Source organism: Erithacus rubecula (assembly GCF_903797595.1).
Source record: "Erithacus rubecula genome assembly, chromosome: 14".
Lineage (NCBI taxonomy): Eukaryota > Metazoa > Chordata > Aves > Passeriformes > Muscicapidae > Erithacus > Erithacus rubecula.
In genome coordinates, this window is record NC_136666.1 from 13,187,155 (window position 1) to 13,258,548 (window position 71,394).

The 71,394-nt window shown below is 39.6% G+C and overlaps 3 protein-coding genes across 6 annotated transcripts; 1 reads left to right on the forward strand and 2 right to left on the reverse strand.

Moving 5' to 3' along the window:
- Positions 1–389: 389 nt before the first annotated feature.
- On the reverse strand, positions 390–21,165 carry AP4E1 (adaptor related protein complex 4 subunit epsilon 1). 2 transcript variants are annotated; one of them, XM_079318001.1, is made up of 21 exons: positions 20,958–21,165; positions 20,561–20,632; positions 19,579–19,702; positions 17,609–17,682; positions 16,133–16,254; positions 15,255–15,414; positions 14,602–14,768; positions 13,948–14,021; positions 11,756–11,878; positions 11,558–11,667; positions 11,172–11,311; positions 10,086–10,198; positions 9,820–9,938; positions 8,810–9,112; positions 8,142–8,256; positions 7,611–7,746; positions 6,743–6,998; positions 5,455–6,033; positions 3,864–4,048; positions 3,010–3,167; positions 390–2,593 (listed from the first exon to the last, which is right to left on the reverse strand). In XM_079318001.1, the coding sequence occupies exons 1-21, from the start codon at positions 21,117–21,119 to the stop codon at positions 2,433–2,435; spliced, it is 3,453 nt and encodes a 1,150-aa protein (XP_079174127.1). In that variant the 5' UTR covers positions 21,120–21,165; the 3' UTR covers positions 390–2,432. The 2 variants fall into 2 exon arrangements, with proteins under 2 accessions (XP_079174127.1, XP_079174128.1); XM_079318002.1 differs by having other exon boundaries at positions 20,561–20,628; positions 20,958–21,083.
- A 4,467-nt stretch (positions 21,166–25,632) lies between these two features.
- On the forward strand, positions 25,633–51,456 carry SCG3 (secretogranin III). Of its 2 annotated transcripts, none has more exons than XM_079317994.1 (12): positions 25,633–25,865; positions 26,565–26,617; positions 27,173–27,218; positions 27,319–27,534; positions 28,535–28,677; positions 29,800–29,961; positions 30,275–30,452; positions 32,197–32,313; positions 43,879–43,962; positions 44,554–44,682; positions 46,700–46,768; positions 50,867–51,456. In XM_079317994.1, exons 1-12 carry the CDS (start codon positions 25,781–25,783, stop codon positions 50,983–50,985), a joined length of 1,401 nt encoding a protein of 466 aa, XP_079174120.1. In that variant the 5' UTR covers positions 25,633–25,780; the 3' UTR covers positions 50,986–51,456. The 2 variants fall into 2 exon arrangements, with proteins under 2 accessions (XP_079174120.1, XP_079174119.1); XM_079317993.1 differs by having other exon boundaries at positions 25,640–25,865; positions 46,700–46,780.
- Positions 51,457–55,487: 4,031 nt separating this feature from the next.
- Positions 55,488–64,219, reverse strand: LYSMD2 (LysM domain containing 2). Of its 2 annotated transcripts, none has more exons than XM_079318023.1 (3): positions 63,857–64,219; positions 61,600–61,930; positions 55,488–56,264 (listed from the first exon to the last, which is right to left on the reverse strand). In XM_079318023.1, exons 1-3 carry the CDS (start codon positions 64,052–64,054, stop codon positions 56,200–56,202), a joined length of 594 nt encoding a protein of 197 aa, XP_079174149.1. In that variant the 5' UTR covers positions 64,055–64,219; the 3' UTR covers positions 55,488–56,199. The 2 variants fall into 2 exon arrangements, with proteins under 2 accessions (XP_079174149.1, XP_079174148.1); XM_079318022.1 differs by having other exon boundaries at positions 61,593–61,930; positions 63,857–64,214.
- Positions 64,220–71,394: the final 7,175 nt, after the last annotated feature.

Below are 71,394 nucleotides of genomic sequence, written 5' to 3' on the forward strand. Positions count from 1 at the left end.
TCTCTTCCTTCCAGCCTGCTTCTTTGAGCCTTATTGCCCTTCCTGGAAAAGAGGTTCATGCTTCAAGGCTGACCAAGCCACAAAGAAAAGCAATTATAACACTATGGAAGATGAGGATAGTCACAACAGAATTTTCAATACAGAATTAGATGGAATGATATTCCTTTGCAGAGTTACCTCTGCAGCTCTGTTTCTGAGACAGCTGGATGCTGGGTCAGGGTCAAGATTGCCAGCACTGAAACAATGATGTTCTCCAGGGATTGAGCTCCCCACCTCAGCCAAGACTTGGTTCTGATGCAAACAGATACTATTAAAATAGAAACTAGTTCTTAATATGTAGAAACACTGCTACATGTGATGGAAAAAGAACATTTAACAAGTATTAAACTATTTTTTTAAATAAAACTGAATTTTATTAAACTGCAAGAAATGTAAATATGGTGATAAATTCAGAACAGTATTTGTTGGGCAATCCAAAAATAAAGACTGACACAGGTACACTTCCCTGCAAACTCCATTAAGTGATATTACCATAAAGCAATTAGAATCAGAATACTGACACCTTAACATACACTATCCATACAGTGAAAAAGGTTACAGACAGCATTACATTAACAACAGAAGGCATTGTTGTCTTTGCAGTTCTTTAAAGACCAGGACATTGAACATCTCCTTGCTGAAATGGTTTAAATGCATAGGCCACAAACAGATATTGGTATTAGAGTTCCTATGATTACAGAAGTCCAATTGCATAACACGAGTCTGATTTACCAGCAGGGAAATCATCTGCTGGAAATTATTCCACTATAAATCAGTTTTCATTTATATAAACTGTCTTGAAGTGCCAAGTAAACATTAAAGTATGCAGAACATTAAATATATTTACAGGTTCAGTGCACTTTAAATTCCTCAGTAAGAGGGTACTGAAACAACAATAAAAAAGGAACTTTGCTTGGATGATCTTACTTGTGATAACACAAGTTGCTCAACTTAAACAAAAAATTGCTACCAGCACATTAACATTCTTACAACAATGTCATGAACGTTTACCAAAACATCAGCAAAGTAAAAGAATACTTTATTTTCCTTTACAACCAGTGCTTATCAGGTGAGAACCAGTACTGCTGAAATATAAGAGTTTCCTTGTTACTATTAAACACACAAAGGAGAGAATTCCACCACAGAATCCCTTTACACCACATCTGAACTGAGTGTACAATCTTGGATGCTTAAACAGAAAACATGACCAGCTATAAATAATACTAACCAGTGCTACTTTTCATTTAGCATCTAAATAAATTAAGATTGCTGGATTTTCAAGATTCTGAGGTTACTTCAGGAAGAGGAGACAATCTGCTCAGACACATTTTCCACGTTTGCTGCTCTGATTTAATCCCTCATGCCTTGCTGCAGTTCCCAGCCATGCACACACAACACAGCCACATCTCTGCAAGTCAGACATTTGATGAGTCATACCAAGGCTATAAATAATTAAAAGTAAAAAAAAAAAAAAGGGAAGCTTTCCCCTTGTGAATTTTCATGCACAGGGATTTTGGCCAGATTAAGTTCACACAGTGGACTGGAAAGCAATGAACATGTTCACTACCCAACAATCAAGGCATCAACATGTCCACAGCCAAGTGCCCCAGCTCAGTCATCTGATTTGGTCCACATGGAACTTCATCTTAGGCACAAATACTCAGAGACAGTCACAGACCCCTATGGAAAGGGAGTGAGACTGAAATTAGAGGCAGGAAGAACTGCAGACAGGAACTAACCTGAAGGGTTTTAGATAATCCCCCAGAAGGTGCTTCCAAACAATTTAACATGCCTGGCTCCTATCAAAAACCTATTCAGATGTTATCTCTTCCATGGTAAATACCAAAGATCATGGGAAGTGTTTTGATCCCTAGAATCTTTTAACTGTTTTAAAACCATGCACTTCTTGCTACATAAATTATTCTATATAACCACCAATATGGGTCTTGTTGCCAGCAGTGCTTAGAAACAGCTTTAGAAAAATTATCAAAATAAAATTAAGATAACTGATCAAGTCTGACCTCATAATGGAAATATGTTTTCTTCAAAATCATATTTAAGTATTCTTGCCATGAAGAATAAGTGTTGGCATCTATAAAAGCTGTGTAATAAAAATAAATACTTTCAGTCATTTACAACAAAATTAATATACATTTCACTTACACAGGTAACAATACTTTTATGTACTGTACAGTCCTGAGCATGTTTTTGCAGGTGTAATTTAGGTCACCATTTTTCCCCCACAAGTCCACTTGGACATTGCCACCTGGAAGAAAACTTTCAATACTTGAAGAAGCAGTGTCTTAGTTTAGCTTTGGTAATTATCTGTGCAAGTGCATAAGTGTTTGATTTGCTTTCACACACCAAACAGATGAAGGCAGGCACTATTGTTCTCAGGATTCCTCCATCACCCTCTGACACTGATAGAGCAAACCATCTGGAAGAGCAGCACAAGGGGACCTGAACCACAGGGCCAGCATCCCTGAGTGAGTCCGGCAGTGCAGCAGGCAGGGCACAGAGGGAAGGAGCTGGCAGGCCAGGATTCCCTCATTTCCTGCCAACCACAGGAAAAACAAAGTAACAATTAGCAAGTAACAACTGCTATAGCAGACTTCACAGAAAATGCATCTTTCACACTCCATGTCTGCTGTTTTCCTCTGCTCTTACCTCTAACTCATGGAACACACATTCAGAAATCTTGCCAAAATCCCAGCTTCATACAGCTTCATTCTTTTTTTGTCCTACCCAAAACTCTTCCCAGTGCAACTTTTCTCCCTTGTAAAATCCACTGTTTGCTGAACATTTGTACCCTTACATCACCTTCCCAAGATCCCTGAGTGAGGCAAACAAAGTCCATGGGACACCAGTCCCCTGTTTACCATGCTCCCAAACATTCCCTGCCCTAACCTGTTAGATACTGTCTTCCATGCACTTGTTTTCCTGTGAGCAGTCCCACAGTATTCCACTTACCTATAATGTCAACTCTGTGGAGTTTCAGCTTCTGTTGCAGTGTATCCAGGGCTGCTGAAAAGGAATCTTGGCAAGATGACATTTTTATATTCTGTTTCACATCATTGGAAAGGGACAACCACAGCTTCCCAAAGTCTTCTGTAGTCATTTCCATTGGCCTAAAAGGAAGTGCACCACATTTCTCAGCCAAATAATATATATAAATCAGAACATCTTTGGTCTCAAAAAAACTCTATATACAGAAGCAACTGACAACAGAGCACACAGTAAGTAAATACATACTAGTCTAATCAAACTTTTCTTCTTTCCAGATTAACATTTTAAAAATGTTTCTATTCCTTGCTTTAGATTTCTAAATTTAAAAAAAAATTATTTTCAAATTACATTTCAAAAGAAAAGTCTGTTGGACAAAGGACAATTGCTTCTTTCCTACTCCTAAAATAAATGCAGGGTTCAAAAATGGAAAGAGTGAGCTTTCTTCTTCCTCTGCAAAAGTTGTGAACCTTTTCATACAATGTTCTGGGTCTCTGTACTCAAACCACTTGTTTCCCCTTGACATGTTTACATTATGTCATATTTTAAAGCATCATGTCCTTCTGTTCTCTGTTCTGTCAGCCTCCTCAAAAACAGCTACTGTCAAGATTCTCCCTGCATTTGTACTTCTTGCTGGAACTTTACCCCTGTTTTGCAAATGTAAAATAACCTTTTATTATCTTTACCAGCCATCTCAGATTTGAATTAGCTGCTCAAGGTGAAACCTTAGATTTTCACAGTCAATACCCAAATTATCCTGCCCTTGTCTAATACTAAGCTGAATACAAGTGCTTTTAAAAACTGTAGCTTATTTTATTTACCTGATGAAGTCCATCAGCGATAAAGTTACTGAAAATTCAAGGCGAGTTTCCATCTCTGACTGGTAACCAACAGAGCCAGAAAGAATTGCCTGTGTACAGACTTTGTTCATCCTCATGCCCTTCTGGCAATGTTCCACACTTTGAGCTTCAATTACAGGAAACTGGGAGGTGGCACTCTCCAAAATCTATATAGTGTCATAAAAGGAATAAAGAATGTAAGTCATGCTGTCAAGTTGTGCAAGTGATTCAGATACAGCTATAAAACTGTGTAAGTACCTTTTATTTCTGTTGATTTTTCTTGGAGTATTTGACAAGTGAACAGAGCTACCATTTCTCAGCCCTCATGAAGGATAAATCAATCATTAACACCTACAAACATTCTATGAGATGCATAGTACCAGTGAAATTAAATCTCTGACAAGTGGCTTCTCCCAGCCCCAAAGAGCTGCTCCAAGCACCTGAATTCTGTAGCTCAGTCCCAACATAAACTAATAAACAAGCAAGCAGCATCACAACATACCTCAAGCTATATGCTAAAATCAAGAAGCTGAGAAAACATCCCTAATAAAAAGGAGGATTTCTAGATTACTCAGCAGTTCCTGGCTCTCCAAACAAATTAGTAATAGAAATTCTATCCATGGTGGTGGGCTGAGTGGGAATTTAAGTGAAATACAAGAGAAATCTAGACAGGAGATGCTCACTCTATCCATGACAAGACAAAGTTTGATTCAAGTCAGAAATTGAAAGGAAATGGACTCCATAACCAATAAGCAGCTCCTTAATTAAGTCAATTCTAAAAGAAACAATCTGCTTAACTCTTTTCATCTGGTTATCACTTGCTGAGTTGTTTAATAATTCTGTGCTTCTTTTAGCAAAATCTGTACATAGTCATAATTTGCAATTCTTAACTGTCTTTCCAAATATTTAAATTAAGTTTTGATTATGACTATAACATGTTTTTACCAATCATATTTAAATCCCTAATGTAGCCAATGTAAAAAAAATAAACTGACCAAATCCTTTGCACCCTCAACTAAATGCATGAGAGTGAACCATGACTGATGTTTTTGGAAAAAAAAAAAAAACAAACAAAAACAAACAAAAAAAAAAAAAAAAAAAAAAAAAAAAAAACCTGAAAGAAGCTTACACAAATTTGGTGTCAGGAAAGCATCATGTTTGCCTATCAGGTAAATACAAATGAATGCACAAGCACAATAGTCACACCCAGACAAAAGAAAGCTACAGTGAGGTGAACCACACCACTCCAGGCAGGACCAGTGAGGTTAGCATTTGGTTAGTCTTTGCATTCAGAATGGAAAAATCACACATATTTGTTATATAGAGGCAAACAAAATCAAGGTGAATTGAAAAAGTGAGAGGGTAACTTTTATAGACAATGACAGTAAACTCATAGTGAGATTTCTTTCACCTCCTTTTAAAAATATATGTAACAGCTGTACCACAGTTTTAAGAAAATACTTTGGAAAAAGTCATGGTTGTCACATTAAACCAAACGCTGCACAGTTAAATGCAAGCAAAAAGCAGGAAGTTCCAAGTGAACTGAAAATACAATGGAAACAAAGTTCCTTACCTGAAAGTGTTCTGTTTCTTCAAATACTAAGTTCACAGCACAAAGTGCTGAAGTGGTTTTATTTGAAACAAAAACAATGAGCAACAGAGAGTCATCTGTCCACACCTTACATAAATGCAGAGCTAAGGCATCACTCTGACAAAGTCCCACTACTTCAGAGTGAGGAAGCTCTTCAAGTTCTTCTGGTAAGGAAGGGACTAATGGTGTTTCACTGGCACTTTCACATTGAGCACTTGGAGAAGGCTGAAAAATTTCAATATTACTATCAGCAAACAAAGATGATTGTGACAGCCTGTTAGCTGAAAGTCTGTCATCCAGCATAGATTTTCTGAGGGACTGAGGTGTTTCAAATGCTAAATTGTCTTCTACATTATCTGAAGAACAAGGGGAAGCTTTTCTTAACCTTGTGTGCATACTTCCCTCTGAGTCTTCCATATTAATAGGTACTGTGTCAAGTAAGGGGCCAAAATCTGAAGCAGCACTGTTTTGCAAGTCTGATGCCTCCTCACTCAACTGTTGAGTTTCATTTATCTTTGATTTCCTTTTGAACTTTTGAGTAGCTGTGTCTGGTTTGCCCATCTGAAAAGGAAAGAGAAAAAAAAAAGGTGGAAAAGTCCCTAGCAACCAGCTGTGTTACTGTTAATACCATGCAGCAGTGAGAAAGGACCAAGGAATCAAAACAGACAACAAATACAAATAGATTCCAAACATCCAGGGATCCACAGGTTTGCTGTATCTTTTACAGAGTATTAAATTAGCCTAAAATGCAAGAATGACTCTAGCTTGTCTTAAACTAAAAACTTATTAAAGAGAAGCAAAAGTAGTTTCTGGTTAACCAGTGCTAAGATTTGAGCTGGCTAATATGATGCCAGTCTTAAAAATATTACCCAATAGTGAATTATTTTATGTTCCACATACTTCCAAACATAAATTAAAAATGGTCTTGACATAGGGTCAAATTCTAGCCTTACACCCAAATGAATGTGACAGCTCTGCAAGGCTGAGTCAAGGAACAGTTGTTCAGGAAAACTGACACTAAAACTTGGAGCACAACATGTACACAGAGGAAAGTTCTGGTTACCAAACTAGATCTGCCTCAGAGGTTGCTTCATCGAGCTGCTTCAGGTTTCAATAAAATATCACACTGCAAAAGCAATTCTCAATAGTTTTTCAATGACTTGGTGTGGTCTTATCACTAATTTCATCTCCATTTGCATACAAGTATCTATAATTTTAAATAAGACCACAAGTAAACTTTAAACTGTTAAGTCTCAAAAGAATCACTTACCAGGCTGACACCAGCACTTGATCCCAGCCCAACAAACAAAGTGGATGCTAACTGCTGCTTCTCTTTGTCTTCCTCAGACAGGCTGGCAGCTGGATCAGGCTGCAGTGCAGGAGGCTCCCCCACCTGCCCTGCTAACAAGCTGCCACAAGGCACTGCTTGTGGCTCCTTTCCTTTCCCTGTTTTGGTTTCTTTCTTTGGGAGGTAACCTTCTTTTCCCCACAGCTTGCGTACTCCCTCAAGTTTCAGAGTATTTGTCCTAAAAAGGCAAACAAAACAAAGCAGGACCAGCCATGTGAATATGTTCATAAAAACATACCAACACTCAAACACCATTCACTACTTTGGTCCTTTGAGAGACAAGAGTGAGCAGGAAAATATAAAGATTCTGGAAAGCTTTCCTGTATAGCAGTTTTCCTGCATAGCAGTTTAGCAGAGTATAAATGAAGTTATTAATTTCTATGAAACCGTGGATCTGGAATTTCACTAAAATAAAAGGATATGGATATGCATTAAAAATAAAAAGAACATCTTACACTGCAAACCTTAGCCTCACTTTTATCTTTAGAAAAAGAAAGACAGCAGAAAAAATAGTTAACAATGAAATCATCAGGCAATCCTGCCCCAGTTTTACTGCATTAACCATCACCTAAACTGCAGTTTGTGAAGAAAGTGGAAGAAGAGTTTGAACACATCAGCTGTTTTCCTAGTTATTACACACATGCCCCCACCTGATCTTCTTCCTATGTGACAGAGGTTTCCAAGTTCAACTGCATTCTTTCTAGTTCCAGGCAAGGGAGCAACACAGACCCAGGATACTGACAAGAAGAGAAGCTTAAATGTACTTCACTTCAAACACAAATTAACTCACTCTTTGTGCCCTGTCTCAGCACTATTCCCAGATGTGTCAGAGCCAAAAGATAAACCAGTGGGGGACTGTCTGCCAGTGACACCAGAGGAGGACACACTTGAAGCAAAGGACAATCCATAAGGTTCAAAATTCAGAGCTGCAAGACAGACAGTTTTAAAATTACAAAGAGGCATTAAAAAAAGCAAGAATGAAATCTATGTGTTGAATATATATACATATATATATATATATATATCTCCTTGTACTGTTGGACTTTTCAGGCTTTCACTTTAATAATCCTCATAAATTTCAAATTCTATAGTCCAGAAAGGATTACACTAAGACCTTCTCACCTGCAGATCAACAGCCTATATACATCAGCTAGACAGAGGTAGAACTAAAATTTAATTTGAATTTAGCTCTTGTCTACAGACAAGAGCTGCAATAAGATACTATTATTTTAAGAAGATAAATTAACTGTACACTTTAATTGTTAATACTTATTAGATATTAAATATTAACCAGTATTGAATAATTGCAGTAAACTGTCACCTTTTTCCTGAGAAAGTTTCTCCTCTTGTCTCTGGTGATGAGGCTTATATGGTGCTGCACCATGAGCAAGTCCCTCAGCCACAAACCCATCCAGAAAAGATAAGGAAGCATCTACCTACACAGAATTACAAAGAATGAAAAGGCAATGAAAACATTTGCTCTATGTGAGCCTGATGTTACCACAAGAATATTGTGTCTTATCAGCAAATCAAGATCTTCATGTCACATCTCCCATATCCAGCTAAGATGCTATATGGACAGAATCTTTTCCATCATTTATTGTGGAAATTTCCTGGTCAAAATCAGTAGTTTTAAATAGGAGGCAAACCCTTTGTATCCAAAAGCAGTACTGTATCACTAAAGGAGGCCTACCTCATCTTTGAAAAAACAAAAGACAACTAAAAATAAACCAGTGTATGAAATGATAATTTTGCTACAAGTTACTCCAGCTTACTTAACTAAAACACCATGGCTCTTTATCTTTCAGTACAGAACACTATGATTCATCCCATATGCCTGAAAAATGTTTCTGAAAACTCACTTTAAGCAGACTTGCACCCAGTGAGAACTGCAAATACCATTCATTTTGAAAACACCTTTTCACCAAAATATTCATCCCCCTGAACTACAAAGAAGTTCATGAAAAACACACATGGCCTGTGTCTTACCACCAGGTCAGTGCAACTAGCATCAAATGGAAGCAAGCTTTTCATCAGTGCTTTGTCTTCACACAGATGCTTCAATTCAAAGGCATATTGCCTCAGGCATGTATCCAGAGAGCTGCTGAGTTCTTGGACCAGTTCATCCACTGTTTTTGAGCAGGAGGTGTGTGATGCTATCTTGGTGACTGCAGCCATTATCCATGTTTTAGTTTCAGAAGTAACAAAAGTCTTCTTCAGCAGACTGTGCAGCTTTGTCAAAATAACTTCTGGATCAACATCTGTAACAAGACTGAAATATTCTCCCAACACCTATTCACAAAGAACAGACAAAATATGCATTTAGAGCAGTACTTTCAGTTTTGAAAATACAGTAGTAAAGAACAAAAAATCAAACTCACATTCAAGAAACTATTATTTAAACATGCTCCAAGTTACTTCTTTACCTCTTTTGTGTTTTTACTTTACTTCTTTTGTGTTTTCTGTCAAAGGATTGAGGTTGACCTTTGCACTTACCTCAACAGACTCCAACTTTTGGCTTTTTAAAAATCAAATAATTGTTTTGAAAAGAAAGCTAAACATAACCAGGCCCTGATAAAACACCACTGCCTCAAACTGCAGCACTCCCTTGGGTGGGAGCTGAAGCCTCCCCAGGTATCAAATAACACCAGCACAGCACTTGGCCAGTCATTTGCAGGGCTACAAGAGCATTTCACAAGCACATCTGGCTAATCTGGATGAAGACAGAAAGTCTCTCAGTATGCAGGCAGATTCAGGTGGCTGCAAAGCCATTCCAACAGTCCCCTGCCTTAAAGGGAGCAAGTCAGTTTTTCCACAAACCACAAGTTAATAGCTCTCAGTCACCAAAGAGGTCACTAAAATGGATTTCAGCATGTTAGCTTGACTCCAAGTAAAAATAACTAAAAATTAAAGTTTAATAAATATTTATGAAAAGCATTATAACTTTTGGCAGCTTCCTCCAATCTGTGTATGGAATTCTGACCGTGTGTCTACCTTACCCAGCTCATAACTTGAAGGAATTTCTGTGGATACAATTTATCTTCCTCCTCAAGTAATGCTAAATAAGATTGCACTGCATACATCCGGAGCTGAAGATCTTCTTCTCCATCATCAAATCCTAGATAGAAAACAGCAGTTTCTCTGAAACACAAATAACATATCCTACCAAATACTTCAAAGTACATTTTAAGAAAAGGAAAAAAAAAAAACAAACCCCAGATTATTAAGGAACATGTCTAATTCTTCAGAGGATGCAGGGAGTTACCTTCAGCCAACAGCCTTAGAAAGTTGTTTGGGATATCAGAATGCACAACATCACCTCCAACTGAGAACACAGCATTCATTGTCTGGATGAACCACTCATTGTTAGGGGCATACGTGTCCAGATGTTAAGGAATGAAATGCTAAGGCATAACTTTTTCCTTCTTATTTAGTGTATTTCCTAAGGAATGCCCCTTGTCATCTCCCCAGTAAGTTGGGGATCTGATGGGCAAATACCAGTTCCATCTAACTAAGGAGGAAATATTCCTGTACCTTTTAGAAAGTGTTTCCTGTAAATGCCATGAAAACTGGTGGTCAGTTAGAAAAATCTTAGGTTACTTCTCTGTTAAGAAGTTGAGTTTATGCAGGCCTCACACACCAGAAGCAGGTATGTTCACATTTGTCCTACTCTATTTTCAGCTCACACTTGTCCTGTCCTAGGCTTCTATACAGTCTTTTGTTTACCCAGCATCACTTGATCAATGATATAAAACCAGTTCTTTTCAGCAGTGCTTTGCTGTTGACTTACAATTTTACAAAAAGAGATTGAAGCACTCCACAGAAATGCTCACTGCTTTTTTTAAATATATTTAACTTTTGATCAGCCTTTGCTAACTTTGAAAGCTGGCTTTTGCCTTCTCAGACACATCCAGAAAACACACAGTTAATGAATGTTCTTAAAATCCATTCACCAATGAAAAGTTCTACCAGGGAAGATCAATCCCACAATTACAAAACAGCACTTTGATTAGCACTGAGACATTTCTCTCTATGCAGTGGTATAAAGACTCAAAGTCTGAACTTAAAACACAAGGTTTTAATGCTAAATTCCAAAGCTGAAATTTGTGTGCAATTAGTTTCTCTCAGTGAAATACAAGAAATACTATAGCAATTTTTGTATGTACTTTCTTTTGCATACTTCCTTTGCATTTGAAAGGATGGAAAGCACAGCTTTAACACTTCCTACTTCACAAGATCATGAAAGATGCTTTGATAGATATCAATGCTACAGGTATCTGAGCTCTGACTTACAAGTTTCAGAAAAAATAAAAACATATTTCTCAACTAGTTCAGAAAAATAAAAGGATATTTCTCAGCTAGTTCTGCTATTTTGCCAACTAAGTTGATGATAGCATATTCATCTTTACTTTCTTTTAAGTAGTCAAGCATCTTCTGGACTATGACAATTACATTCTGCCCATTTGTAATCCTATAGAGGAGCTCTAAAGTCTGAAAGAGAAAGCACAAAAAAATGAATTGGTTCTGATGACTCAAAAAAAGGAAGCAAGCAAACAACAGCTTTAGTACACCAAAATGAGCAGCTATTTTTAAATACACTGCTTATCTACAGGGCTTGTCACAATAATAGAGTTTGAAACTGCTCTCTCACAATTATGGAAACATAACATTTTACACTACTCATTTTACAAAACCTTAACAATTAACTCAACCTCTGACACTTAGAAATTTACTGACCTCCCTTTTAATAATGGGATCTGGATGGTCCAGACATTCAATTATTGTCATCTGGTGCTGCAGTGCCAGATTTGGATCCTGCTGGATAACATAGGTCAGAGCCTTCAAACCTGGAATGTAAAAGATTGCAAATGATGTAAGGCAATGCCACCACTATGGCCAAATCAAAGACAGCATAATGAAATCAGGCATCCTTACCTAGGTATTTCAAATTAATTTTGGGTGACAAAACAAATTTTCCAATGCACTTGGCAGCCTTTTCAAGTAATTCAGATTTGGGATAAATGGTATAAATTGTTTGGACACATTCAAACAAGATGGCTGCAGGAGGAGAAGACACATAATTAATGTGTATTGAATATTTCAGTAATCCAAAACTTTTTAACAAACAAACAATCTCAGTGTTCCTCAAGGACTGGCAGTGCTGTCCCACTCCCACTGAATCCAACCAGAGAGCATCATCTGACAGAAGGAAAAGCAGGTAAAAGTCTATCTCCTTTAGTACATGTTTTAATTAGCCCCTGCCATTGTGCAAATAACTTTCTGTCCTTAAAGTTCTTCCAACCCTGAAGTCTCCTACAGCTGCTCAAGGCATTGGACCAAGACAGTCTTCAGAAACTCAATAAGCAGCTATAAAGGATTTGAGACAAATTATTTTTAATAACTCATATCATTTCTTAGCTACTACCAACAGTCAAAATCTTCCCAAGAACATTCTTGGTATAAAAAAAAAAATAAAAATCAGAACACAAAACCAGAATTAAAAAACCCAAAAGCTTTCTACAGTAGTTTGAGAAAAATCTAGAAGTAAACTGAACTATACACAACAAAGTAATTACTCCTTTATGGCAACAATTTAGGCAAAGATTCAGACCAAGTTATTCTCCCAAGTTAATGAAGGCTTAAAATAATGATGCAATTTTCAGTTGTTCTTGTAATTCAGTCACTAACTGAACTGTCCAATAGACAACCCCCTCTCTTCCTTAGCCATTACAAACTAAATCTGAGAGAGACTAGCACACAAAACTGCCTGCAAGAAAAATGCCATAACTAATGACTTTTTATAAAAAAGAGCAATCACTCAGAATTACATTTTTCTTTTATCTGGGATTATCAACTACAGTTTTATAAAATGCTTGCCATAGGGGAACAAAAACTACATATCTAAATTCTATGTCCTTGTACAAATCATAATTAACTGGCTTCTTTGTCCCTTTAAGTGCTCAAAACAAATTCAATGTGCAACTCTTGGCAAGTGCAAATAGCCTGTATTAAAAGTCAACACAGCTCCCAATAACTTGTATGTTCTTGTCTAAAAGAACAGAAGCAATCAGCTGGATACTCTAAATATCTGACAGATGCTTTCTCATTTATTATTTACTAAAAGAGAATACTCCCCCAAAGCTCCCCTTTTAATGGAAATGAAGCTTACACCATGCTTTACAACATATGTATGATGTAGGTTTTAGACATCTACAGCTGTGAGCCATGTTCCTCTTTTGTTTTACCACTCTCTGTTGTTTTAAGAGTGTCTCAATTCTCTTTCCATTCCATTAGCTCAGGGACTTTGGCACATCTGCAGGGCCTTATTTACATTAAAAAAATTAGGGTAGTAGGCTTTTTAGTAGTGAAACAGCTCTTAAAGGTAGGGTTCTAGAGCATCAGAACTGGGATTTTGGGGAGATATTAAGACCTGGGGAGAAGACAAAGAAAAAATTGCTCAACTTTTTAGTAGGAAAAATATTAACAATGCAACTATTCCTTTAGCTTTGTAGTAGCTACAAAACCAGATTCCTCTACTGATGAAATAATGAACTTCTACCAAAATGAACCTTCTGCAATGTTTCAACTGAGACATATACCAAAGGCATCCTTTCATAGGCAGCACTATCACTGAACTCTGGGGGTGAAATGTTTATTAATTGTGCCCAGAGGAGAAGCCCTACACAGCTCCAAAGAACTGGCACTGTCCTTGCACACCATTGCCTTTCTCAGGGCAGTGAAGATCAAAGCATTCTAACACACAGGGATGTATCAGCAGAATTTTCTTTCATTGCTTATTTCAACTTAAGCAATGTCCAACAAAAGCTTTCATGAAGCTGCTGACTTTCTGTATTTAAGAGCAGGGTAGATGCAAACACAGGATAAAGGCCTCTGAGCCAAACAAATTTCCTGTATATAGATGTGTTTGAATTCAATGATAGAAAAATTATGCTGCACAGAAATGTATCATTTATGCTACTACTTACTAGTTGGACACTTAAGAAAACAACTAATATTAAGACTATAATTAGATTTTTCAAAAGTACTGTATAAATACTTTAGCACAAGCAACTACTCATTTTCTATCTTTTCAAATATTGATAATTACATAAAATAGCCTTACCCACCATATGTAATATTATGATTAATCTCTGCTCTTCTTAAAGATTCATCTAGAACATCATACATCAATTCACTTGTCCTGTTTTAGAAAATATTTACAATTAAGTACAGCACTAATAAGCATGTAGTCTTATTTTGCCAAACAGTTTAAAGCTATTATAGAAACCTATAACACATTATTCATATACACAAATTTGCTTTAACACAGCAGAGCTCTATAACATGATTCTAAATGGCATTTAACAGGATGCTTGAAGCTTTCAAAAGAAACATTTGCCATATTATAAGAATAAAAATGCTTCCCTTGCTGTTTGCATAAATAAAAAGGTCAACAGGAAAACATCACACACAACCAGGTCCTCACAAAATGACAGCACTTCTTTAAAACAGCTTTACTCCAGATTTTCACTGTCATTTGGTAACATTGCAATAAAGTCCCAGTAAAATTACATTTCAGTCATATTGCACAACAATCAATTGTTTAGACAATCCAAAAGCTAAGAAACTACTTTTGCAGAAATTAATCTGCTCATTGTCTTGGTTAAAAACAAATGTGCAAGACTTTCAACACTGAAAGCCTCTTACAGTCTATGAGGTGCAGGCTGTTTCTGTACTCTTTGTACCTCCAAATTATTAATTACAGAGAAAAATCTGGTTACCTTGGATCATCTTTTCCCAACAGCCCTAAAATTCTCAAAAGCTGAATTTGTAACCATGGTGCTGGCACACTGTGGTAGTTGAAGTCAGCAGAGAGCTTTCCTCCCACCACCTGCTTCAGGATGGTTACAAAACTCCCAGTCAAGTCCTTGTATCCAGATGAGTTTTCCTACATAATGAAAATTAAATACAATTCAAATGTTTCAATACAGCAACTCAAAAGTAAAAATAACCCACAACTTGAGTAAGATCAAAATACCTACACTGATGGCATCATGTCTGTAAATCAGACTTCTGCTCTCAAACCCCAGCAGCTATAAGCTCTTCACTTTAAGCCTATGCTCTTTTCTCACACATTTGCAAAGGGAGCAGGTCTAACATATTTACAAGGAAACTTCCCTTTAACCCACTGTAGGACTCAGATCCTCCAGCTAAGGACCCAGCAATGCTGAGCATTCAGACCCTGCAGCAAGTGAATCTGTCCAGCTAAATGGAGAACTGTCAGAAACAAGGTAACACATGACCACATGAATTAACTTTTTTAACTACTACAAGTGAGTTTTTTCTGCAAAGCCTTTGTAGAGCACACTGTGTATTTAAAAGAGAAAACAAAAACATCTCCCAAATTCGGTTGTGCTTCTGATTCTTTGCCTACCTTAATCATTTGCAGATAAATATGCAGAGAAGCAGCCATGACTCCAGCATCCCTGTCACACAAAGCCTTCCGGAACTTATCATGGATGTGCTGAACTTGATTAGGAGCAATGAGATAGAATTTATATAAAGCTTGAACAGCTTTTCTTCGGATAATTTCCCTGAAATGACATTTACACTTAACAAAACAAGTGTACTTTAAGTACTTGACTTTACAAAATACTTGCTAGATCCCAGAACATTGTGATTTGTAGAGATGAGAACCCGTGTTTTAATATTGGTAATAAATGACTTTACAAATACCACCTAAGGAAGTGACAAAGCCAGCTTTAAAGCCTAGTAGGGATGGATGTCAGATTGATGATTTAAAACAATGCCCACCAAATAAACAATGAAATAGGCCATGACTCATCTGCTGTGGTCATATATACAGCTCCAAAAAATACAAGTCTAGAAGTTACTGAAATAATTCATTCTGCAATTCCCTTTCTAATCAACAATTACACTACAATTTAAACAAATCAAGGGTATCCACATCTTTATCAGTTCCTCTAAAGAGCTTTATGAAAAACCTATCAGTGAAGTTCAAGGATCTGGATCTGCTTCCCCTACAAACACTTCTTCATGTGTATTTGCTAAAAGGACTCCAGCAAATGAACTCAATTCCTTTTACCTATTCACACTGGCTATGAAAAAAAAATTGCTATCAGTCAAGCTGCAAATAAATGAAGGGCAAAAACATAAGGAGAGGATTAATTTCAAAAGGTGATGATCAGAAAAGACCAACTGAGAGAAGAAACACCAGTTTATTAAAACTAGCTACAAAATTAAGTTACTCAGCTGTACAAGAAAATTTGAAATTCTGTAGTGAATACATACTTAGAATGCTGAAGCTTGTCTTCTATTAGGGGCAGAACAGCTGGGATCATCTCCCGTGGGAAGATCTGGCTGACAACAGTTAATGCCATGCACACCTCTACTAGATTAGTGCTCTGCAAGTCCTGTTACATAAAAGACAAGGAATTTTTTCTTAGACTTTTAAATTCTGCACAGACATCCCCCAAATCTTGCACAAGCAGACTGTACCTATCCCCCTAGAGAGCCCACCCACAGCCAGCATCCTGCTCATGTTTGAGAGGAGTCAGCTCTCACTGAGCTCATCAGGCTCTTCCACAGGAAGAAGGAACAGGCAGCTCCTCACACTTGTCTTACAGAACTGCATTCTTATTTTAGATGTGTGCAACATTGACATGTAGAGCTACAATCAATTTTTGTTTACTGAAATTATTGCAAAAATATGTTAAGTCCTATCTGGATCAGAGAGATGAGTCACTTCCTACAGAATTCAATAGTACTCTCTCTACTGCTTTTGATCTAGCCAAAAGAATTTTTAAAAATGAGGAAGCTCAATAATACTGCCAATTACCTAATTCCTAAGAAGTAAATACAAATTACAAGTAACATTCTACAAAACTAAAAATTTCAGTCTGCCCTAAATACAATTATAGCAGGTATAGCTCATTGTAACCTTAAACAAAACCAAAAAAAAGATGAAGTTATGAAGACTAAAATTATTTTTCAAAACAAATTAAATGTGTGAGATTTCCAGCTGATATAACTTGCTTTCTTAATCTCTCCCAGGTAAGTTTCAGTTCTTATTCTGGTTTAGTTCTCTGTGAGTTTCACACCATATTTTTTAAATATTATAAAACAGTTTTCAATCACAGCAACAAAAAGAGCATCACTTTCAATCTAAAATTTCTGGGACTTTGGCCTACTGCAGTATAAAAGTAAACATTACACAGAAAAAGTTATAATAAATCCTAATTGCTCCATGTAAGAGACAGCAGCAATAGATTTTCAGTGGCACCCCAAAATGTATTTCTATTTTCTGTCAAAGTCATCAGATGAGCTCAGAGAAGGCAACAGATAGTTGCTATCAGCTAAAAGCCAAAGCTATTGCAATATGCATGCATGGCTTCTCCTGGAATTGAGAATGTACACAATTGGTACATTTATAAAGTAAAGTTTAGGGCATATCTCCTCTAAAAAAAATCTTAAAATATGGCTTCAAGAGCACAAACATCAAGATTAAATTAAAAAGACACAGAAAGCCATTTCAGATTGTCTTTGCTAATCAAAGAAACAGCAACTTTAAGAGAGGAATATAGAAGTACTAAGATGTTATGTGACAAACAGAAGAATTGGTCCCAGTTTTCACTCCACAGCCTCCCCAGCAAGTTCCAGCCAAAGCTCTCTGTTCAACCATGTCTTCCCCACTGGCTCATCTCCTGGCACATGGAAACACACCTGTGCCTGTAAGATTCTCTTTGCTTTTTTACAAAAACACTATACCTTCACAACTGTGTTCACAAGTAGAAGTAGCAGTTCATGATTTTCATGTAGAAATAGAGAAACCGCCAAGTAACCTAGAAAAGAAAGCAGCCTTCATTACTATTTTCAAGCAATTAAGCAACTTTATGACAGAAACTAAGAATGTCTGTAACAAATGAAGAGTTAACAGTTAACAGTTAACAGTTAACAGTTACAAAAACCCAACAAAAACCCCCTTGGATAACAGTTGCTCATGTTTTAAATAACAAGACTCTTTTTCCAGGCAAAACAGTTACATTTAAGTTGCAGTAAAGCTCAGCAAATAACAGCTCAGCTGTAAGAAGTAAGAGACATTACAATGCTTTTATAGCTAAAGAACAGTCAAGAGCACCATAATATTATAAATTACTTCCTGGAAAACTAATGTATTCTTGGCACAACGAAAAATCTATTACTTTCAGACTCCACAACACAAATGCACTTTCTTATATGTTACTTTACTTTTTTTTTTTCAAATAGTAAAACTACTCTTCATAAAAATTTTACATTCAACTCTGAGTATACAAAAGTAAATCCACCATCCTATGCCAAGAACTCCTTTGTTATTTCTTAACAATGAGAAAACCATTCCAGAACCCAGGAAAAGAAACCTGCCAGAAACCTTTTTTCTCCAAGGCCCCTCTCTGCTTTCAAACTAAGGGATTTAAGTGAGGGGTAGGGAGAGAATATGCTACAACTTACATCAAGAACTGCATTTCAGAGACAGGTTTCAGAGAATTTTTGGTTTATACAGGGCTTGGGGATCAAAATGAACAAACTGAAAATGAATAACTGTATTGTCTGGACTATCAGACTGATCTATCTGCTTATGATGATGGCCATGATCAGCTCAGCACATACACACAGGGACAGCTCACTCTCCTGAATCGAGAATCACACTGGGTAAACGAGTCACTCTTCCTGACCAGCTCTCTTGACACTCTCTTGATAACATCCTTTCATCAGATCAAAGCTTAAGGGTACTTTGTGTCCAGAGAACTTGCAGCAACCTACATTTAAAACCAAAATAAAAAAGTGCTGCTTCACCAAACCTTTCTCAAGAAGAGCACTAGTAAGGAAAGGTCTCAATCTGATTAATAACAAGACACACTGGCTCTTGACACTTACAGAAATCAGTTTTCTTCAAAACAGTTTATCACCTGCCTTCCCAGGTTTAGTGAAGACAAAATTTCATAATCCCTACCACAGTATCTGTACACTGGCTTTCATTACTCAGGGAAAGGCAACTTTAATACATCACTTGTAATGGATTCTCTCAGAAACTCCAATACTTGAGTGGATGACCCAGATGAAAGGTCTTCACTAGGCAGCTGAATCAACAACTGCAAAGAAATTCTCTGGATGACACAGGCTGACAGATACTTCAACCTACATCTATTGGAAATAAATTAATAGCCACACTGGCAGGAAAGGAAACCAATACTGTGAAATTTCAAAGAAATCTGAACCAGTCTCCAAGATTACTTTGGGAACTTCTGCCTCTATGTTGTAAGGGCCTCCTTATTTGCCTCATTCCCTATAACTCTTTCTAAAACAAAGAAAAAAAAATCCTAGAAGCACCAAAACAGAAAGAACCATCTTTGTCTAATCCCACACTAGTACTTGGAAAAGAAACCAGACAAAAATTAATATTCTGTCTGATGTGTTTAACAAATATTCTCTTAAATTATTTGTTTACTGGTGTCGTACTTCAAAACAATGAAAGAACAGATGATTCAAAATAAATTAATTTCCTCTGCCTTCTGTGCTGCAAGCACACAGAGAGCACCTCACAAGCTAAGGATTTAGATAATTTCAAAAAGTGACAGACCATGAAACAAGACCAAGAAAGTAGAGGATCATTTTAAGTAGGTTGTATTTGACATGAATTATAAATCCTGAAAAACTGGGAGTTTGAGAACATTATAAAGGCTACAGCTCCATGCACATACCAACTCTCTTTTCCAGAAGATTCCCTTGCTGGGCAAGTTTGATTGCATGGATGTATCCAAAGGAAGACTCGTAGCCCAGCATTTCACAGTAGATGAGTCTCACCATGCATTCTTTCATCAGTCTCTGAAATACCAGAAACAAATGATTGAAAGTTTTAAGTCTGACATGTTTTACACTCTTTTTCACTGCTCTACTGAAGCAGAGAAGTTTATCTCACAGAAACACAGCTATTCACACATTTTCTAAAGTCTCAGTATTTGTTACCTTTTCTTTGCCATGAATTTCTGCAAAGTAGCATTAAATTTTTGCTAAAAAAACCACAGAACTACCCCTATTCTACCCCTAAAAAAGTTACTTTGATTACAATGCATGTGATCAACAGTAGATTAACTATGGTAACATAAAAAATATTATCTGAAGCATTACGATGATCACACAAATAATTTATTAACACAAATTATTTTTTACCAATTACTATCCTTACTTAGGATGGTTTCTCACTACATGAGAGATAAAATTCTTTCTCCCTTCATAGATCCTCACTCATGTGACTGACATATGTATTAACTAACTCAAACCAGAATACATCATCTCCTGAAACTCAGATATGACAATAGTGTATTCAACAAAGCACAGTTTATTACAGAGCATTAACTAATTGTAAGAACAATGTCAGCCTCCAAAGAGCATTATTTGATGGATGCAGTTCATCACCCAGCTTTGCTGTTGGCAGTATTTAAGAAACTATAGAATGACAGTAGGGTTGTATTGGTTCAGTTTATTCACATCAAACAGAATCACAGTGTTCTCACTATTTAACCATGCTGCAAAACTATACATATTGGTACTTCTTAATGCTGATGATTTGAACATTTGTAATGCAGACAAGCTGCACATCCACCTGTCATAAAGAGTGAGAACACTGCTGTCCTTCACTTTTGGTGTGCTGCTCCACAGCCTGCAGCCACTAACGGAACTTACAAGTGTTGTGGTGGGGGCTGAAACTGTTGCTTTCAAACTGGTTAGCTCCTGCTGGATTAATTTTTCTTCTTCCTAGAAGAATTAAACTTGTTTTTAGCCTCGCATAGACTCCACAGCAGAATAAGAAGCGTCAGAGGAGACGGGGCAGCTCAGGGTGCCCCAGGCTCTCCCCGAGGCACTGTGCACCTCAGTGCGGGGCCGCTCGCCTCCAGCACAGCCCGTGCCCCAGAGCGGCACAACGCGGCCGCCCACAAACACGGGGAGGTTACCGGAGGGTTTATCGTGGGCTCCCGAGCTCAGCCCGACCCAGCCCCGCGGCCGAGGGGACACGCCGCGCCCGGGGCCCCCAGCCCAGCCCCGCGGCCGAGGAAGAGGAGCACGGCCCCGCAGCCCGTACGTGCTTGGAGGTGAGCGCCGTGATGCTCCGGATGAGGCTGCCGAGCCGGGAGGAGGCCGATACCCTGCCGGGGCCGCCGGCGCCACCCGGGCCAGCGCCCGGGTCGTGCTGCCCCAGCAGCCCGGGCAGGGCGCTCAGCGTCCGCTCCACCACGTCGCTCATGCCGGACCCACCGCCCCCGGAAGAGACGGGCCCGGGCGGCCCCTTCCGGGGCGGGACGGGAGGCGGTGCCGGCCGTGAGGGGCGGCAGGGCCGGGCCAGGCGGAGTCGCTTCCCCGGGCCCGCCCGCTGCTCCGGCTGTGCCGGGAGGTGGAGCTGGAGCTCCGCGCTCGGAGCGGGGCAGCCCCTGCGTGTGAGGGGAGCGTGGAGCCATCACTACCGCACTGCCCTGAGGGAGCGGGGCAGCCCCTGCGGGTGAGGGGAGCACGCAGCCATTGTTCCCCACACTGCCCTGAGGGAGCGGGGCAGCCCTGCGGGTGAGGAGAGCACGGAGCCATTGTTCCCCACACTGCCCTGAGGGAGCGGGGCAGCCCTGCGGGTGAGGAGAGCACGGAGCCATTGCCCCCCACACTGCCCTGAGGGAGCGGGGAGCACGGAGCCATTGCCCCCCACACTGCCCTGAGGGAGCGGGGAGCACGGAGCCATTGCCCCCCACACTGCCCTGAGGGAGCGGGGAGCACGGAGCCATTGCCCCCCACACTGCCCTGAGGGAGCGCGGCCTGAGCGCGTCCCGCCCGCGGGGGCTCCTGTTGTCAGCACCAAGAAACAAAGACATTTCAGGGGGTGTCGAAAGAGCAAATCACAGAATCAGTTCGGTTCAAACCTCAGAGTCCACTGAGTCCGGCAAACACCACCATGACAATCAGACCACGGCACTCGGTGCTGCATCCAATTTTCCTTAAACCCTCCCAGGAACCGTGACTTCACCACCTCCCTGGATGGACATTCCAATATCTAACCACCCTTTCTTTAAAATTCTTTCAAATGTCCAATCTAAACCTCCAAATTACGAAAAATATTATTCTTGAAGTGTGGTGGGAACATCAGGAGATCTGTCTCGGCTGAGGCTTCCCGAGGGCTGATCCTGAGGTGATTCCCACAACCCTGGTAGGTTTTGTCCTCTTGGGAAGGTTTGCACTAGGGAGCTTGTATTTCGGTTCAAAGGTAATTTGGTGGGGTTTTTTTCTAGAAAGGGTGGGTGAGAAATTGAAATAATCCCTTCCAAACTGTGTGTTTCCATTGCAAATGTATCCCTCTGTCTCCCACACACATTGGGACAGAGAATCATACTGAATTTTAAAGCTGTAAATTGATTTATTATCAAAAAAAAGAGTAAAGCTCCATAGGAACAAACTGAGATCACTATTTTTAAAAGTATTAAAAGTGAGCATTTCCTTGAAGCTAAAAGGAAAGATATGGATTGGTAGTTTTTAAAGTTCACTTTACAAAATGAGATTGTTAAAAATATCTCAGTTAAGAACTGCTCATGTAAAAACATCACATTACATTGTAGAAGCATGAAAAACTCATAAGCTTGGTAGACCGAAAATATAAGTTTAATAAGCAGAGGAAAAGCTGCTAGTAAAGCTGATGGAACCTGGATAAATGCTCAAAATGCATTAGCTTTGACTTTTTTTATTTTATTTTTCATGGTTCTAGAGTCTTAAATCCTTCTCTTTGCCCTAGCTGGTGAATCCTCAGGCTTGTGCATGGTTAATTATTGATGATTGCATTGAAATCGAGAGGACTATTCAAAGTGCACACATGTGCAAAATATATGACATTGTCAGATGATTATAGATGCACCTAATGCCTTGCATAAAGATCACCAGTAAGTTTTCCAACGCTTTTTTTCCTTTTAAGCACTGTGTTATTTAGTATATAGTTTCATTATATGAGCTACAGTAGAAAAAGCAAATCCACCAAAGTAAGGAATGTCTAACATCTAGGCATAAACTTGGCAAAGTGGCTTGTTGTGCCTTTTTCCTGCTTTCATCTGCCTTTTTTTTTACACCAGCTAGAGGAAAAACTTTGAAGTGTGGTGATAAAACAACTGCAAAAGTAACACTGAGAAGCTGCATTTCAGTTATTTCTCTACACTTTATACCAACTGCTCTCACCACATCAAAAAACATTCTAATTGTCATTCCTCTGAGTTCTCCTTGGCATCTGATAGGCAATGTGGTATTCTTTCTGGCTCATTTCACATCACTGGAAATAAATAGTTCCAGAATAGAAAATGGGTTGATTGTGTATGAGCCAAAATAGAATCCAAAATAAAAGAGCTGTGCTCTTCACTGTGTTGTCTGCACTGGGCAGAGGAGTGTGTAGTAGTAGATGATGTAAATGGTGCCAAATGAAACAGGTGTGATGAGAAGCAAATACAGCACTCTTATCCAGCCATTCTTCTATTGGATTAAACCTATTTTGTCATAATTAGCAGAGATTATGTATTATCTGTCACATGTCACACAAGCTCACCAGGGCACCGTCGAGGAGCAGGGGGAGCAGTGTGCCAAAGCAGAGGGGGCAGTGCCAGGGTGCTCTGTGCTGGCAGCTGCAGCACAGGGCTGGCAGTGCCCATGAACAGGGAAAGGGTTTGTGTCTGAAGTTTGAGTGATGGCAGGCTTTGAATTCCCAGCCCCTGCCCTGTCCTTCTCATCATTCCTTGATGGAGAGGCTTGCCAAAGCAGGAGGCACTTCAGCACTAAGGAAATGAACCATATGGATCTGGGAAATAATACAGAAAAGATTTCACAGAAATAGAAACATCACATAAACATAAGGGTATCCTGTAAAATAAACACAATTAGATATATCATTATACCCAAAAAGCCATATGTAGAGATATCACATAAACAGGCCTGTTTCTGACCTGCACCTTCTTCACTCTGCTGTCTCTAATTAGAGCTCCTTTTCTGGTCTCACTGCTTGACAGACACCTTCCTTTCAGCAAGATTAAAATCCTTTCACTGCTTTCGTATTGTTCAGTGCCTTTGACTGATTGAGAAATGTGTACAGCCTTAGCAATGTGTTGTGGGAAATGTTTGAGTGAGATGGAAGTAAATATCAGCAAGGGTACCAGAGAGAACACATTTTTGTTACATTGAGAACATTACACAGGCATTGAGCTGTTGAATTAATACCAGACCGGGGCAGAATATAAAGCCACGTTGAAGTAAGAATTAGTCTTTTAATTTTTCTTTTTCAGCACTGTTCTGTAGTTTTGAGGTTGCTGTTGCTGTACATACACATCTGCTGAAGATGGCAGAGGAGGAGGTTACTCTGTGCTTCCTTGTGGAAGCTGCTCGTCTTCTGTGGTTCTAAAATGAGGGAATGATCTGTGTATTATAATAGTTTTCCTTGTAAGTCACCAAGCAATGTGTAAATAAGGCTGTTTTCTTCTTATACACAACTATGTTTAGAAGATTTTTATCTGAAATATCCTGTAAATCCTGACTCTGGCTCAGCTCCAGGAATCACTAAGGCTGGTGATAAGTGAGGATTCTGAGGCTATCAGTACATTTCTGGAAGTTATTTTCATTGCTCTGGATGTGTAAGACTAATTTATAGAAGTTAATCTGATGTAAACTAGAGCATAATTTTATCTAAATTATTTGCAAAGGTTTGACTATGGTATACACTTTCTGCTGGGGGAAAGAATTGCCATTCTTTTTAGTGCTTGTGTTTCAATTAATTATAATTCTATTACTTTTTTGTGTGTTCTTCACAGTTTATGCTATAGTACTGTGGATATATTCGTTGATAAAGGAATGAACAGTTCGACTGTGTTCCTGCTTTTTCCTTGTGAAAGCCACTGGTCCCTTTCATCTCTTCAAATAAGAGTTTTTAGCTATTTTTTGCAGTCAGCAAGAACTGACATTTCTAATGTTTAAGTATTTTTGTCGGCTCCCTGAATGTATGCATTTGTGACTACAGAATAACGAGGTCTTTTTTGAAGAAAGAACACTGATTTATTTTGGAAGCAGCTTCTGTAGTTCTGAAAAGAGCTACCGCTGCAATCCTTTGTTCTGCCGCGAACTGGTGAAAATGTCTTCCTCCGACCCCTAGGGATTTGTTGATGTTCTGTGTCTGCAAGGGCTAAATTTTAATATTGAAAACGTTCAGAAATAGCTTACATGCTTATTGTCATTTGGGCTGCTTTTTTAAATCCGAGATTTTAAAGGGCGCTATAATTAAACTTTCCATATCCTCTGTCGTACAAAGAGTCACTGACGACTGTGGCTTTGCTGTGTAATTCAGCCCCGTGGAGGGGGTTTGAGTGGATGGCAGGGTGTGAATCACAGCGCCCGTGCGGGACCCACTTTCCCCGTGCACTCAGCCCGTGTGTGAGCGCAGCCCGGCCCGCTGGGTGCCGGTGGGTGCCGGTGGGTGCCGGTGGGTGCCGGTGGGTGCCGGTGGGTGCCAGAGGGTGCCGGTGAGTGCCGGTGGGTGCCGGTGGGTGCCGGTGGGTGCCGGTGAGTGCCGGTGGGTGCGGTGCCGGTGGGTGCGGTGGGTGCCGCAGGGCAGGCGGGCCCGATCCAGAGCCGCCCCCCGGCTCCGGCGCTGCCTCGGCCCCGCTGCCCGCGCCCCCCGCCGCCGAGCGAGGGGCCGCGCATGCTCCGGGCCCGGCCCGCCCCGGCTCCTCCCCGTGCCCGGGGCCGCCGCCGGGGCCGGGCTCGACCATTTCTGCGGGCGCGGGGACGAGGGGCCGAGCCCCGGGCAGCGGCAATCCGAGCTTCAGCACCGCGGGCCGGACAGCGCCCGCCGGGCCGGGCGGTTCTGCGGGCGGCGGGCCCGGCGCGGGGCTGCGCGGCCGCACCATGTTCCTCGGGCTGGCGGTCGCGCTGCAGGTGCTGGCGCTGCTGGCCGGCCGGGGGCACGGCTTCCCCAAACCCGCGGGCACAGGTAAGCGCCCGCCCCCAGCCTCTCGCCCTTTGCTGCGGGAGGGGAAAGTTCTGCGGGGTAGGGATAGAGGATGGCAAAAACTTTCCTTCCACTTGGCTAAAAGCAATGAGATCCTAAAGCAACGATATTGCTGCTGCAAGACACCGATCACTGAAGCTGCAATCTAATATTAAAGTGAAGGGATAGGTGCTGGTAGAGGGGAAAGCTCTGAATTGTTTCAATCTTTTCCAAGCAATGTTTTCATCCATTCTGCAGTAGTGTCTGCACGAGTCTTTGCTTGCTCCCTGTCTCCCACGATATTCTAGATGGAAGAAATTTTTAATCTCTTGGTTGTGCCAATCCGATTATTGCTATTTTAGTCAATCTCTTCCAGCACTTTTTTTTCCCAGTTTGTGAGTTTTTCTGATCAGAAAGAAGTTGCTGATTCTATATCTGTGTTCTATATTGTCTTCTGCAGAACCTCTCCCTCTACCCTAATCATGCTTTGTTTAAAGGTTTGATTTTTTTTTTTTTTTTATTATGTTCTCATTCTTCTAGGAACACTGAATTTTTTTTTTTGCAAGAACTAGCAGTTGGCATGTTGTTTAAGATACCATGTTTTATGGGGACAAAACAATAAATTAAGAAAAATTGTGCTGTCTCTTTGTGGTTGCATTTATCTTATAACTGAGTATATATGTGTGCGTGTGTTTATTCTAGATAAAGCTATACACAACAGACAATTAAGTGTAGAAAGACCTTTGGAGGAACAGGTGAGTAAAATAAAAAATATTTACAATTTTTTTTTTTTTTAAGGAATTCCTGTAAATATTTTTAGCCTTTCAGGTACTGGAATATCATGAATGGCTAATGAGTGGGTAAAATATAGATTTTTAGTAAAGTGATTATTGATGGGTTAGATACAAAATAGAGTTTCCATAATTTTTAAGAACTGGCATATAGAGTTTCACTGTCCAACATTCTAAAAGCAGGTTGTTAGCTCCAACAGCTCACAGATATGCCACCCCTTTCTACTGACATCCTATGGAAATATAGCATAAGCTTGGAATGAAGGAAAATGCAACTAGCATTTATCTTTAAATGGAAAGTGTATTGCAGCTTCTCTTAATGCCTGGTTCTGTTCAGAGGATGAGTGTTGCTGACAAAAGCGTCCAGTGCCTATTCCTGTTCTACCTATTCAGGCAAACTTCTTACTAAAAGTGAAAATCAGGCATTAAACCCTCTGCTGATACTGATAAATTAAGAGATAACACATTTTATTTCTTCTACCTGTTTGCTGTTTTGTTTGCTTTATTTTTGTATAATAGATTGCTGAAGCTGAGGCAGACAAGAATAGGAAAATAGCTCCCACAGGTAAAATATCTTTCCTGCTTTTATAGCAATATTCATAATGGTATTCAAAGAGGTATAAAATATTATGTTATATTGATATTGGTATGAATATATTTTTCAGAAAATAAGCCAGAGTTCAGGAATTATTCCTTTGTTGATGACCTGAACCTGCTGAAATCAGTAGCAGAAAGAGAAAGGAATGAGAAGGAGAGGGAGTCAATCAGAAGCTCTTTGTATGAACAGCAACTGGCCATTGATGATGCAGACTCCACCAAGAACCGCAGGCTTGTGGATGACTATGACTCCACTAAAAGCGGGCTGGATTATAAATTCCAAGGTATTCCATAATCACCTTTAAGAGACTTCTAGGTTAGATTTCTCTTGCAAACTGATTGCCTTCATAAATGTTGTATTCACCATTAAACATGAGCTCTATTTGTTATTCCCAGTTGGAAGCTTGTTGTATTACAGTTAGATTTTTTGAAACATAGTGCAAAAGAATTGCCCTCGATTTTAACAGACTTTCATGGAGGAAAGTCCAATTGCCTAATTTGTAGTGTTTAGCAATTTAAATTTGATGGAAGGAAAATGGAACGTATTTTTGAATGAAATTATATTTATTCTGGTTTGTGAGGAAGAAGCACTTCTATATGCAGCTAAATCACATATATTTATTCCAAATATTATGTGCAGTTTTAGATAAGTCTCATAATCACAAACCTAGAAGAAATTACCAAAGGCCAAAGGATACTTGCCTTTGTTACGGGAGTAGTTAATTGTCTTGTAGTTTAAGTGAGTCCTCTGAGAATTGTAAGCAGCATTTAGCTCAGGATATTTTTAATTATATCAAAGTGTGCTGATCACAGACCAAAGCTCACTCATTGTATTCCCTTTCCCATTGTCATGATGATATTATTTGCCATAGGTAACAATTACGTAATTAAAAGTTAATTTGCTTAAATTCAAACAAGATTGTGTACCATTTGTCACGAACTGTTTTGATCTAAGTGGCCATACAATTAAAATAAACACCAGAAATAAGTGAATGTGGAAATTCTACCAATAATTTCTATAAATAGGAGAGTAAGCTCCTAAAGTTCATCTCTGCTTTTCTGAAGACAAAAAGACATTTTTCAAATGTGGAAAAGGGACACAAGGAACTTTTCTCTGTGACCAATTTAATGACTTGCAAAGTGTGTATCAAAGTATATTCCTAATGTGTCTAAAAATGCAGTTTTGTTCTGAATAGAAAAAGATGTGGTCAGATATTTTTTATGAGGTGTTTAATCTAAATGAGTTAGGATGGTCAGCACAGAGTAAGACTGTAATCCTTTCAGACGATCCAGATGGCCTCCATCAATTAGATGGCACTCCCTTGACTGCTGAAGACATTGTTCAAAAAATTGCTGCAAGAATTTATGAGGAAAATGACAGAGGAGTGTTTGACAAGATTGTATCAAAACTTCTAAATCTGGGGCTAGTAAGTATCTTGGTAATTGTCATTTAACTGGTTCTTGGATTGGATTAATGTTCTTTCAGAAAACAATTCAGATGCACACATTTTGTGAAGCAAGTGGGACTCAGAGTCTAAGCAAATTTCTGGAGCTATTTGGGCTTGATGGTTAAGCTCTGCAAAATAACACTGTTGTTCCTGTGATGTCTTTGCAACAAAATAGGCCAAACTGCAGAATGTTTCTGATGTTGAAAAAACGTTCACTTAATGTACTCCTCCCATGTCTGCCCTCATTTTTCCTTTAATTTGTATTCTGTTTTTCACTGAGTGCTTTTCTAATATTAATTTCTTTTCTATACTTAAGGGGGAAAGGTCTGAGTTCATTCCTGTCCACCTAATGCTAATTAGTGTCATCAGCAAACACATACTGGTTAATTGAGGATATATTACATTACTGATTTTTAGCAAGACTGGATTTGTCTCTGACCTCTGGATGTCTCAATGGCTTTAGCCATTGTCATTTGGGATCCTTTAATTCTAAAATACCTTATCTTTTGAGCACTAGATTTTGCAGTTGGGTATTGCACCCCACTGATTACAGAGGGAGCTGTGGGACAGCTGCATGGAAGAGTTCTTGTTCAAGTGACAGCTGTTATGAAGCAAAGAGAAAACATTTAATGATATCATAGAAAGCTATTTACTCTTTTCCCATTCTATATTACTGTATTGTGTTGTAATTATTCAGCTGTGCATAGATGTCTTGCAGATCATATGCATTTCTACATAAATGCACATGGACACACGTATAGGAAGGTGCCACACTTGCAGCTTCATCTTTCAAGCTGCAATCCTCTGTGTTAAGTCCTAGACAGATTTGGTTTGAAGTTTGTATGTGTGAGTGGGTGTATATACACACATTTTTGATGTGCATTTCTATGTATATATGTGTATGAGTGTTATAAATGTAGACATGTTTACATGTTGTATGTATGCACACACACAGGTATTACACCTAATTTGTCTGTGCTCAGCTTTGAAGCAAACATATTTACAGCAACCTATTTTCATATTAATATCAGGTTTAGTATTGATGTTTGAGCTAGAAAAAGCACAATATCTTATAAGTACTCTGCACAAATATTTTAACAGATCACAGAGAGTCAGGCCTATACCCTGGAAGATGAGGTGGCAGAGGTTTTACAGCAGCTAATTGCAAATGAAGCAAAGAATCGTGAGAAGGAATCTGAGGATTTTGATTACCCTGGAAGCAGAGCTGAGAGTGATACAAAAGAAAAGCAACAGGAAAGAGTGGTAATTTCTAAGCTAATAATTTGATCTTACTTGCCAAATGGTGCCAGTATTGTCTTCTTTAGGGAATAGTTATCTCAATCTGGAAACAAGAGGTGTTCCTCAAAAAACTCTGTCTGACAAAAAAAATAATCACGAGTTACTTTAAAATTTAAGCCAGATGTCAATTGAAATATCTTTGAGAAAATAGTATAGTCTTCACCTTGCAATTAGGACAATGTTGGCATGAGGTTGTGATATAAACTCTTCCTCTATTAACTCACCAAAAGCAATCTGCTTATAGATTCTGTCTTTTTTTATTATGTCTTATGTGTAGACACCAAGCAAATCTGATCAGGATAGTTTCATTAATGGAGAAGTTGATGATACACTGGATAACACGTGGTCATCATCTAATGTGTTGGAAAGAAGAAATGAGCTGCCTTCTGAAGATAATTTTGAAGACCTACAATATTTTCCAAATTTTTATGCATTATTAAAAAGTCTTAACTCAGGTGAGCTTGTTGTGTGGTTACAGAAATATTTAGGAAAAACTTCTAAAATTGAGATTCTTTGTTTTCTCCTGCTCTTTTTTTCTTCTCCACAACTTCCCTAGCTGCGAGAGACCATGTGCTTTGAAAATGTTCTGTAAGATATATAGCAGAAACTATTTTGCTTAGTGATTTTGATGGCAAAACACTGACAGGAACAGCACTCAGAACTGCAAAGAGTGTGACCTAGACAGCCCTTCCCATCTTGTGCTGTGTGATTCAGGAGTCCTGAATTCTTTTCATTCCCGTAAGGACAGGATGAAAAACTGGCAAATGGTTTTCCCCAGAGATCTTTCCAGTAACATCCATGTCTTCTAAGCCAACAGAGATAGGAGTAAGCCACAGTAGAATCCTCACAGTGATGGTACCAGTAAATGAGTCTGAGCCTCCCAGCCTTTCCACAAACCACAGGTTTGCTGTTTATTGCAGTGAAAGCCCTGCATGTCTCTTACTATTCCGGTGCTGGACATCAGTGCCTTCCAGTTATTGCAGGCAAGATTGTGGCTCCTTGCCACAGCCCTGTGTTAGCATCCTCTACACACACCCACCCTGCAGCCACACACACTCTCTGACTTCTGGAGGGGTGGGAGGAAGAGTGATATTTTTTAGATCCCTTGTCCTGCAGGAGCATTAATATTGTTTCAAATTGTCCCCATATGCACCTGAGTGGAGAGCTAAAATGAAAAACCTGAGGGCATATTTTGCTTCTTCCTGTTCTTTTTAATTTTCTCATGGCAATTCTGCATGCTAGTTCTTCTTTTTTCTAGTCACAATGCAGGCAGGCATGTTGGCTTTAACAGGTTATCAAGTAAACAGAACCAGGTCCACTGGCTGCACATCTCCTGCTTTATGTGTTCACCTGTCAGGTTGTATCGAGCTGGAGGAGAGGCTCCTACAGCTGTGTGCTAAATTGCAGGCTGCAGTAAAAAGCCTGTTCAGCAGCTCTCCAGAATGGCTGGCCCTCTGCCAAGGTTGGGAATATGTTTCTGACTGTCCCTGACTGACAGTGCCCCTGGCTCTCTTGGGTCCCTCAGTGACAGCCTGGGCAGTGGGGAGAGCTTGTGTGACTGTGATGGGGGAGTTTCACACTGCTAATGCAGGAATAGCAGTAGTACTGTTCAGCACATAAACACAGTGGGAAAAGAAAAGCTAAGAAGCAGGTAAGTGTGGGCAAAAACTGATTGTTCCAGTATACAAGTCATGGACTTGTTGCACAGTAACAATCTCATTTGGGACACTTTATATTTTTGTCATTGAACTCATGGATCTTGTAGGAGAAAGGCTCTTTCATGCAGAGCCAGACTGATCTACTAAATAGTTCACAAACAAATAAAAGAAAAATTGCAGACTGTAGAAAACTCTACTTTTATCTGTCCTCTGACCATCAAGTTAAACTGTCAGATCACTCCATCTTTGTGTGCTTATTGTTCTTAGCTGTAAAATTGAATTAATACCATTGGCCTTCCATGACATAGCCCCTGAAAACAAAAAGCTATAAAGAAGAACCAGCCCCTGATTATATTCAGTGGTACTTTGCAGAAACAGTTTCAAAAGAAACATATATGAAAGTTCTCATTGCTAATCCAACACAACATTTTTCTCTTTTAATGCATAGGTCATTCTTTATGCATGAAGTTTGCACGGTTTGCAGAACAGTTTTTCCAAGTTGCCTGAAGTCTGACTAGTTTTGCTTAATCCCCTCATACAGAGACAGAGACAAAAGAGAAAGAGACCTTGATAACTATCATGAAAACCCTGATTGATTTTGTGAAGATGATGGTTAAATATGGAACAATCACACCAGAAGAAGGAGTTTCCTATCTTGGTGAGATTACATCCTTTATACAACTGTTATTAATGGTGTGGTTTTCCTCTACCAACAGTGATAATTACCTTCTCATCTTCCTTGCTCTTATGAAACCTGTTTCAGATTTGTTAATTGAAAATGCTAAAGCTACACTTCCAAATGATTGATCATTCCCTACAGCAATGTTGAATTCCATACTGCTTTAATATTTCCATCTAATGAAGGAAAGGTGATTCATCAGATATGCATTTAGAGTATTATTGCACTTCCACATCTGTGAAGCACAATTTATTTAAATGACTTTATGTCAGGGAATATTAAGACTTTCACTGCTCTTTTAAAGTGGATTAGGTACCTGCATTTCCCAAAAATAATCCAGCACTTCAGCTTCTTTAATCTGTCACCATAGGTAGCTGGACTAGATGGGACCTAATGCTAAGGTTGTCTGCCAAGTAAAACTTCTTCCACCTATGAAGAGTGTCAAATTTTGGCACAGTAGACTCTGAAGCACTCTTTCCTGGATCCATTTAAGAGTTTGTGGCTATGTAGGTTTTGTAAAATCATTATCATTTCCTGAAGAGGAAATTTGGGATGGCCTGGCTTGTGTGTCACACACCTTTCCTAGCTTTGACAAACTCTCTGCCATTCACTGTAGGCAGCCTGTCTAGTTAAACAAACTGACCTGCAGAAGAAAAGCTCATCTGTGCAAACTCTACACAATCCTTTCATTTTTCTGAAGTTTTTCTGGGCTGGATTAGCCTGAAAAGTTTTTGTTTGCATCAGGGCAATTTCTCAGCTTCATAAATCAACCTGTCATAGAGAGAGAACTGGCAATGGTCTTTCTACATTGCAGATACTTGATTGATGCAATTATAGTTGTATGGGTTGATTATTAATTACTTGCCTACAAAAGATCCAGTGAATCGTGCTCACGTTCAGTGCACGATTGCAGCTCCTCTCTAAAGAATTCATGTATCTGACCAAGGCTATCCCTTTATTTGCTGTAAGAAATCTCCCTGAATTTTGGAATTTTTGAACAACTTATGCCCCAGTCAAGCTGTGTATTTCTCTGTCTGCCAGTACATTTAAAGAAAGATGCACATAAAGAAATGGTTGATTTTAAGCATTGTGGTTTCAGTGTCATTCTAGATACTGAGATAGATGTGTGTCTAGATACTATGACTTGAGCAGATATTGCCAAAACTTAATAGGCTAAAATAATCCCTGATGCAAGACCATGTAGATAATGGAATTACACTAGGAATGTATTTTTCCTCCTAAAATTCAGGGCAGTTGTTGACTTTCATTTGAGCAAATAGATACTGTAACCCTGGAAACAAATTGCCATGATGACACAGTACAGAAGGCAAGGATTAGGTTAAGAGTTTGAGAGGTCTGATTTAGTCTGGATTTAAAGTAAGACTATCAACTGATGTATCCAGACTCTGCCTTGCAAATGAGTGATTTATGCAGAGATGGATTCTGTGCTCCATCAAAGCAACTTACTGCAGTGGAAGAAGCTTTCTCATAGATTCTCAGGTTGCTTCTGTGGTATTCTTTTTTTAGACTTGCTGTTGAGAAATTGCTTTAAAGCTGACCTTCATCTATTGGGCTAATACTCTCAAATACTGAGAAAGAGCATTCACAGGAGCATGTTAGCTTCTTGCACTATCCTTAAACATGGCAGCAGTTTTATTGCCACTCTCACTCAACTGAAAGTTCTATAGAGTGTAATAGCTGGATAGGTACTGTGCATCTTGATGCAGTTTGGATTAGGGAATTGATGCACAGCTGTGCTTATTTATAGCAGATAAAGGAATTGGTATGAATATCTGTCAGAGAGAAGAATCAGTGTATAAAATAGGCAGCTTCTTGTTGTTTCCTCAGTCTATAATCAGTGAGCAGATTCTGTGCTACGTGGTGGAAAACACCTATTGGGTCTGTGCAGGTGGATTACATCCTCTCTCCATTTTATTACAGTAGGAAACTCTCTAAATTAATTTTCCCCACTCTGTGACTGAAGCCATGCGTAAACTATGCTCTGAATTATACATTCAAAATAATAAATCATTTACTGAATCAAGTCACAAGGTGTAGCTTTTTTTGCCTGTCACAGGGGTGCAGAGACAGTGAATTTGAATGCATATACCAGTAACAGCTGGTTTGGGATTTGGAAACCACAGCATTATGTCATCATCATTGTATCTTACTCTAGGGGAAAGTATTTTGCTGCAGCAGTGACTGATGTTACTAGGTTTAGCTTTAAGTTACAAAGAGTCTAGCTGCAGTGTGGTGCAAGAAAAGCACAAATGCACATACATGGAAGCACAAGAAATAAGTTTGTTTTTTAATACATGTATTCAATAATATATAATACATATTTAAAGCTTTCCATATGCTAAATGCAATTTGTAACAGAATACAGAAAACCCAAACCAGAATGTGCAGATATACGAATGAGGAGAAAAAGTAATGCCTACCTGGAAGCATTAAAGAGAACCCATAACAAACTGATAGAAAATGTGTGTTCAGCTGAGTGCACCTTATTTAGTAATTATCCTGCTGTGGCAAAATGCCACAATTTTCTATCACTCTTTATTTTCTTAGCTATGAATGCTGTTACAGGGCTCAAATTTTTCTGTGGAGTGAAAGCCTCATTATATGTTTCTAGCCTGTTCAAAGGCTTTCAGAAATCTTTCTAGAAAGACCATCTGCCCTCTGAAGATTGAAAGCTGCTTTACAGTGATTTTTGCCATTAAAAGAAGGGACAAATATTGTTTGGTACAGAAAGCATGAAGTAGTCAATTATGACACAGGATTTCAGGAGCACAGGTGGCTTGTGATTTAGATCCAACTGTGGTATTAACTTACCACCTTAGGGTTTGTTGGCAGCATCCAGCAAATGCTGCCCAAACAGCTGAACTCTTCTTGCTTGCCCCAGCCTGCCAGAGGCACAGGCTGCTCTCCCTGAACAGGCTGAGTTTTGGGAAGGGCTTGGGACAGTTACTGAAATGATGCTGCTGTTGGCAAGGGTGCAGTGACAGAGGGGAATGGAAGTGTTGGAACACTTCCAAATAGTGACCAGTGGAAAGCAGCAAGAGGCTTTCAGATAACTTATGACTGATTCAGCAAAAAATATTTCATTATTCATGGCATTCATAACATTTGTATTGCATAAGTAGCTGATACTGATGCATAAATACCTGATTCTCCATGCACAACTGAAAGGACAATATCCTTCACAGTGCTGAGTGTTTCAAGAGAAAAAGAGCTGTTTGAGGCAATAGCAAAACTCACTTTGATTTCAGCAGAGCACAAAGCATACATTGCACAGATACTTGTACTGTGTAAATATTATGTGAGTAATATCACACTTCTCTTCATTTTCCTTCTGCCTGTTGAGTAATATGATGGTGGAGATTCACTCTGATAGTCTTTCCACCAAAGGCTATCTATCACAGACAGCATAAATATTAAGGAAAAGCTTTATCTACATCACACAAAGAATTTTTTGTATGACAAGTGACTTTCTCTGCATATGACAGGCTATCTAGCTAGTTTTAAAATGAAAGCATATCAGTCCACTACCATCTTGATAAAAGCTCTATTCATAGTAATTATGTAAAGCAAACTATAGTTTTGTAATAGATTTATTTTAATAATATTGTTGCCAGCTTAGAAACAGGAACAAATGGTTCTGCCAGTTTGTTCAGGTACGGGTGTAAATCATCTCCCACTAATAAGACCAAAATAATGAGTGATTTTTAGAATCCTTCTAGGAAATATTTGCAATTAGAGGCTTGCACATGTAGCACAAACTTTTGCCATCAGTATTTCTCTAGCTCACAGGTATGGCTGTGAGATAGAGAAGTACTGTATCTCCCACAACTGGAGAAAATAAAGGGCCAAAGGACTGGGAAGAAAATTAAGAGCTCTGTAGCTTTGCTCTCTCTGAATGGGATCCTACTTTTTACCTCCTTGTGGTAAAACATTTAGACTACTGGAGCCACAGTGTAGAGCACACAGCCCACAGCAGACTGGTTGAGGAGCAAACCCCCCTTTATTTAGGAGGGAAATAGAGAAATCATTCCAGCTGATCAGTGTGCAATGTTTGAGTCACAGCTGCCTTCTTCCACAGACCAAACCAAGGCCACTGCTCACACCTTCTCCCTGTGGCTCTGACTCACTGTCAGGATCCACACTGTCCCCCGTGACTGAGTAGGAGACTGTGTTAGTTAGAAATGGGCATGAACAGATGTCTCTGTTTACTTTTCCACCCTCATATCACTTGTTCTTCATGGACAACAGGGAAGAGGACCAAGCTGCAGGGCACACAAGCAAGGGGAGATGGATTGTTCGTAGGGAGCTATTGCTGAGGAATACAAACACGAGTTTGCTCCTTTCCTAAGGAACAGCTGGGATATTGTTCTACTATAATACTGTCTTTTAGGCAAACTGAGGCTATGTGAAAGGGGAAGGAGAAGAGACAGAAAGTCTCTTTTGACATGTTCCTGTATCTCCATGCTAAAGAATATGAAATAGCTGTTGTGCCTCTCATATTCATTCTTGGAACCTCCACAGCTCCACTTCTGATGAAGCCAAAGCTCTGTGATTTCCCCATTGTAGGCCAGTGCACAGCAGATGCAATCTGGCCTTTTCTTGGGAGAGGAGAACTTGTTTGAATAATGTATCTAAGGCCTGAAGTTCTTATCAGCACAGATGCTGCAGGCCAAAAATCTGATCCTGATATTCGTTTAATTAGCCAAGAACAGGCAGAGAGCCAAGAGTGTGAGGCAAAGTGCAGATCACAGCCCACACTGGCATCATCTTTCCTCTCCTTGCTGTGACCATAAGCTGATGCTCCCTGATGCAGACTGTGATTTCAGAGGGTGAGGGAAGGTGAGGCTAAAGTAAAGCCAAAGGGTACTCTGGAATATGGACAGTGTCTTGTGGACCTTTTGTTCATTTTGATCTGGGCCATGAAGGCCACTGACAGTATTTCATACAGGGAACCATTCATGCATAATACCATCTTTTTCTTTTTAAAAATCCTTTATTCCAAAGGTGTATTTGTTGCTATTATAGATTGTCTTCATAAACATTACAGTATTTAACAATTTTTCCCTATATTAATTTTCCTTTTTGGTGATTTTCCTTACCCAGTATTTATCATGTGAATGATGCATACAGCTGCCAGTGGGAGTTATTTAATTTCAGGCAGCTCTTTTCTCTGCTATTTATTTTTTATCTGATGAACTAAGGTCACAGAGATGCCAGTATACTGTATTATATCTGAAAAGTAGAAATCAGAGACACCTCAGGTAGAGAGAGTAGGGTGAATGCTGAGGAGCAGCAGTGATTATGTAAAGTATATGCAAATAGTTAAACTCGAGATGAATTTGCATGGAGATAAACTGATGTGGGGACAGGGAGTGTGCAAAGATCTTGGGCAAGACTGGAATCTAGGAAGTGTATTGATTGCAGATCTCATTGCACCTTTACAGCTGTTTTCTGTAACCTCCTTCATGTCTGTCCCCTGCTACTTCTGCATTTAAACAAGCACATGAATGTGGGTTTTCCCCCATTACTTAGATCTCATCTCCTATCTTGCCCCATTCAGACTCTCACTGCATAATAGAACAAATGGGTGGCTATGGTGTGAAAAGTCTGTGACTTCACAGTTCTCAAGAACCAGGACCACTTCACACTACAGGAAACTGAGCATCACCTGAGGGAGACATTGTGTGTGAGAGCATAGTATTTGCAATATCCATAGGTTCTAAATCTTCTCAGATATGTTTTGGGAGAGATCCAGATATGTTTTGGGAGAGATCCAGGAGTTTTAGTATCACTAATTGCTTTTCCCACTATATTACATGACTATCAAATCATGTGTTCAAAAATCCAAACAAATGCTTTACAGTTAATTCCTTTGCTTATCACTATCTACCATTTAAATGTGCAGTTATTTCTTACAAAATATTGTCTCTATTTCTATTTCCCTTCACTGCCTCTTCTATGCCTTCCCAACTGGATGGAAATATCCATCTTCTCATAATATCTTATTTGACAAATATATTGCTTGGTTCCTGGAGATCTAGGTTTTGCATCCTCCCAAGTGGTTTGTGTTCATAAAGGAGGGCAATGCTTTTATTTTTTCTCACTGTATTTAATAGCTCCATAAGCCCCCCCTTCTTTCTGAATTCAGTGCCTCTCTGTTGACAGTTGAGCACTGAGACTTGTGATTTGAGATGATTATGTGGGTGTGGGGTAAAGAAGGTGTCACTCACTGTACGTTTAAAACTCCATCCCACTCCTGCAGGAGAGGCAGCTCTGTGCTGCTTCAGTCCCAAACCTTCATCCTTGTAAAGGGCATGCTGTGAAAACACATAAAATGTGTGCACAGTTCATGGAGCAGCTCCAAGATGGAAAAGGGTTAGCAAAGGACTGCACTACTCAGCTCTAAGAGACCTGCAGTAATGCAAAAGAAATGCCTGTAGAATATTAAAGGGATAAATCTGAGAAATAGCCTGTGAGGTAGGGAACTTAATAAGGGTGATAAAGAAGACTTGCTCAGAGCTATGTTTACCTCAAAGCACATCTATTTAATTGTGTTTTACTTTTGGAGTTGCTTTTAACCTGATTGCCAAGTGATACTGTTGCTGTCCTAATTTCAAATCACTCTGACCATCTCACCTGTAATCCCTTTACAAGTGATGCCATGACCTGGGATTTGTCACCTGACACAGCACTCCTCATGGCAGCATTGGGCTTCAGACACTCCATCACAACAAATCAGTCCAACAAGAAGATTCAGAAGAAAATTCCCTATCTTGACATGCAGGGCAGGGAGCTGGAGAGCAGCAGGAGGTTTGCAAGGCTGAGACCAATCTGTAATTCCACAATGAAGGGATTTCTCTTGTTCATCAGTTTTAGTAGTTTATGTGACATCTGTTTGATACAGCTATAGCTGACCAAAGGTCAAACTCTGCTTTTGGCTACTCTGGGGAAAATCCAATGGATATTGACAGTTTTTGGACAAGCATTTGTCCAAAGAATTAATCAGATATGCTCTTCCCATAGAATAGTCCCAAGCAAATGCTGAGATGTCCAGAGATTTTTCACAGATGGAAGAAGGCCTTACAAAGTCTTAAGGATCATCTAGTGCAAGGGACAGAAAAGCTCTAGGAGAACCATGGTTTTTTAATACCTGAAATATGTGCATCTCATACAAGCAGTCATCAGAAGAACAAAGCTTTCCAGCTGGAGCAGTTGGAGTGTATGAACTCATTAAGTAAACTAATTTTTTAGCTAGCATTAGAAGTGATCTCAGGTACCTTGATGATCCCTTTTCTCCTTTAATAAACACAGTCTTTTTAAGCTGTATGAAAACAGAACAGCAATCAGATCTTTCTCTGGAAATTTAATGACATAGAATCTCAGCTTCAGTCAATTTGATGAGGATAGAATGTGAAACTGCCTCCCAGGTACAGGGCAATTACACAGAGGAAAAAATCCTTTAAAGGAAAATTTGCAAGTGTCTGGAAACACTTTGAATCTATCTATTGAGAAAGGTCCATGTCAGTCTTCCATTGCCAATTCCATTAAATATTCAGATGGCTACATTAGTTTCTGCCTCTCTAGTAAGAACATAGCAATTTAATTTGTGATAATTATCCATGTAGTATCTTTTTCTATGGGTTTAGAGGGTGTTAATCACAGTACATTCTCCCAGAGTAAATATAAAACATTCTGGTTTTATGCAGTGCAGATTTTTGGATGCCCGGCTTGAACGACTTGAGAGTTTCAAAAGTGCTGGGAATTTGCATTTTCAGGTGGAATTAAGGGCATCTATCAGTGTGTAGGAACTGGGCCTAGGATGTCTCAGAAAGCCTACTCAAAACAGAAGCCCTGCTGCTGCACGAATGCTTCAGTGAGTCATCCCAGATCAAAGAGCAAGTTAGAAAGTGAGGCAAGGCAGGAGCCAGATCCTGTGACTAGGTGTCTGCCTGGATGATGAGATTAACCTGCTCCACACAAAGCTGCCGCCAGGGCACTGACCTATTTACCAGCGTGGGTCACTTCCATTAGCTCAGTAGTTATTGTCCTGTTGTTTTAATTAGTGCCATTTCAAATAAGTGGCCAGCTCTGTGGAAAGGTCAGTACCTTTCTAAGCTCTTCCTCTGTGCAAATTATGTTGCTAAGGAAACGACACCGGAAAAGTAATCAATCCTTGTTATTCCTGTGCAAGGACATGGTTGCTATGCTGCTGGCCAGGCACAGCTCATCCAGATGATGATTCACTCCATCAGTGGAACCCAGAGCAAACACTGCTCAGCCCTAGCCTAGCCACACTGGGCAAGTGCAAACATGTTTTGAAACAATACCAGCTGTTAAAGCATTAATTTTGAAGTGGAACAAGGACAAGAAATCCTGTTCAGGAAGAATTGGGATTATCTCGCAATAATCTCTCTAGGGTACACATGTAGGCAGGTCAGACAACCCCCTCAAACTTGGACTTTATCACTCAGGAAATACAATTGTAACTATTCAGATCCATGTTGATGTGCTGTCCAGCTGGCAAGGTAGCTTCACTTCCCCTGTGAAATGTAGTGCCTGATAAAAGGCCTGTATGGTAAATTTGTCTGCAATGGGTTAACTGCACCACCTAATTAGGGGCATTTCTTTGTTTTCTTCTGCCTTCACTCAGAGTCAGGATTAAAACACGAAGGAGATGAATTTCCCATTTGGACTGACTTGTTTATTAAATCTTATCTTAAAGTACAGGGAGTTCTGCAACACTTCAAGCTACCAGCTAAAAGTGAGCAAAATGGGGGTGGATCCAGCTAGTTACAAGGTCTTTTAAAGCTAAACAGTCCAATAGCTAACAGCTGTATTATTTATACTTTTGACCCAATAACCAAACATCTGTGACCCACAGTGCAGCACTAACTATCCAACCAGAAACTACTACCTGAAAGTATGAAGAAGAAAGAAGACAGAAAGAGACGATGCCCAAGAACATTCATCTTGTCCCATACCTATTACTATATTCTAAAAAACCCAAATTCAAAACTCTTCACCATGTGAAATTAAACACTTCTATTTAACTAGACACATGTGATTCCAACTCCATCACTCGAATTTGGAAACCTTCTCCAAGGCCTCAAGTCAGAAGCAGTGTTCTCCTGGGGGTCAGTGTCAGAAAGCACAGAAAGTTCAAAACTCCAGGCATCTGGGTTCCAACATTTGTGCACATCCCTACTGACAAAACAAAGCTTTGAAAATGGAACACAGTGGATATTACATTCAATCTGGCTTTAGTGGCAAAGCTCAGGTCATTAGTAGCCAGCATTGCCTTGTTACACTATGGGGCTGGAAAGCAGTTCTGTACAAAGGAGTGATGGTGAACTCACATTAAATTGTTACCCAAATCAAAGGACTCAGAGAAACCGTCCAATTCCTGGTGCTGTTTCCAGAAGTGAATAAATAATTGAGGAGTATAAATCCCATTGCCTGCAGTAGCACGTGCTGTATGTGGATATGTGTACAACTTTTAAACACTACAGCCTATTGACAGAGCAAAGACTTTTGGAAATATCAGTGTCAGATATTCAGATCTAAAGATGTCTTGGCAGGTTATAAATCTGTCTCGTGGTGGAGTCTTTTTGTTTCCTGCTAATAGAAACTTACTGCCTAAATGCAGATACTTTTAAGGAAGAACATGAAAGGCACTTATGAATCAATGCATTTGCATATGTGTAATATTTTGAATCTTTAAATACTTCTATTTTTTAAAATATCATATTTAGATTTAAAATTAAGCCTATTTTAATAGAATATGCTGAATTAAACTCCAAAATCAGTGACATTTTTGCATTTGCATGAATTGGTGGAGAATAATCTATTCACTTGAGTTTACAAAGCTCTTAACTGAGTAATCTTATCCTGAAAACTCTGTTTCAACAGAGAAATCCTTATATTCCTGTTGAAATGCTAGTATGGTACTGATTCAGGATGAAAAATAGAATCTTAAGATGAACTGAAAGGGATGTTTACAGTCCTTTCAATAAGCTTTGGATCAAGTGATTAGTGAGGCATCAATACCACCACTATAATTCTAGCTTGTTTTTTGTTTCACCAGGATGTCTGATCCAGCTTGTAACACAGCCCAGACCTGTTTTGTTTAGGGCATATGGGACAAGGTCAGAAATCACATTAAAGGGATATGTACCAAATGAAAATATTCACAAAAAGGACATGATGTGATGTAGAATTGAGAGGGTGCAATCAGGCAGAGTGCCAACAAATACTGCTTTTAATTTTATGTAAATGTGAAATATAGAGGATGCAGGCAGACAGGATTATGTGATTTCTCATCAGATGGGAGGCACAATTGCTTATGGTGATCTGCCACAAAGAGAAAAATGCTTGCTGAAAAATTACTCCTTGGGTTTCAGTGCTGATTATCTTTCTAATGGAAAAAAAATGCTCCCAGCAGTTGGATAAAATACTGGCCTTATACAGAAAATATGATTTTAAATATTATTAATGTTATTATATCTATTCTGCTACAGTTCCCACATTGCACACTGAATATTTCAGCTTTTTATATAAAAGGAACTTTGACAAATTTCAAAACTAAGTCTCTCAAAAATACCTACCAACAAGATAGTATGTATGAAATTTTGAATCCATGTTTAACTGAACCTTTAAAAAGCTGATAAAAGGAAGGAAAAATTTATATCATGTCCATAATATGACTGAGGAAACATGGCAAGTTGTATGGTGATCTGAATTTTGAATATCTACCAAATGTGGTATCAAAAGGACTTCTTTCCCACATAAGCATACAATATTTATATGTGAAACATCCATCTTTATGAAGAGGTGCTTTTACTTTCAAATTAGGTTAATTCAGCCCTGAAATTTGCATAGAAATACATTTTCTAGTCTTCTAGAGCTGTATACCTGGTCACAGCTGTCTAGTTGGTTTTCAGGCAAATGCTTGACTTCAGCAACTTTAGAAAGTATTTGTTTTAATCTCTTCAATTTACATGTTTATTTCATCTACATATAATTTAAAACCTTTTACTAGACTTTTTTCTAATGAAACCGTATAAAATCGAGACACATAGGCAGTTTGGGGTAGTGTTTTCCCACCAGGATGAAACACACATTTCATAGTCTTGTATTTTTTGTGAAGATAATTAAAGCCTTTCATTGCTTTCATCAGAATAAATTGCTACAGATAGTCGTCTGTATTTAGTGACTTACATGACTGAAGTATGGAATATTGTGCACACTTTTACTGCCTTCATGCATGTTAGCAGTATTTGATACTCTTACTATCATGATTGAGTTGTTAATTTTTTAAATAAGATTGATCAATATTCCATATAGCTATTTGTTTGTTCTTTTAGCATTGGCTCTGCATTAATTGTTCAGAGGCAAGGATGAAGGCTGTTCTTTTAGATTTCTCCTTACCATTCAGACTGGTGTTGGGGAGACTATAGTATAGATTCTGCATCTTATCCATTGAAGAATAACTTGGGTTTGGTTTTGCTTTGCCTTGATTTCTAGAAAACTTGGATACAATGATAGCTGAGCAGACAAAGAAGAAGCTTGAGAACCCTTCCACTAAAACCAGGACAAAACTAACAGCAGGTACTTGCTCTACCATTTTCTTTCCTGGATTAACACTTTTTTTCAACCTATTCAGTTAAAATTATGCTAATTGCTTTAGCAGCCAGGCTGCTTGTTAAAGCCACAGTCTCTCAAGGACCTGTACCAAGCCATAGCTTGTTTGTCCAAGCATACAACAAGAGAGAAATTTTCACTTAATTGTTCAGTCTTTGAAAAGTATATTCACTCTCTTTTTCTTCACTGGAGTCCAGACATACACATATACAAAAGCAAGCTGTATCAGTGCTTGTTAATATTAAAATAATGAAAAAGCATTATTTGTCAACTTTGAATGTAGCAAATGCAAATTTCATAGAATTTTTCTCTGCACAAAGAAATGTGCCTTTGCATTGCAGTCACCTGTATTGAGCTATTGTTTGTGAGAGCAGAAACAGGCATTCCTCTTTCCAGAGGTCTGGAGCTGAGATGACCTTTAGAAACCACTTTGAGACAGACTCCAATGAGGCTCTTCCTCAACCAGCAGTCAAAATGCTTTACTTGCCAAGATTGTATTGATGTGATTGAGAAATGCTCCTGGTACATTTGATACAAAATTGTTTGCTCTTTCTTTAGACAAGAGTAGTGAAGAAGCAGACAGTACAAAGGAAGAAGCAGCTAAAATGGAAAAGGAATATGAAGTTTCAAAGGATTCTACAAAAAATGAAGGACAAAATGCAGCAGGAAATAGTGAAGAATCTGGAGGTACAGAATATTGCTTTTCCTACTATGTGTGCTCCAAGTGATTGGAGTCTTTTCCTCTCTTTGGAATTGATTTTCCATGGTGTTAGCATAAATGTCTTCAGTCTGTAGTCACTGGGAGCCAGCACACAGCAGCTTGATTTGGAAGTGTACTTATCTGCCAAGTTTTAAACATATGATACTACATCTCTTGCTGAGCAGACATTCACAGAATTCATAGACCCTTTTAGAACAATATGAAATGCAGTTTGAGGCAGCAGTGCAGAGAGATTTTGCTTCTTTGCATCTGTGGCTTTTCAGTGAAATCGGATGGCCAGAATGTTCAGTATCTGAGCAGGCCCATTGATTTCTATAGTTTGTGTTAGAACAAGCTGGTACTGAAAAGCAGTGAAGGGTTCTGCAGTGACACAATTTACATTTCCCACTGCCAGAGGTTGAAGGTTATCAGTAATTAACCTGTTTTACATAACTTTGGAAACATTACAGTAAGTTAGTGTCTCCCAAAGCAAATGTAGCACAGTAGTACAGTTATTTCTGTCATGCCTCAGCATGACAAATAATGCCATGTGCTAAATTACACTGTGCTGGCTGGAGTCACCTGGATGCAAATCAGCTACTCTATCTGAAAACAAATCTGCAGGAGACATCATGCTTCCTTTATTGTACTGAACTCTGGAAGGAGAATGTTTGTTGGTGCAGAAACCTTTCAGTGAGTTCTTATTGCAAAGGGTCCAGGATAAGTATCTATGTTTTGAAATCAGTTTGTTAAACAAAATTGCTTCTTTTGCACCAGTGGTGTCTGATGCTCATATTTTTTGGAATGCAGTGTTTTCACTCAGGCTGGTCAGTAATGAATTTGAAGAAATCAGGACTGCAGTAGACTGTAGTCCATCGGTCAGCTGGTTCAGCTCTGTGGGCAGTGCAGCCATTCACAGAGGGAAGGTGGCATTTTTTCCAGCAGCTTATTTATTTCAACATGGAAGAGGGAAATAGCTCAAGATGCCTGTCTGATTTCAGAGTAAAGTTTTCTCAGTACCCATGGGAAGTGATAAATAACACGTTTTGCTCATCTCTTGAAGGTTTGTCTTTTCAGTTTGGTTCAGATTATTTTCCTTTATCTTCAGCCCTTTAGCTTTTTAGTAATTTTAATTGGATCAGTATTTAGTTCTTTGTCTTATCATGCAATGCCCTTGCTCTTTCACAGAGTAATTACTGTAAAGTTACTTCATTCCAAGCTCAAAAATGAGGGTGTATCTAATGTATCCACTTACTAACAGGAGCAGACATGCATAGCTGACAGTAGTAACTTTCTACACACTAATCACACTAGGTTTTTATTCCTGACAAATGTAAGAACATTACATCAATAAAGCTTCAGCCAAGTTAAGAATTCAAAATCCATTAGCTGGAATTTTTCCTTAGGGGTCTTATTAGGTAATCCTTGTACTAATTCTATTCTGTGTGCTTTCTGGTCCAAAAATAGCTATCACTTTAAATTTCAGCTGTAACAAGGAGTTATCATGGTAATTTTATTACATCCTTCTTCTCATTATATATAGTAACTATATTTCAAGTAGTCTTTCCAAAAATCACAATTTTAGGTTTGCTGTGTGCTGCTAGTAGTACTACATGGAGGAGTTTTGATACTGAAAGCTCTCAGACCTAATTAAGTCACTCCTTGCTATCTCAATAGCTTATTCTTTGCTGAACAATTATGATGATCAAAAAGCTCCAGGCTGTTTTTAATCCACATATGCAGTTTCTGTGGATGCCACCAAAAGTTACGTATAAAGATCAAAAAAGCCATGATCCTAAATTTGTGTATGACTAATCTTGCACAGGCAGCACCTGCTAACCATCTGTGGGAATTTTGCCTGACTGAGTTTGACAGGACTCAGGTTTTAAAGAGAAACTAAGAATAGTTTTAATCTGCCTTGGCTGTGACCAACTTCACCCAGTTAAGCAAGCTGCATCAATCATTGATGTAAGTGCCTGATTTCTCTCTCATCCTTTCCTCCAGGGAAATCTGAGGCATATTTGGAAGCAATCAGGAAGAACATAGAATGGCTGAAAAAACACAATAAACAAGGTAACAAAGAAGGTATGAAGTGAAAGGCCTTGCCATTGGGGTGGGCACCATATGCATTAAAAAGCAAGTAATTTATATTGTGTTGTGGAACTTAACATTGTGTTATACCTTAAATAATAGTAATGTGAAACTGTGCTTGTCTAGATTATAGTGATCATTAGTGGTGTTAGAGTTAAATAGTACAGGTCATGTAAAAGTTAAGCCAATGAACATAAATAGTGAACTAAGGTAGATTAATGTAAACTGGGCTGAATGGCCACTGGCCACAAAACCCACAGAGGCTGACCAGCAGAGAGTCAGTCATGCTGCCCACACTGCCACGGTGGTCTGCCTGTCACCTGCTAGCTGTGTCAGCTTTGTTAGTGCTTCATTTCTTAGCTCATCATATTGTTTGATTATGACTTTGTGGGTGAGCTAGATGCATTTGAAATGTCTGGACATGTATGAAGAAGCTCAGTGCATCTGGCTAGCATGCCTGCCCCAAAATCAATATGTCTTGTTCCAAACCAGGAACAGTTGAGATACAAACTTATGTCAGTAGCACTGTAATACCTTGGATTACAGCCCAAATCAACTTGAATGACTTGTAGCTCTCACATGCAAAGCTGTGTAGAGGGGAGCAGTGACTGAAGCAGCTGCACAGGGTTTGTTCACCAGCTGTCCTACCATTTGCCTCTTCCTCAGAGGCAGGGCTGTGTGAGAGCTGCTGGCAGGGACAGAACAGTAGCAGGATTTCTCCTTTATTTTTCACAGATCTTTATTTATCTATACATCTTTTCCCTCAAGTTCTTACATAAAACCAGCCTCCTACCCCTATTCTCTGCATGGCTGTGTGTTTTGCAATTGTCTGCTCTGGAAGTGAAGGTTCCTAGCCAGGGGTTCCATCCCTGGGCTATGACTGGCGCCTGGCGAGAAGGATCCTTCTTGCACCAGCCAAGCAGAGGGTGATGTGAGATAAGATTAGCCCTGGGTAACCTATCCATCCTCTCTGTGACCTGAAGTGTGTGTAAATTCCATTTCAGAGATGACTGCATGCCTACAGCCCAACACATTCATTTTTCTGTACAGTAACAGTAATAGGAAAGACTATTAAAAAAATAAAAATATCCATCTCTCAAATAATTTCCTCACAATGGTAGCCATGGCAGTTAGCAGCAAGCCTACATATTTGCTCGAGAGTTTTTCTGCCAATTTTAATTAATGGTTCTGTTTAGCAATGTACTCATTGATGTAATTAGATCTCCATCATGTGTGATTATATCTCTGTATCACACATACTGCCTGAGCAGCCCCTTGCTCCTCTTCGTAGTAGTTTTTTTTCTGCACTGCTGCAGTCTGAAAATGGCTGTGACTGCAGATCAATAGCATTTTATCTGCCTCTGAATGCATTAAGATATATATATATCTGTGTAGATGGAGTTTCATTTGCACTAAAATATCTTTATTGTCCTCTGGCAATGGAAATAGGCCTTAAAGTGAGTGCAAGTTATGACAAAATTAGAATAGCATTCTTACTCTTCTGATACATCATCTTTATTGTATCTTTCCATACTCTTTATTTCTGTAAAATGCTAATTCAGTTCCCCTGGGATGATGTTAAAAGAAGTACAGTCAGGGTAGGCTTATCTAACCATGAATGCATTGCAGTGTTTCTTCAGTGCAAGATGAGGTGGTGCTGTGCTCATCAATCATTTCTCCACTTCCAGCTGGCACCTGGGGGCTGGCAGAAAAGTGATTCCCAAAGTAATTCATGTATTAAAATGGCCAGACTTTGCCAGCCCTGCTCATGAATTGAATAGGGTTTACTCACCGAATATCCTTGAAGAGGTTTAGGTTTTCTTCAGGCAAATGTTTGTGGGTCCTTCATTTTGTATGAATTTCAGTAGATATTATTCATTCAATGACTAATAATCCTGGAAATGTTAATTTGCATTTCTGCAGTTTGGAATTATCAGTTGCCTATCCAGGAGGCTGGTAAGCTTGTGTGGCTGGGATAATTTAAAGATAAACATGCCAAAATCCTGGATTTTGGGTTCATTGCCTTTTGTGTCCAAAGTTTGTTTTGTCTGTTTACAACCCACAGGCTCCAGACCTGGGTTGAGGCTGGAAACCATTGCAGAACTGAGCATTTAACCCATATATGCAAAGAGCATGTGTGGATTGTTCAACAAATACTTAGGTAGTTCAGAGTTTCATAACACTAACAGCAGCCATTTAGAAATGAAAGTAAATCCTATTATTAATTTCAATGGCAAATAGCTTGATCTGAATATGCAAATAAGAGCTCACTCCATTTACTGGAGCTGTTTCACAGCTCCATGTAATGCTGCAGCTTTTGCAGTGAATCAGCACCCAAAGCTGATTTTTTCTAATTACAATAGATTCTAAATAAGAATCAGAAATTGGCAGTTATCAATTTCTAGGAAAAAAACTCCAATTTAAATTGTTGTGAGATATACAAATTAGCCTGAATTGGATATTATCATAATGGTTGCAATCTCACACAGGATGTTTAGTAATGGAACCTTCACATCTCCACACAATAATCTTAGAGTTAGAAACAGTATTCTAGAAGTAAAATAAGCACAGAGATTTTAATATGAAAAATGTGGATATTAAATTCATTTAGTATTTGTTCTTCATTCCTTGGTAGCTCACTGGAGACCCTCATTCTGTTAACATGAATGAAATCTCTCATCCCAATTATGAAATTGCTCAGTACTATTTGTCCCTATTACTCACACAGGATGGAGACACAAGCAGATTGCATTCTCTTAAGTAATGACAGTAACAGACCAGACACAATCCTTGCCTCAGTACAGCAAGTGGCAAAATTCCTGCTACCTCAGATATGGAGAGGACACCTCTTCAGGAGTGGGGAGTGTTGGATATCAATTTTCTGTATTACTCAGTTGAAATTGCCTTATGCTGTTATAAAAATGATGGCAAGCATCAGTTTGCTTCTTAATATCTTATATCGCATTTTGGTCAATTTTTGAAACCTAAAAAACCACAAATTCATTATTGTCTATTTTGTTAAGAGTGCACAGTTTGAAAGAAGGATCTTCCACATATTGCTGTGTGATGTTATACATTGGACATTGCAAAATTAGTTTTAATGTATTCTGAAGGTTCCATCTGTGGAATAAGTAATTTATATTGAAAAATTTGGAATGTATTCGTTCTTGTGAAAAATGCTAATTCATTCAACTTAGTATGAACCCTTAAAACATTGATGTTCTTCTTCTGATTCTAACAAATTAAGCATTATATTTATGCAGCTAATTATGTAACAAATTTTATTGTGTTTGTATGTGAGTATACTGAATCTGCTTCAGGAGTCACGACTACACAATAGGTTACCTTTCAATGTTATTTGAAAAATTGCTTTGCAGTAGCATTCTTTTCATGGAAAATAGTGATGTTTTCCACCATAGGAAAGGTCTGTTTGATGCATATAATGTGAATCAGGCTGCATAAGGGCACTCATCTATTGGAAAAGGAGGGAGGATCTTTCAGCACTCTGTTGCAGATTGACAGTGGAAGATTGTCAAAATCTGACAGTAACACTGTCACAAAGGCTGCTCCACTGCACTAGTTTTCAAACCAGAATATTGTGTTCTGTATCAAGGTAAATAATTGTATTAATTTGGATCTATTCTCAGGGAGTTCTTTCATGACTTTCCACTGGTAATAACTGCCAATTTTACTGTGATTTCAATTTTATTGGAAATAGTCCATTTAATACTTTCTTTTGATTCCATGACTGTTATGAAAATTATAGGGCACAACAGCTTTTGCTGTGCAGGCTAAAACATCAAATCCCTGGACCAGAAAATATTCTTGCTTTAGCAGTTGACAGCAATCAATCAAGAGCAAGAGATGATTATTCCTCTTGGATAATAAAAGCACCATGGTGTGTAAGACTTTGTGCAGCTGATTTGGGTTGTTTAATGTTTTCACAAGTTGCACTTGGAGAGAATTCTCATCAGGTTTGATAAAGTGCATTGGTTGGATAAACTTTACAGTGACTTTGTTTCTTAGGTGAAGCAGTATAATGGCAATGACTCATTGTGCAAATGAATTCTTGTTTTTCAGATTATGATCTTTCAAAGCTGAGAGATTTCATTGATCAGCAAGCTGATGCTTATGTGGACAAGGGCATCCTGGACAAGGAAGAGGCTGATGTAATTAAGCGCATCTATGGCAGCCTGTAAAAAGTTAGTGACTGCCAAACCTGTAGAAGTCTAGTCTAGTTTCCCCCACTCCTGGCTCAATGACTTATGGTCTGTTAATTTGAGGATGTCATTAGAAATGCTCTGTTTACATTGTACTGACAACTCTAGACAGAAATTAAGAGCTGTATTGCTCCATTCACTTTCTGCATACTGTATTTTCCTATATTCACAAATCAACCCTAAACACCAAATTCTGACACTCAATTTCTATTTGATAAGGTAACTATTTCTGTAATGTTTTCTTTGACTTATTGTTTGTGTTTGGTTTGCTTTTGTAGCTAAACCAATCATTTCTGATGGAAATTTCTTTTTATGCTACTTTTTTTGCTTTCACTAAACAAGCTTTCTATAGATGAAACTATGTAAAGGGCATTATTAGAAAATAGTTCATAGTTCTCTAAATAAAATATTTGAAAATCATTTATCTATTAAAGTTTTCATTAATCTTAATATTATTTTCTATTCATTAATTTTTATTTTAAATACTAACACCTTTTTTTTATCCTTTTTATTTCTTTATGTAGTATTCTGTAACTTGGACTGTAGTGTCCTTAGCTAACTGATCAATCTTTGACATTACAATTGCCTTCCATATTACAGAGCTGTATTCTCTTCTTCAGCATGTGTGAACATTCTCTTTGCACCATTTGATGATTGTGCATGCATAATTAGTTGAATCCCTGATGTGAATATCCTGATAACAAATGTAAATAGCCATTGCTTTCTCTAAAGAAAAAAAGAGAAAGCAATTCAAGTCATTTTGTATGGAAAGGGAAGTTTGCAACTAGAGATGTTTTTAGGAGCATGGGCCCTGCTTTTCAGAAAGACTTTAAGAATCTATTTTATCTCAGTATCTCTGAATATCAAGGCTGTGGTCTGATTACTGACCCCTGTTCTGTGCTGAGCAGTATTGGAGAACTTTTTTTTTTTTTTGTCCTATATATGATAGCATTAGCTGAGAATTTGGTACTTCCCAAAGAATCAAAAAAGAAAAGCAAAAATATCATCCTCATTGTTCTTCCTCAACTAAGAAAATTTTGGAAGAATGGTTTATGAGGCCTTTTATCTTTAAGTGCATGAATAACTTTATGTATGAAGAAGTGATGAACTCCAGGAAATCCCTGTACTCTTTAGTTACAGATTCTTCATTCATAATTGAGCTTATCCCTTCTCTGACTTTTTAAAAAACTTGTATCTCTAAGATTGATACAGTTTAAAAATGTTATCTGATGCAGAGGTTGGAATTTGCCTGCCTGTGAATGTGATACTGACTTAGAGCACTGCCTGCACAGCACAAAGATCTGTGTTAAGTCACTCCTTGGGTCATTTCCTTCCTCACAGCTGGAGATTAAAGAGGAGGAGATTTGAGAAATGTTTCTCAGACAGCTGAAGTAAACCCTGGAATCCCTGCAAAATGTAAATTGTCAACTGAGCATTATTGATAGTCAGTACTAAGTGAATGTGATGGCAATGAGGTGGAACAGCCTAACTCCTTGCAAATTGATGAAACATAACCCAGTGAATGTTTTCTAGCATCCACAAAATACGTCATCACTGCCTGCTCATACACATCCTGATGTGAATCATTGAATTGCAGTATCAGTCACTAATGGTGATGTTTTTTTAGATAAAAACAGTTCAAAAATGTAATCAATGGAAGCTTCCTCTGACAAATAGTCCCTTAGAAACGCTATAAAGAAAACAATTAGGAAAAAATAATTAATGTTATTTTTAATCAGTGCATTTGTTCTCATCTAAACCCTCTTGTTGGTTTATTATTTTTTGCTATTGTTCCCAAGATGCAAATTTCTTTATGTCCCTATAGATCTCAGTTGCATTCTGCAACAGCTTCTGACTTCCTTTCTTATGTGATCATCACATGTGAAAAGCAAACTTTTCCCCAAATTTGGATTTATGACAGAGATTAGGAGGATGATAACTAACCATAGACCTTTACAGCTGGGGAAGTGGTAGTGACCTGGGTGCACTTGAAAAAACAAAAAAGGAGAAACTGTACTTCCCAATGACTAGTTCAAAAAAGACCCCAAATTTCCTTCTCCTGTCAATATGATAAGTACTATAAGAATAATTTAAATTTTCATTGGAAGGTAGTTTCTTACTTTGTCCTCTCACTAAAGGGCAGATGTCATCAACTATTGACCAGTGATTATGAACAGTGTTTGGTGATATTTGTTAACCTCTCAGTTTTGCAAAATAACTTAAGAAAGCAAAAACCCAACAGTGGGTATGACTTGATTGTATTTCAGAGTATGCACATTCTTGAACTTGTTCTGTGCTTACCCTGCTGCTGTGCATCCCTGGGGGTGCACATAGAGATAACTGGAGCAGCCTGATGAGTAGCTAAGAACAGAGAAGGCTTCTGACAGATAGACCAGAAATCACAGCTACAGGTCCTCAAACTAAATTCACTCTCCACCCTCCCCAAGCCCACTAAACTTGTTACTTGAATGCTTCAAATATATGGTACATGGAATGAACATCTATCAGTACATCACACCTTTCAGAACCAGGCAGTGAAACACAGGCAGCCTGATGAATCACCCTGCATTCCTAAAGGGCTGTGACTTACTGGAAATAAATCAAACCCAGTGACGCAAGTTCCAACCTGCACCACAGATCAGTCCTTGTTTTGCAGGGAACACTTGGAGCACATTAGGATTTGACATGCACTGCTGTGTGTTTAGCCATATTTAGTAAGTCATAGTGCTTGCTTTCTTCCTGGTGAGAAAGGTATTTGCAACAAACTGCACATCTCTGTTTTAAAACTGACAAAAATCCCTTTCTGTGTTGTTTCTCTCTCTGCTGGATCCTTCAGACCCTTCACTTCTAAATTATCACTGAAAATGTAATAATACATATGATATTCACCTTTTCAGCTTTTCTAATAGACTATTGTTTCTGATACTGTACTTTATTAAACACTTTACTACAAGCTACATTATTGTGCTGCTTTTGGCTGGGGTAGAGTTTATTTTCTCCACAGTAGCCAACATAGGGCTATGTTTTGGATCTGTGCTGGAAACACAAGCATGTTGTAACACACGGATGTTTTATTTCCTGCTGAGCAGAGCTTGCCCAGAGCCATCGTTCCTGCTCCTCAGCCCAGCCCTGAGGGGGCTGGGCGTGCACAAGAAGCTGGGAGAGCCCCAGGCAGGACAGCAGATCCCAGCTGACCCAGGGGATGTCCCATGTGGTGCCGTGCTCAGTGTGTAAAGCTGGGCAGGAGGAGGAAGGGGCAGGGTGTTCAGAGGGACAATGTTTGTTTTCCCAAATAACCATTACTTACAGTGGAGCCCTGCTTTTTTGGAGATGGCAGAACACCTGCCTGCACATGGGAAGTCCTGAATGAATTGCTTTCCTTTGCTTTCATGGCCAGCTTTTGCATTACCTATTAAAGTGGCTTTATCTCCACTTGTGAGTTTTTGTGCCATTGCTCCTAGGCCAGACTGAACTGTGGCTTCCCTGAGGTTGGGAAAGAAAAGAACCCAGGCCTACCTGTGCTGGAGCACTGGGGGTATCACAACAGCAGGTCTTTGGTAGGAAAGGATTACACTTTTCTGTGGAATAATAAAATATAACTGGGCCTGAAGCTAGGGTTACCTTTGGAAAAGTATCTCGTTCTGGCTTTGTAATGTTCTACTAAAATTAAATGACAACAAGAGAAGGTAATAATAATAAAATTAATTGTTAAGGAATAGATACAATCCCCATTTAAGAAATATACAAAACCTGAAACTAATTCACCAGTCTCTTCAAGAAAAAACAGAACTTTTTCCCAACTCTAAGCTTTTTCTGTTCTTGTTAATTTGTGTGCCACTGCAGACCTCTTTAGGACAAGCTAGAATTGATTTGAATGAGCCTGCTGGCTCTGAGTTCCTGCCAGCTCTAGGGAAATACCAATTCCTGCTGAGCCTTGAATTTTTATTTCTGGTTTTAGCAAATTAATGAAACTTTCCATGTTATTTCCCTCTTGACATACTGCAGGAAGGTTTTGCTTCAAGGGAGGGATACCAATGAGCTAAAAGACAGGAAAGTGCATCTGTTACAGTGGAATCCAGCAAATCTTTAATGACAAGAGTTTTGTGAAGTTTATGGAACACTTGAGGAGGAAATATAGGATATTTAACAAGATATTTAACTCTGCAACAGTGATTGCAGGCTGCACTCTGCCTCCCTGAGCTTCAGATGGGGTCCACTTGCAGAGCTAAATCCTGGCAGAACAGGGAAGCCTGTTCTCAGAACAGGGAAGGTTTGCCAATGTGCCTCTTATTCATCTTAACAGACTGCACAACTAGGGCATAGCTCTTGCAGATCTCACTTAGAAGGGTGAGTTGTATGGAAATGGTAAAGACATTATTTACCCTGAAATTATTATCTAATAGCTTGTGAAACTAGACAAACCATTCTTCCCAAAAAACAGGCTAGAACCAAGCTGACTTCATTATGAACACACACACCAATCTTTTTTGTATTTTATTAAATTAAAACCACACAAAATTTAACTGCACACAAGAACACACATCTGATATTCCAATGTCACATCTCAGCAAAAAACCTCTTGTGTAACTCGTCCCTTTTATGAGTAGAAATCCAATATGCAAACAGTTCTTCAACCAAAAAGGCTTTAACTAATCAAAACTAGCTGAATTCCCCTTTCTAGGAATACATCATAACCACACACAGACACACACAAGATTCACAGGCAAGTTCTGCAGCCCTGAAGTAGACAAAACTTTCACAGCAAACTTGCCTATGTTTGCAGAATAAGTAAATTTCTATTATTTTCACAGTTTGTCATTTACAAGCAAATTTATTTATTATTTTTAAATACTTAAAACAAATTTCACTTTAACAAGTATTTACAAAATCTTTACTAAAGATCAACATCCTGCATAAAGGTGACCTCAGGGATGGATATATAGTTGCTACCATGCTACAGTTTGCACAGAAGGGGTAAAAAGGCCATTGCTAGTTTTGGAAGGCTTAAACCTTTTATTGATATAGCATAAGGACATTAACCTATGGAAGGCAGAAGAGGTCATAATTTCAGTGCAATTACCCATTCATGACTTCTTTTAAGTACATCAAGAGGATGAGTCCAGAAGACTTGGGTTTTGAATTATTGACTGTTTAGTTCTGTAAGAACTGATTTCATGGAAAGTTTTCAGGCCATCACATCTGTCTTCTACTGGTGATACGAAGAAGTTGCATAGGGACCTTCATCATTCTCCTCATCTCTAAAAAGAAAATCATCATAATCATCAGGTCAGGAGCATGTCTCAACAGTAAAACTGTCATGAAAATGCAGGTGACCAGTTTTCCTAGTGGATCACAATAGGCAATGCCAGCCTTGCTAACAGGAATATTTGCAGTATAATACTGTAATTACACATCTCTGAGTTCCTGAGATGTGGAGAACATAATGCTGAAAGCAAGTAAAGCTGTAAGTTCAACAAGTTCAACAACATCAGAATGTATTTTAGAAATCAATAAGAAAAACTTGAAGGGTAACAATGTGGAGGGCATGCTGGAGTTCCTCCACTGCTGCTTTTAATCTCTTCTTTTAGAAAAGTAAAGCTTAGTTAGAGGTTTGTTTCAACATTTTGAATGGCAGGAGGGACAGACAGACCAATGAATCAAGAACAGGAGCAGTCCACCATAGCCTGGCTGTGGGTGATCTGTGTCCTGATGCTGCAAGGCCATTCCTGATGTAAACTTCCCTTGCATCAATCCCCATTGAGACTGATCACTTGGGTTTTCTTAGGAAAAAGCAATTGCTCTCAAGTGCTATTGTTAATGTAATAACTGGATAAAGCAAAGTAATGTTGCTTTTAAAACATCCTCAGGAAAATCAGTCTGCCTGCTGTTTACCTGACCATTGCCTTTAAAAATAGGGTTATGTAACCCTATTGCAGTGCAGCATCCAGTACTAAATCAAGGATGCCAAGCTCCCCAAAGGTCACTGCTTTGTATAACTGTAGCTTTAAAGTTTTGTTGCTGAGAGTCCAACCTTAAAGCTGCTGCCAAGTTCAGTGTTCTGGTAAGAACAGAAGGATTTTACAGCTGTGGCACTGTGAAGGGATTACTTTTAATACTGTGTGTACCTTCACACAAAGGTACAACTACCCAGAGTCCAATAATGGTATAAGGTAAAAAGTATATATTTCAACAGCATAACCATGAAGAATTTTTCCTAACAAACATGATTATTTACCTACAATTTAAATTTCATATAACCCCCAAAATGGAATTGAAGAACCCTACAAACTAACCAAACAGCAGAGTAACTTGCACTTGTCTTCCCAATAGCAAAATTATCATCTTAAGCCAAATGCATAATAGATCTTTTGCCTTGAAGTAATCCTGCCAAAAAAAGAAACCTCAAAAACACAAGTTTGGGAGTGAAACTGGCTATTCTTGCAGGGATGTGTGGTTACAGTGGTACTGAAAACAGATTTTCAGCCTTCCTTACAAATCTACATCTATTTCCATTAGTGATGCTCCCAACCCAGTACCAAGGGTGCAGATATCTGTGTACATTTAAATAGCATCCTTCATTATATCCAGTTCTGCATACAAAACTGCCATGGAATACTGTAATTTTAATAGCATACAATTTGCAGAAGCTTTCTATGATCCATGGCATGACAGTTAAGTAAGAAAGCAAAAGACTCATGTTTAGTCAAAAAAGCATTAAACCACTTTTACTTATAAATTCTCTGAAGACATTTTGAAGCTTTTTTCAGAATTGTAATCTATCAACATACCAAGCTTGTAGGACTGGACTGAGGGACTGTAAAATTCAACCACAACAACTTGGCCAAAACTAAATATTTCAAAAAGTTCATTCTGAAGCTCAGACATATGCCCCTCTGGAGCAATGGGTGTGGAGCCACATGTGCAGAACTTAGTTGCAAATAGCAATCTCCTGCTAGTTTGTGTGAGGATGAAGGAGAACTTCTTTATTTTCACAGCTTAGACTCCAGTGGGGGACAACTTACTTTATATGCTCTACACTGGAAATTACTTTGTATTACTTAGTTTTGTTATGTTTCCCATTTTAGGAGAATAAAATGTGGCAGAGCTACAGCAAAAAGACCTTCCTTCTAATCAAAGGCTGCTAGAATCAGATTTTCATTCATTCTTCTTGACAGCCTTACAGGAATACCTTCTATCCTGACACAGCAACAGCCATGTGGATCTTAGAACCACACACACCAAGTACAAGTTTGTTCTGATGGCTCAAAAACAAGCTGAGCTTTATATAAAATATAATTATATAGTGTGGGCCAACAATATAGCAGTAGCTCTGGTCTGTAAGCCACAAGCACCACCATGGCAGTGTGTGTATGTTTAATGACCAAACAATTTACTTCACTTTTAAGATGCTTAAAATAGCAAAGTGGTAAGTCACAGCAACATTTTCCTTCAGGGGATGGAAAAGGAACAGCACAGCATTAAAACACTCTGTAGTGCTGTCTCTTCCCATTTGCTGTTGTTGCTTTGCCCACTGGGTTACAGGAACTGAAAGTAGTTTCCTGTAAGCTATGGTGTGCATCAGGTCACAAATAACCACTTCTGTAAGAGCAAGGACACCTGACTGTGAGCAAGTTCACTCAAATGCTTGATGCTTCTAGAATGCACAATCAACAAGGCAGCAATGTGAGTTGTTAGTTTGGGGATGTCTGAAAGGATTCTCCACAGACAGCCTCCTCTATTGAGGCATCTCTTTTCTCAGCTGAGAGCCAATGAGGGTGAAAATTACTGCACAAATTATCTCAATTAGTTATGAGTTTTGAAGGCTTCAAGACCATACTCTTAATTAGGTTAAGGCAAGTACAGTACAAGGTTCTAATCCTGTGCTGACACCAGTTATATTGGCTTGAATCACCAACACTGATTAGAGGGGCTCTATTCAGTTACAAGGTTTTCAAAGTTAGACACTCCAAGGCAAATGAAGAAAGATGTGACCTGTTACAGAAGCACAGTATATGGTTTAAAGTCTATCTTAAGGACTCTATATAAAGAACTTGCATTAGTTTCTCAAACTATCACAACTGCTTTTATTCCATATGTGGATAAAACTAATAAAGAGTATTCTTCCCTAATATACAAATAAATGAGTTAATAACATACACTACATACAACTGTATTAATCCCTTTGCATTTCTTTTGGCTTACTATAAAAATATTGCTCAAAACAAAAAGGCTTTATTGCCTTGAGCTGCATCTTAGGTGAATATGCACAATTAATGATTCATTACCTCATGATTTCTTGCTCAGTGAAACTCTAGTAAAGTACCATCACATGTAGATCTAGCTATGGATGCTAGTTTATGCTTACATAAACTCTAATAGTGAAAGGCAGCTGAATGGATCACATTCTATAATCTTTTATGCTCATCTGCTTGCACAGCTATTATAGTTTAATATCTAGTCTAAATCTGTAACTATGTGCTTCCTAATTTTAATAATTTAACTTTATTCCTTGAAGAGCACTTAAGGGAGTGACTCCAAGAGTTTTGATTAAACAATATAATTCACTCTAAGCTGCCTCTGTAGCACAGGGCACTTTCTGACCATGAAACTTCTGTGTGTGGTTTAATCCAAATCAGTGCATATGTGCACATGCATTCTTGGCAACTTAAAGGAGGCTAAAGTAAAGAGCAATTTAGTCAATGTGGTTCTCACCATCTGTCAAATCAGGCTCATGGTATGGTGAGAAGTTATGGCTCTTTAGGTTCATGAACTGATAGTCTGCTTCTGCTTGCAGTTTTGTGAATTCCAATGTCCTTTTTGGTGGCAGTGGATTAACTCCAGGTGCTCCTTTGTTACTCTCAAACAGGCACAGAAGCACTCAGCAGTGTTGGCACATCAAATTCAAAACAAGCCTTGACAAGGCAACCTGAACACAGGCCAGAGCAGCTGGAAACAGCACTCCAATTTCATAAATGGTTTTCACTCTAAGAATAGAAAACTTGCATATTCATGAGATTGGTTTATTAACATTGCTGTCCAATTTCCAAAGGCTTCCTGCTCCAAGCCAGGGACATGAAAGGACTGGGCAGGAAGGTGAACTTCTGGGGAGCTGCTGGAGCACAGGAAGGAATGTTGCCACCTTCCAACCTGGAGCCAGATATACCATTGATGGTACACAACTGAAAAGTATCTCCAAGGTTTTTGGCAATGGTTTCTGTCTACTCCTGTTCTCTGCAGAGTAAACACTGACTTTGGTCCTTTGCCCCTTCCTGCCAGACTGGAAAGGAGTCTGGGTCTGTCCTTTCCAACTGTGTTGGAGAGGACAAGGCAAGGATGGGTTCTGTGAGCCACAGCTGAAAGCCAGGGGCAGTGATGTAGAAGGGAGCATTATGTAGACAACCAGATGCACAGGAAGCTATTTCTCTTCAGAAGCTTTGGGCAACATCCTGCTCAGCAGACTGCCTGCAGCTCTGTACTTCATGCCTCCTGTAACATCCTCACCAATAAAAATCTGCTGTATGCATAATTAACAGAATCACCTGCAAAATCTGAAAAAGTGGGAAAATAACTCATCCTCCTGTATACATTATTTCTTGGGAGGTATTTCTTGGGGGGAGGTCCCCATTTTCCAATTTGTGACTGAAGCAGTATAGGAAATGGGTATTAGTGGCAGCACTGTCCTATTTGTGCAGTGTCACTTCTACTCTATTGGCTCTGTTCATGGTGGAGTAAGGTCTAAGTGAACTTCCTTCTTTAAATTAGCATGTTATTTTGTTGAAGAGATGTTAAAATAATTGCCTTCCTCTGGCAGGGGCTGTGGTTTCCTGTTATGCAGTTTAACTGCTGGGTCAACACCTACTCCAATCAGTGGTAGGTACATACATCTAATGATCTGAAAGTCAGCAGCAGCACATTTTGATAGGTGATCTACATTGCTTCAAATGTAAAAATGGAAGTGGATGACCTTGCACAGAGAAGGTTCTGAGTTCCAACAGCTCTTTTTCTTTTCATGCAACTAATTCAAAAGAAAGTAACTGACAAGTGTGATAAGATGTGAAAGCATCCCAGCTTTCCCTGAGACTCTAAACCCATCTTCTGGCAATGGAGAGTTGTATGTTGGGATATTTCTCCAAAGGAGGCTTGTCTAATAGCTAAATATACTGTTCTCCTTCAAACTTTTGTCTACTGAATTAAATTTTAAGGTTACTGAAATAATTTCTTAGTTTACACAATCAACTTCCTTATAGGTCTTTGCTTAGCACTCTACCCAAAACTATGGTTTTGCTTAAATAGTTGCCTGCTTCCACAGCAAGAGTATGTAATCTTGGAGAATCTGGCCTTCTGGTTTTTATGAAATAGTATTTGTATTCTCTGAACAATCTTGTGAGGCAGCCTTTCCAACTGCCATAGCAAGGCACCTGCTAATGCTGTCCTTTGAATGGATCTGGTGCATGAGAATAGCAGGCACTTGCTGTTGACAAATAAAAGCCCCAGATGCTGTCTGAGACCCCACAAAGGGGGGTCAGCTTAGACTACAATGCCTTCAGGGTGAGACTAAGATGCTTAACACCAAAAGTGGCATTTACCTGACACTGTCATCTTTTAGTTTTCTGGCTGCTTGTTTGGATAACTTAATCTGCAAGTCCAATCTCTGTAGGAAATCTTTGGCAGATAATTCTTCTGGTGCAGTGGGCTGATTGTCAGACTCTTGAGGACTGGGAGAAGAACTACTTTCTTCCTGAGCTGCCACTAGTCCTTCATCACAAGAAGGGGAGCTGTCAACAGTTTCATTCTCAGGAGACTCCAGTGAATTAAGTCCATTGAACAGCAATGGTTTCTCTGATATAACCGGAATATTTAGGGTTTTCCTCAGAAATATACAGTCATTAGTGAACAGTTTATTTGCCCTCTTTATTTGTTCCATCTGAAAAAAAGATAGAAAAAATAAAAGTTATTAGGTTTTAGCAAAGTATAAAGCACTAAACCTATGCTTTATTTGCACCAGCAATTATTTTAGGGAAGAATTTGTTTGCATTCAAAGTGATTTCAGAGTGTTGTTTCAGCCTTGCCAACATCCCAGCTTTATGTGCACTTGACTCCACAGTACTGCTTTTTCCAAAGTCTTGCACTACCTAAAGATGCTTTCCTTGAATAGTCTTGCAATCTCTATGCAGGCTCACAGGAACAACCTGCCAAAGAATAAAAAGTCTATCACAGAAGTACTGTTGAATTGGATTTATATTAGAATAAGGCTCAGAACTGCTAGCAGTTCCTGTAGGTGAGCTGTCTGATAAAAATTATGCAGAATCCAAACAAGGGGGATAAAGCTAGCATGAGGATTCAACCTGTTGGTGTAGATGGCTAAAATGGTGAAATACTTAGATATAATAATAAGTTGTGTCTTGATGGACATAAAAAAAGTTTAAAATACAAGCTGGAGCTTTTCTGTGAAAATACAATACAGAAGCTGAAAAGTGAGATCCTGCTGCAGGGGAGTTGGAAGGTGATGCTTCAAAGGTGATAAATAATGCACTGCACTGCTATTCTCTCTCCTATTTCACTGTAACTCTACCTCTGGTTGTTTCTTCCTCAAACACCAGTTCATAGCATTCCAAAGTCTGTACCTCTGCACCCAGTAATGAAAAGGAAACTACTTCCTAAAAAGAACATCCCTCAGCCCTGAGCAGGTTACTTTGTACGTGCAATGTAACTCCTACAACTCAGTGTGACTCTGTACATTCAGAGGTGTATGGAGAGCAGGATTTAACAAGTTTTCTTTTTTTAGCACTAGTAAGACTGACGTAAATCAATTTGTAGCCTGTTAGCTACAAATCTATCACAGTGAAAGAACAAAAGCTTCAGCACGTTTAATATTTTAACTGAAGCTGTAACTGATGCTGAACTAATTAATCAAAACTACTTCTACTGACAATGAAGTACAGTCCTCATCTTTCTCCCCTCAAAAGGAATACAGCACTCGCACTGAACCATAAATTGGCTGAACCATAAACATGAATTCCCAGTGTTAATTCAGTCAAAAGGAAAACACAACAAATGCCAGTTTTAAAGATAATAGACAGTATCTCGGGAAGGGGGTGAAGGGCAAAGGATGAGGCCAAACAAAGCACACTGGTGCCTCTCCCCCAGCACGGCATTTTTATCTATCTTGAACTGTCTATGCCAAGTCATGCAGAAGCAGACTCTGGACAGGATGTCTCTGCTGCAAATTGACTCCCAGTGAGGAAAACCACAGGAAAAACTTCTAAAACCAGTAATACTGAAAGCAATGGCAGCCAAAGATAATTTTGATGTTTCCATTACAACTCTCACTTCCAGCCAAGAATACATGATGCAGGAAGCAAACAGAAGGACTCTTTAGAGGAAATCTGTCCTTGCCATTGTGTGAACACACAACAGTCTGCGTTTTGCTAAAAGCAAACGTGTCTGCATACGTTCCTACCCTGGGCTGAAACCCACGAAAACATAAACACAATGGCTGATTTTGCTGAACTTGCCATTGCTCTGAGGGGCATTTCATGTCAGCTCAACCTCCCTAAACTGAGTGCACAATGCTGCAGCTCTGGCTTCTTAAGCAGAACACTTATTAACTCAAATAACCAATTATATGTTGTATAAAAGCCGCCGGGCTGCGGAGGCGGTGCCGCCCAGGGCGGCTGTGGCTGCCCCGAGCCTGAGGCGTTCAGGGCCAGGCTGGACGGAGCCCTGAGCACTGCGGTGCGGTGGAGGGTGTCCGTGCCCGGGGCAGGGGTTCGGATCTGCAGGATCTCTCCGAGCAGGCCGCCGTCCGGCTCCGAGCGCCGCTGCCGGCCCGCGGGCGCTGCTCCCTTACCGTGACGCCGTACTTGAGGGCGATGCCCTGCAGCGTGTCCCCGGCGCTCAGCCGGTGCTCCACGTAGCGCTCGGCCAGCGGCGCGGCCACGCTGGCGGTGCTGCCGTACGAGCGGGCCTTGGTGCGGGCGAGCCGCTGCGACAGCTCGGCCTCCGACTCGGGCCCGCCCGGCGGCTCCTGGCGCAGCGCCTCGGCCATGCTGCTGCCGCCGCTCAGCGCCCGCGGCCCCGCGCCGCCGCCCCGGGCCCCGCTCCGGGCATCGCCCCGGCCCCGGCACCGGCCCGCGCCGGACACGGGCCCGGCCCCGGCGGAAGCCCCGGCTCGGCCCGGCAGCCCCGCCCGGCGCCACAGGCCGCATGCGCGGGGAGCGCCCGCCCCGCTCCGCCGGGCCGCGCTGGGCTGAACCGGGCTGGGTAGAACCGGGCCGGCAAAACCGGACCAGCAGAACAGGGCCGGAGCGCGGGGCCGTGCTCAGCCCTCAGCTCGGAACGCACGAACGCTGCTCCGAGCCCGCTCTGCTGCAGCCGGCACTGAGCGCCCATGGCTGGTGAGGGCCCGGCCCGATCGTCCCGCTCCGTGGTGCGGTCCGTCGAAGAGAGCGTATAAAGGAAAATAACTTGTGTCTTAGAACCACAGAATTCCTAATTTGGTTTGGGCTGGAAGGGACCTTAAAGATCTCCAGTTCCAGCCTCTCTGCCATGGACAGGGACACTTTCTGCTACTCCGTATTCATCAAAGCCCCTTCCAGCCTGGCCTTGAACACCTCCAGGGATGGAGCATCTGGGAATCTGTTCCAATGCCTCACTATCCTCACAGTAAAAAAAAAAAAAAAAAAAAAAAATTCTAATATCTAAACCTATGCTCTTACAATTTGAGCTCATTCCTCATATTACTGTCACTAAATGCACTTGGCAGATAGTCTTGCCCCATCTTACTTCTCCAAGTTTCCTTCAGGTATTGGAACACCTATTACATTAAAAGGAATTGTAATGACAGTGTTTTAAGCGAGTATTCCTCACCAAGAAACCTTGGAAAGCTGATACATTACTGCTGAACTGGAGCTTTCTAACAAAAACTGCTGGGATCCTGGGAAGTTTGTGTGTGTGTAACATCAGTGTGAAAGAAACCACCTAGAACAGAGGCTAGGAAGTGTTAAAGAAATAAAAAAGATATTTCTTAAAAGGCCCTCAAAGGATACATCTTGAGCAGAACAAGAGCCCAGCTGTGGCTCTACCCGAGATGGTCCTAAATGGACTCCAAGTCCTGAGTTTTCACACTTTTATAAGTTTTGGTCCGTTTACACATTGGGGTTAATTACCCAATTACAGTTTCAGGTTATGGAGTCCCATCCTCCCCGTTTGCTGTCATTAATTCACTGTTGTTTACAGTTTTTGGGCCTGAAGCTGCAATGGTGTCCTTGGTGCTGGGGCTGGAAAAGGATGGTTTTGTCTAACTAAACTGTGAGAAAAACTTGCTAATACTTTATATGAAGTTCAGAGTCACACACCAATGCAGTGCAGAATCTGGAAAATAAGAAACCTAAAACTTAAGGCATCAGAAATCCTAGAAGGATAAGTCTCTGTCTTAAAGCTAAGTAAAAAAGGCATGCATGTCACAACCTCAGCATTCCTCAGCCCAGTATGTATTCAACAAGTATTTGGGGAAAAAACAAAAAACCACAAAACCCAAACAACAACAAAAAATAAACACCCAAAAACAAAACAAACCCTCAATTGACATAAAACATAGTTGTAGTTTTCATCGTTTTCAGATTATATTTAGTGGTGGTCATGGAGTCTCTTTAGAAATCAAGGCAGATCTCATGAGCATTATTAATCTGGCCACAAGTTTCCAGATGTAAGTTAGGAAAATACAGAAGTTGCCCTGCAAGACACACGAGTTGCTGATAAGGAATGACACATCAGCACCTCACATGAGAAGCCAGAGTGACAATCCTGAACAGAGGGACTGACAGCAATGCAGAGACAGACCAGAGCAGCACAAGAGGCTGAAGGCAGGAAAAGGTTCTGTTTAATTTTTCTGCAGTCTACAATGTATTTGGGTAGTTAGAGACTCCCCTAGGCATGTCCAATTGAGTTTATACCAGCCATGGAAAGTGAGCACCAGACTGTGACGTCTCAGTGCTTTCAAGTCCTTGTGAAACAATTTGATCTGCATCAGCAATTCAGCCATGACCCACCTAGCAAAGAGCTGAACTGCAGGTCAGCATTTATTAAAAGTGTCTGCTGTGTGTGCAGTGTGGAGCCATGGATCAGCTTCAGCCTCTTCAGGCTGATTAATGGAAGTTACAAACATCTGGATGCCTGCCTGGAGCTGGAATTACTCAGACCAGTTGCTTCAGCTAAAATGCCTTTTAGTAAAGGGGAGCTATAATTCAAGAAAATGGAAATGTTGTTTAACATTAGTGATACAATGAGCTGAACATGCAATATCAATTAGTTTGGAAATATGCTTGACAGGTACACTAATATTAGAAATATTATTCCCTCTAATGTTATCTTGAACTCTATTTGTATGGAAAGTGTATGCAAAACACTTTAAATCAGCTGTCATGACTCTGAGAACAACAAAAGCATCCCTTGCAGTAGTATAAAGATACCACAGATATTTTAATATTGAAAGCTTTATTTTAGTAATAAACCTTTTCAAGAGCTTCAGTTAGGCAATCAATTTTTAATATTAATTTTTAATATTTTCCTTATATAAAATCTCTGGATAGGAATTGGTTAAGGCCAGAAAAATCTATATTTCAGTATTTACTCATGCAGCAGTTAATGGTAATTCTAGTGAATCATTAAGTCTAGGATCCTATTGCCTCTTCTGTTGTTCTGCATTTCTGAGGAGGAGGGTTTTCTTTTTTGTAATGCTCCATGATGAATCTTCTAAATAACCAACTGTACTTAAGCCTGTGTTGCTTCCAGTTAGTATTGGATATCTAGCAGCCATTTTATCATTGAAAACCATTCATATCTAGATCAGTGAGTGTGCAGTCATCGTGATTTATTTTAAATATTATACGGATCAGCAGACTACAGTCAGCCATCTTCTAGAACAGAGATCAGTATCACTCAGTCTGCCAAGATGACCATATAATTTAATGGCAAAGTAAGTGGAGAGACATTCTGGCTAATTAATCACTGTTAGTGGTCAGCTATTCATCACCTATTTTGCAAGTAAAGAAGCTCAAGCTTGCTTAATAAAGGATAAAAGGAAACTGAACATTTCCTAACTTTGATGTTTATGATGATGCAATCCAAGACCATTACCATTTATAATAGTTGCACTGATGTAGAACAGAGAACAATGAAAAACCCTATCCTTGTGGGCTATTTGTGTGGGCAGAGTCACACTAATTAGGACAGTACAGAGGAAAGGAAAGCTGCCCTCTGGTAATGAGTCGTGTATCAAGCTAAACCATCCACCTCTGCTCATGTTGCAACCTCTGACCAAAAAAAAGATGTAATGTAGGACAAAGATCAGAGACAAATCCTGCCTTTTAAGAATAATAGCTAATAGCCCTGGGTTCTTCAATTAATTGCATCAAGGAGAGAGGGTCTTGCATGAATTTCAAAAGGAAAGTAGGATCATCTGAACTGCTGCATATTACTTAAGCTGTGCACATCTTCCTCATCAAAATAAACCCATTATGTAGCAGTAGCAGCTGGGAGCCATTATTAATATTTAACACTCTTAGCAGGGCTTACTCTGGGTTTCTGTATTAAGGTTACAAGACAATGTTACAATATCATATGCTGTGGGTTTGCATTCTTAGAGCTTTTTTGGCTTTGTAGAAAGTTCTAATGAAGTTTTATAAATTCCCCTTCCTTACCATTTGCAGGGCTGAATGCTTTTCTAAGCTATATTGTGGTGCATGATTATTCATTCTTCAGTGCCTCCAGCTTCAGTAATCTGTCACCTGCTGCTTGGCAATGTGAGCATTCTGGTAGGAGCAGTCTTACACAGGAAAGGATGAAACCAGTTTGGGCCCCATGGTGAGGGCTGGTTCCTGCTACCACAGATATGTTCTGTTTCCTCCAGCTGTGTGGGTTTTGGTGTGACCTCCTAGGGAGTGATGATACCACTCAGCTTCTTCTTCTTACAACATGTTTTGACTGATACTTGCTTTCTACCTGTTCATGTTGAAAGGACAGGCAGTTCTTGGAAATGTCATAGTTGTTTCCACTGAAAATACACGTATTTTCTGAATATGTAGGACAGGATCACCTGTGTTCTGCACATCTCCATCTAAGAGGACACCATCCATGCTGTGCTAGCCCTTGGGACACAGGGCCAGCAGGCAGTACCCAGTACAGCATGAGGGGCTTGGCAGGCAGGCAGATTCTGCTGACAGTGCTTTGGAGGATGTGGGACAAGCCCTCCACTGACTCTTCAGGGACAGTCTCTGCCCTTCAGGCTTTCTTTTTGCTCATATTTTATTTTTTACCCTTTTTATGGTTTATCAGCTTTTTCCTTGAAGTCATAAAATCCTTGAAATCAAATTGTTTACAGTTTTTTCTGGTTAATAAGTTATCAGGCAGTGAAGCCAACAGCACAGAAGAGGCAAACATTTGGAGCAGCATCATGATAATCATATATGTCTTTTAACATCATAAACTACATAAATCACTGTTCTGCATTAAGGAGCAATTGTTAGGAAGGTGCCCTGGGACAGTATCTGCTGTCCTTCCGTGACTACTGGATTAAATGTACTCAATTTAGAGCTACAATGTCAGGCTAGAGCCTTGTTTAAATTCATGCCTCGCTGATGACATGCAACCTGAGATTACATGTAGCAGATGGCTCGATGTTGACTGATTTCACAATGCCTCAGTAGCACATTTCCTTTTGCACTGGGTAGCACATTAGTGACAGGAGACATTGGCAATGCACCTTTTACCTCCTGAGCTGCCTTGGAGATTTGCTGGGGGAACTGCCTTATGTTACTAATCTGCTGCTGTCCATGTAAACCCTGCTGCAGGGTGATGGCAGAACATCATGCTCATTTTGGAAGGAGAGGAAGGCAAAAATAGTGCCAAAAACATGGGGGGAAGTGTGTGTGAAGAAGAGTGAACCTTCTGAGTCACTCCATTATCACTGGACCTTGTGATGGGATATTTGATTTCTGTTTCTGGGGTGAAATAAATGTCAAATTGCCAGTTAGCAGAATTGCAGAATACAAATTGCAGAATACTTCTGAGTTTCAATATGTTTTTAATTTAGCTTCTCTGTGTTTCATTCACGTTGCCTGAGCTGTCCATGCTGACAGCTGCTTCCCATAAACCTCCTCTGTTCATACACACCTACAACACAGCTACAGCTGGAAATGCAGGATCCTCACCATTATCCCACTGCCATCCCTGCTGAGCCTTCTGGTGCTGAGTTAACAATAGTCTTCTTCCTACTGAATTCAAATTCAGTGCAATTAACCACTACTTTGGCCTCTTTTGATTAAAAAACAACAAACACAGTTAATCTGGATGTAATATGGATATTAATGGTACCTTCACTGATATGCTGTGAGTCACTTCTGAAATCACCTGTCTTTATTGAGTGCAGAGAATGCACCCCAGGCCTGAAGGTGGTGGCTCTTGTGACACTCCTCTGGGAGCAGCCTGTCCTTGTATGGAGGAAAGCTTCTCTGGAATAAGAAGGCAAAAACATGCCATGGGTGCCTTTGAAGCTGTGTAGCAAGTTTCTTTTCCAAGACCTCTCTTTGCCTTCCAGACAAAGTTTACCAGTGTTTATTTTCTTTCTGTTGGTATATTTTTATTTGACCTAATTGGCCTCATAGCCCATGTTGTCATTCAGTGTCCAAAACTGGAGTATGTTTTTGGCCTGTGACTATTTTTAGCTGGTAAGTGGAGCACTAAACCAGCAGCATTCATGTCTTTCATTACATGCTTCTTGCTTCAGGCAGTGGGTCTTAGAAGTGCCATGGCATTATTGGAAGTGAGAAGGTGTTGATGATGGTCCAAGTGTGTCATTATTTTGACAGTTTCTGGGTGCTGTTCCTTAGGTTTTAAAGTCACTCTTGTACAAGAACTTTCTCGGGTCTGGTCAAAGGGAGCAGGTTGCTCTGAGTGAAAACTTTTTCCCTTTCTCGGATAAATTGTTTCCATTGGAGGAGGGTGGGAGACTCGGATGTGGGTGCATCCGCTTTTCCTCTAGGCAGCTAAGCCATATGTAAGCTAAAGTGCCTGCACAGTCTCTGCTCAGATTTATCTGGTACTGACCCCATATTCCTTCTCTGCTTACACTTCAGCACTCTGCTCATATTGCCATCCTGTTTAAATAGCTACAGAAAGCCTGGGGATCAACCTGCAAACAAAATCCTCACGGTGAGCTAACACAGCCCGGCTGTTTGGTGTCTCCTCCATTTTTGTTCCTATGTCTTTTTTATTTTGCTGAAATGCTGCCCTCGAGTGGCGAGCGGCTGCTTGGTCCCGACGGGAGATGGAGCTGCTCCTCCTGCCCGGTGCCCTGGTGTCCCTTGGGAGGTGGCCGGGGGAGCACAGGGGGCTCCAGGCTCAGCATCCAGCACAAGCAGCTGCTCTGCCTCTGCTGGGCAGGAACTGCTTGGAAGTTTCCAAACAACCCTATGGCACAGAAGCTGGAGCTCCCTGACACCAACAGCGTCCTCAGCTTTTACAGGAAGATGGAGAACTGAAATTCTGAAGGAAATGTAATGTTTTGATAGGTTTATCTGATCGTAAGCCCTCTAAATGTAATTTATATGATTGTTTATTCCAATCTGTTGTACTGTTTCTTTACATGAGTTCAAGGTTTTAACAGTAGAAACTGTTTGCAGAAGAGTGTTTTTCTGTGACAGGGTAAAGGTCTCTGAGCTTGTTTAAGCAGTGCCTGCTCTCTGGTCTTAGTAGTTCTTAGAATGTCATGTAGCCAAGGTCCTGTGTGAAGGTCCTGAATGAGCCCCAGAGCACCCCAGCAGTGTATTAAGTTGGAACACAACATCAGGAGTTAATGAAAGGATAAAAAGGATTAAGGGTTTGTGGTAAGGCAACATGAGGCATTGCTGCTTTGAGCTTTGTCTGTCTCTATGCCAGAGCTCACAGCCTTTGCAGCAGTGCTGCTGGGAGCATAAGGACACTGCCTCCTCAGCCAGTAAGTCATGGCTCAGTGTCTGCTTTTACTCAGATGGTTGTTTTTCTGGGCCACTGAAAACTGTGTCAGCACATGACTTGTTTTACCTGCAAAGTGAAAAGCAAAAACAAAAACGAGGAAGGGTTTTTATGTGAAGGGAGAGGTGTCTTTTGGGAGAACTTTGTTCTCAGCATTCCCAGAGTATTTGAAGAGCATCCCATGTTTCTATGCTTCACTAAAGACCAATTATCCAAAGGGATATATAATCCTACCTGTATGTAATTAACTCTTCTAGCAAGTACCTAAGTGTGTCCTATTGGGAATATTCTCATGTTCTCCTCTTTTCATAAAGACAGAAGATAGTGCTTTTCCTATATGCTGTAGACTTCTATCATCCTGCAAAATATGCAAATACT

What these genes read in the sequence shown, in the direction of transcription:
- AP4E1 (XM_079318001.1), bottom strand. Translation starts at nt 21,119, where the DNA reads ATGAGCGACGTGGTGGAGCGGACGCTGAGCGCCCTGCCCGGGCTGCTG. An exon ending in TTTATCTGCAAATGATTAAG is followed by an intron (nt 14,769 to 15,254) that starts GTAGGCAAAGAA and finishes TTCATTATGTAG; the next exon opens with GAAAACTCATCTGGATACAA. An exon ending in TCGCTGATGGACTTCATCAG is followed by an intron (nt 3,168 to 3,863) that starts GTAAATAAAATA and finishes ACTTCCTTTTAG; the next exon opens with GCCAATGGAAATGACTACAG.
- SCG3 (XM_079317993.1), top strand. Translation starts at nt 25,781, where the DNA reads ATGTTCCTCGGGCTGGCGGTCGCGCTGCAGGTGCTGGCGCTGCTGGCC. An exon ending in AAAGACCTTTGGAGGAACAG is followed by an intron (nt 26,618 to 27,172) that starts GTGAGTAAAATA and finishes TTTGTATAATAG; the next exon opens with ATTGCTGAAGCTGAGGCAGA. An exon ending in AAATAGTGAAGAATCTGGAG is followed by an intron (nt 44,683 to 46,699) that starts GTACAGAATATT and finishes CCTTTCCTCCAG; the next exon opens with GGAAATCTGAGGCATATTTG.
- LYSMD2 (XM_079318023.1), bottom strand. Translation starts at nt 64,054, where the DNA reads ATGGCCGAGGCGCTGCGCCAGGAGCCGCCGGGCGGGCCCGAGTCGGAG. An exon ending in CCCTCAAGTACGGCGTCACG is followed by an intron (nt 61,931 to 63,856) that starts GTAAGGGAGCAG and finishes TCTTTTTTTCAG; the next exon opens with ATGGAACAAATAAAGAGGGC. An exon ending in CAGAAAACTAAAAGATGACA is followed by an intron (nt 56,265 to 61,599) that starts GTGTCAGGTAAA and finishes TTTTCTTTTTAG; the next exon opens with AGATGAGGAGAATGATGAAG.